The 60948-nt window shown below is 43.3% G+C and overlaps 3 protein-coding genes across 5 annotated transcripts in view; 1 reads left to right on the top strand and 2 right to left on the bottom strand.

The window, feature by feature from the left end:
* Positions 1-1933: 1933 nt before the first annotated feature.
* LOC109889076 (syntaxin-6) lies at positions 1934-9165 on the bottom strand. The gene is made up of 8 exons (XM_020480247.2): positions 8954-9165; positions 8296-8465; positions 8030-8124; positions 7710-7772; positions 7304-7432; positions 5996-6102; positions 5414-5508; positions 1934-4646 (listed from the first exon to the last, which is right to left on the bottom strand). Exons 1-8 carry the CDS (start codon positions 8986-8988, stop codon positions 4570-4572), a joined length of 771 nt encoding a protein of 256 aa, XP_020335836.1. The 5' UTR covers positions 8989-9165; the 3' UTR covers positions 1934-4569.
* A 4626-nt stretch (positions 9166-13791) lies between these two features.
* On the top strand, positions 13792-15587 carry LOC109889075 (immediate early response gene 5 protein-like). The gene has a single exon (XM_020480246.2). The coding sequence runs from the start codon at positions 14112-14114 to the stop codon at positions 15021-15023; it is 912 nt and encodes a 303-aa protein (XP_020335835.1). The 5' UTR covers positions 13792-14111; the 3' UTR covers positions 15024-15587.
* Positions 15588-57739: 42152 nt separating this feature from the next.
* LOC109889074 (ELAV-like protein 1) overlaps positions 57740-60948 on the bottom strand; it is a 6277-nt gene continuing 3068 nt past the window's right edge. For all 3 annotated transcript variants that reach the window (XM_020480244.2, XM_020480243.2, XM_031822479.1), the window contains 3 exons: positions 60526-60679; positions 60095-60320; positions 57740-59063 (listed from right to left, as the gene is read on the bottom strand). In XM_020480244.2, the coding sequence (XP_020335833.1) occupies positions 58736-59063; positions 60095-60320; positions 60526-60679 (708 nt within the window). In that variant the 3' untranslated portion in view covers positions 57740-58735. The remainder of the gene's footprint in view (positions 59064-60094; positions 60321-60525; positions 60680-60948) is intronic.

Raw genomic sequence — 60948 nt, 5'->3', positions numbered from 1 at the left:
CAGCAATAGAGGTGAAAGAGGGATGAATTTGGGAAGAGGGGACCGTTGTCTAGAGTTGACTAGCCAGGGCCTCAGGTGGTCTGGAGAAAGGGAGACCGACGGGGGAGTGTGATCAATATCCTTCCCCCCCATATCCCCCTGGTAACATGAAGGTTGGTATATCACCAACACACCCCGCAAGACTTCTTTAACTATAGAGGTGTCTCAGGCAGATGATTTGGTGGAGAACAATCAAAGTAGATCAAATAGATGAATGTATACACTCTTGTGACTCATTGTCCATTTAGAATTCAGCAAAGGAATCACTTCCACTGTCCTTCTCTTGTATACCAATACTCACAATGTCTGAGCCCTAAACACTTCACCCCCACCATGCATTACAAAGCTACTGACACCAGCTGTCTAGAGGGGCTGGGTGAACCCCCTCCTTCCTCTCCTCTCTATGGGGGCGTGTGCTTAGCTGGCCCCTCTATTCATCTTTTGTGGAACAAGAGGGGAGCTGGGAACCTGCCACATGCACCTGCGCCCCACCAAGTACACCACCAACCCCCTAGCCGGGTGCTCCTGCACACACACAAACACATGTACACACTGCCAGGCACCGCAGGAGACTACTGAGGGGAGGAAGGCTCATAATAATGACTAGAACGGAGCAAATGGCATCAAACACCTGGAACCATGTGTTTGATACCTTTCCACTTACTTGGCTCCAGTCGTTACCACCAGTCCATCCTCCCCAATTAAGGTTCCACCAACCTCCTGGACCAGGCACATATGAACACACGCACGCATACAGTAATTTCTCTTTTCTTTTATATGGAGATTTGCACATTATATCAGTGCCTTCCAAACATCCCCTCATAGCAGTGTCCATCTCTTCCTGGATCCTAGGAAGCTCTTTGCCCTTAGTGGTACAAGCTGCAATCTAGTGGTAAAAATAACACTGTCATTGCTATCAGACAATGTCAGGACAAACTTAAGTGTCAGCATTATGTTATACTTCTCTGGCTTCCTGTAAACCATTGTCTTTCCACAGATACGGAGTGCTGTATTCAGAGGTGAGCGCTGTGTGTGAGTGGGGTACCCAGGTGTGGATGACTAATAATTTCCTCTCCGGACAAAGGAAAAACGTGGGAGGGCGGGGAAACATGAGAGGAGAGGGCCACCTGTCAAGTGGCCTGGCTTCAACCACTGCTCAGTGATGTTCAATAAGAAGTGCTCTGCTCCCTTCTGGCTGTCTGGATCAATAGATGACGTCTGAAACTGCCACCAACGGCCCAGCTGGCCCCGCTGGCCCCGCTGACATTAACCCGGTATCCCCCTTTCCTCTTAGAACCTTCCCAACATCCAATGAGTGTACAAAACATTAGGAATACCTTCTGTAAAATGAGTCACACCCCCTGTTAAGTGTGAAAAACCCAGCAGCGGTGCAGGTCTTGACACACTCAAACAAATACACAATCCATGTCTCAGGGCTTAATAATATATTTTTAACCAGTCTCCTCCCCTTCATCTACACCGATATGGATATAACAGGTGACATCAATAATGGATCACTGCTTTCACCTGGTCAGTCTATGGCATGGAAAGAGCAGGTGCAATGTTTTGTACACTCATTGTACATCCTAGAACAATTCCTTGGAGCCAAATGAACGAGGCTCGTGATCAGTACAACGTAGAACATCTAGAAATTAGGATTTGACTAATCAGGAAGAATAACAACCCTGAGTAGGAACAAGGTCCCCATAACCAATAATACAGGGCCAGATAACTTATCATCCCTCTACATGGATAGGAACAGAGAAGGGTATTCTGATCCTAGATCTGCAGCTAGTATTGGTTTCCATCAAGAGCTGTAGACCCTTCTAAAAACACAGGAGAATCAGGCAAATTGAGCACATCATTCATGTTATTGAAATGAGCTGAAACATAGTGAATCTTCGCAGCATCCTGCTTGCTGTTTTATTTTCAGGACAGATGCACAGCCATGATACAATGACATGAGGTCAAAGTTCAAGGGTAAAAAGCATTTATATACACTCCAGACGCATGACTACACAAACAAGAGGAACACCAGACATCTGTATATGATGACGAGATCATGCTTATGTCTCTGCCCTAAAAATGGCAGTCGTTGTCCCAAAGGTGGGCGACAAGCTTAAATCAGATTTTGGCGAGTGAAACCTCTCGCTTCGCCTCCTCCTCCTCTATAGGAACACAGTTGTTTCACCCAATCAAACACTAATCATGACTTCCAATGTAGTGGACTGTACCCATTCTCCACAAACAGTACTATTTATTATCACATACACCAAATAGGTCTCATCCACCTATCACCAGTGACTTTGCTGTGCATTAAGTACAGTATTTAATACTAAGGGTACAGTGATGCTGTACTTTGTAATACAGCATCACAATTACTTGCAACTTCAATAAATTCAAATTGTGACTGACAAGTGATTTTGAGATGGTACATCATTGTCTGGGTCATTGTCATGCTTTCAAAATATCCATAATCTGAAATAAATGCTAATATTTTCAACCAAGTCACACCCTTTCTACCAGATATAACACTGCTGAAAATGTGTGGACGCTTAAAAGAGACCATTTGAAAAAGAAAACAAAGAAATGTTAGTAAATGTTTTCTACCTAATGATGTCGTATACACTATAAATGCAATACTGTATTCCTATTACAGTAAACTTGTGTTAACTAACCGTCATGAAATAATAAATAAACAACTAATAAAAACAATTGACATAAAATATTTCTTTCTAACTTCATAAAACCTTTGAAAGAAGACTGGAGTGTTTTCAGAACTCAGATTTGATCACTAGTTTCCATTATATTTCATATAGTAGTACCATCACATGATCATTCTGGTGTATTGCATTATTTGACTGTCTTGATTTACTGTCACTTGTGGATTGAGGTAGTACAACCTAAAATACAGTCAATTAATGTATTACGTTCATATCAAGTCCTCAAATGAGTTGAGGCCTATTCAAATCAAACTGTTACCAGGTTTCCACGATAACTAACATAACAGTATCATTCTCCTTGAACTGTATAGGAACACACAGAGCAGATTCATTCAACCCTCAATTTACGATTTATCCTGGAACCCAAGGTAGGGGCGAGGTACAGGGAAGCAAGATCAAAATGAAGTTTCCAGCCCTAGCATAACATAGAGCATCAGCCTACTAGAGTATCAGCAAACAGCACTGGCTATGCAGATCTCTGTTCTCAGTCTGTCTTATTGCAACACCCAGGGCTGTATTCATTAAGCACCAAACAGAAGAAAGCTGACTGAAATTAAACATTACTTGTCTGTTGCAAAATGTTTTGCTACGGAGTACCCTAATGAATACGACCCAGGCATGACAGTCAGATGATTTCCCCCATTAATCATTATTACAACAGGGTTCCTGTAACACTGATAAACCACAACACAGGTAAGGCTTCTCAATTAGCGTAAAAAAAAAAAAACACAAGCCTTTGGTATAAAGGCCTTGTAAAAACCACATAACCACATTCCAAAACAAATACATGACCCTTAGTTGCTGAGATAAACAACCTTAGACCTGTTGACATGCTAGATTCAAGTACACCTGGGGGTGTGTCACACACTGTTCACAAGCATGTAGTCTTTAGAATGACCCTCATGGTGAAATGTTGTCGGACTGAAAGATACCAAACATATAGACATGTGGTAGGACTTCTAGATCATGCCACTTTACGTACAAGATAAGACTGCTCACGTTAGACACATAAATTCAGGATTGAGCCCTGTTCCAGATGTCTATGGATATGCTCCACTATGTTCAGTATTGCAGGCAGCGACTTGATCTTGCAGGCGAGTGTTAAACACCTGTTGATCGTGTAAGCCTACACCCCAAAATACATATAGTACAAAAAGAAAGAACATAGATTAAGAAAAATATATAATAACACATTAAGTTGAACCATTTTAGTGTGGTTAGTGATATGTATACCCGCTTAGCAATATATATTATTTTCCTTGTTAGGGAACTCCAGTGTTTTGTTTCAATTAAGATTATATATACAGTTTAATATATACATATAAACGTTTTATGCCAACAGTGCATCAGGTAGCCGTAGGGTTTTTTCCAGCGAGAAACTATAGACAAGCCCCTTTCAATAAAAACACTAACGATTAGATAAGCGGAGTGGAGTCTTCTTCATTCATTATTCTCTGAATATTAACACTAAAATGTCACAAGGGGTATGCAACGACCCTGGTTACACCCTGGTTTACGGAAAATATTTTGTGGCCTAGTATTCACATAGGGCCAAATCCTACATAGAGATGCCAATGAAGGTTTAAGTTTAGTGCTAAAATGACAACTGAGAATGTTGCTTGAGCAGAAACTTGCACCAGCTACGGAAGAATCGCTGTATATTCAGCAGTATGTAGTAAAAAGAGCGTTGGGGTAGATAGCCATTTCCCTATGTCAATGGAAACCTTGATGTTTTCCCAAGCCCCATGTAAAGTCCATCCCTATGGTCAAACGGAGACAGGGGTGCTGTTGTGGTGGTGGACGGTCATCATAGGATTAAGAGGAGCATGACAACCACAAACAGAATGGCCAGTAGAATGCCGATAGCACACCACTGTCGGCGGTCTGCAAGAGAAGGGAAGAGAGAAAGAGAGGAGGGTGAACTGTATCAAACAATTGATCTGCAGTTTTTTTTTTATGTAAAAATAAATAACACAATTATTTCAGACATATTAAGGCATGAAAGGTCCAAATACATACAATTGTGAGGAATTTCTGTTCTATGAAGGCTATCATGTCTTTCAACCTGAAACAATCATATTTTAAAGTTGCAACTGGAGTGGCATGTTGCAAAGGGGGGGAAAAAATAGCAGGGGAATAATACTATATAAAACCCTAAGAACATTGTCTAGGGGCCGGGGGGAAAGTACCGGCAGGCACATTGTCTATGGGCTGGGGGGAAAGAACCGGCAGGATATCCTGACAAAAAAACGGCCAGATTTCATTTGACTCCCTGTCTCCTGAGTTCTTCCTGTTGAAAGCTTCCTGAGGGTGTTTCCTTATAAGGTGGAGCAACCATTTGATAGGGTGTGGGGGGGGGTACTTTTCCTTCCTCTCCAGCCATGACCCTTTATGACTCCAGGTCGTCTGGCACAGACATTCCCTTCAACAGGAAGCCACTCTCAAGTAAAGCATATATCATCTTTAATGACCATTCATACATCAGTGACCTGGACATATTAAAGAACATCAACAATAATACAATAATACCTCGGTAACCTCTAAGTGGCAGACTTTGAACATTTGCGGTAGTGGAGATGGCTTCTAAACTTTGAAGTGTATTCTTCCTCAAGGTAGAAAGTGGTGAATAAAAAGACTGTTGTATTACTCACCGGTGGTCATGTTGGAGACCTTGGCCAGCTTCTTCATGACATTGTCTAGTCTGGAGTGGGTACCTTCCATCTCATTGGAGAAGTCATCCAGCATCCTGCAAGAGAGAAGAGATGCTGCATTGTAGATACCAGGAAAGATATATACCTGTATTGACAAAACGTCTCAGAGTAGGAGTGCTGATCTAGGATCAGGTCCCCCCTCTACATATAACATTATTCATGATAATCTAAAAGTCAGAACTGATCTTAAAGATGGACTCCTTCATGGTGAAACTACCACGTCCATATGCGATATTACAACAAATAAAGAAAGAAAAGAAGAAGAAGAAAACAGTGTATTCCCTCAGACATCACTGCACAACGATAGAACAGCAGAAAATGGACGCTCCTCACCCATGCTTCGTCAATAAAACAAAATCAAAACAACGGAGGTGGGACGGACAGTGACGCCGTTTCCCTACTGTGAATTCCATCTTTAAATCAGCACTCCTAGTCAGACACACTTGATACATACAGCACCTGATTATCTTTGCAGACCTGAAACCCTGTTATTGATTATTTTTGATGTGGCTGTGTACATACACGGTCTGTTCATCCAGCTCCATACCAATCCTCTCAGACATGTTCTTCAGCACCCCGATGGTCCCAGACACCAGCTCCAGCTGGTCATCCTGCTGCTCTGCCATGAGCTGACACACACACGCATGCACACACACACACAGGCACGCACGCAGGCAGGCAAACACACACGCAGGAACACACACATACAGGTCAATGCCGATGTCTTATGTCACCATCATTAAGTTTGCTGACGACAACAGTGGTAGGCCTGATCACCGACAAAAGATGACAGTCTATAGGGAGGAGGTCAGAGGTGCCAGGACAACAACCTCTCCCTCAATGTGAGCAAGACAAAGGAGCTGATCGTGGACAACAAGAAAAGGAGTGTCGAAACAGGCCCCCATTAACATTGAGGGGGCTGTAGTGGAGCGGGTCGGGAGTTTCAAGTTCCTTGGGTGTCCACATCACCAACAAACTATTATGGTCCAAACACACCAAGACAGTCGTGAAGAGGGCACGACAACACCTTTTCCCCCTCAGGAGACTGAAAAGATTCATGAGTCCCTAGATCCTCAAAATTCTACAGCTGCACCTTAGAGAGCATCCTGACCAGTTGCATCACTGCCTGGTATGGCAACTACTCGGCATCTGACCGTAAGGCGCTACAAAGGGTAGTGCAGCTTCTTGCCATCCAGGACCTATATAAATAGGCGGTGGCAGAGGAAGGCCCAAATTGTTTCTAAGACTCCAGTCACCCAAGTCATAGACTGTTCTCTCTGCTACCGCATGGCAAGCGGTACCAGAGCACCAAGTCTAGGTCCAAAAGGCTCCCTAACAGCTTCTACCACCAAGCCATAAGACAGCTGAACAATTGGCCCCCCTGACTATTTACATTGACCCCCCCCCCTCTTTGTTTTTACACTGCTGCTACTCGCTGTTTATTATCTATGCAGTCACTTCACCCCTACCTACATGTACAAATGACCATGTCTAACCTGTACCAGTACCCCCTGTACATAGCCTCATTACTGTTATTTTATTGTGTAACTTTTATTTTAATTTATTTAGTAAATATTTTCTTAACTCAATTTTTTTAACTACATTGTTGGTTAAAGGCTTGTAAGTAAGCATTTCACGGTAAGGTCTACACACCTGAAGTATTCTGTGTATGTGCCAATTTTTTTCATTTGATTTCACACAAAGCAACTGATGAGGAAAAATTATTCCTTTGCCAAAACAATGTCAAATCCAGCACATAGTAAGTACAGCAATCAGCAATAGTCGATATCAAACTCATAAGAATGAGTGAGACATTTCTATTAACTATACCTGCTGCTGGGTTTGCTGCTCATCAATGAACATGGAGTTGGCCGTACGTAGCTCTTGGTCCAGACGGGTGTATTTGTCAGGTCCTGGTTGCCAGATTGGGCCTTGAGACCCACTGTTCCCTAACAGAGCCTGGTGGAGGAGTAGAGTAGAAATTATTACACATGAGATCTGCTGAAGTCACTCAACTACAATGGTGAGGAGGAGTCTTCTGTGCAAGGATCCAGCCAATACAAATGGCACTTATTCTCTGACCAATGTTAATGGAGGATGTTTGCAGTGTCAACAAACCAACAAAGCTTTAAAATGTGTGCTACATGTTTGACAAGTGCATTCCATCATACTGCACCATTAGATGCAAATAGTTCAGTAAGATCTTAGCCCAATAGTTATACAGAGCAACACACACCTGTCTATTTTTCTTGTCTGACATGGCTAAGGCTGTTGGACTGGACATGTGGTCTTTCATTTCCTAAAATAGAAAACAGCAAAGAAATTAATACAAATATAATAATAAAGGCATACACCGGCCATCATATCGTTAATGGCTATTACAAAACACAACCGCTCTAATTAGGGGTCCTTTTTTAATTTTGACCTTTAGCATAGAAGGTGCAGGAACCCGATTATTCTAAGTGTTACTGCTGCTTGCAGTCATATTTTTGTGTGATGGTTACTTCAAGTTCAACCGGATTCCTGCCAAACCCGTGTGCCTCAGGCCTGACTCACCTTAACGGTTTGTCTAGTGCTTGTGATGAAGCCTTTCCGTTTGGTCAGCTCCACTGTGTCCAGATTGAACTTCTTAGGGTTTGATTCAACAATACTTGCATTCACTGTTAAGGAATAGCCTATTCAACACTAACATGCACCAAAGACATGACAATCCATTATATGTTATTCTCCATGAAGACTGAACTCTACTACAATTGGAGGAAGTACTGTATTTATTTTGATAAACCAATTAAACTCATTTACATTTTATGTTGGAAGGATATTGATGGTCTCATCGAGATCCTCCAGGTCCCATTCGATGGACCGCAGACTGTTTCTCAACTCATTGGTGGTCCAGTCCACCTCCTCCTTGGAAGTACCACTGGGATCCTGTAGCAGCTCGCTCCATCTTTGGTACAGCCCTTGGGCAGTGTTCACCGCCTTCTGGACCTCACTGGAGATTAGGAGAGTCAATAATAAAGTACATGTATCTATATATCTAGTTACATCACATAGACATGCAATAGTGTGTATATCAAAGGTAGCTGGCAAGACATAACATTACAGTCACATATTAACACAGCCACACATACAACATAATTAATACAGCTACTGATATTTATGTCTTTAACAAATCATACATTGTACAGTAGCTAACAAGCTAAACGTTGTTTACTGCGACAGCGAGTTACCCGTTAGCTAAACATGCTAGTTATAGCTATAATGCTAGCTGTATATCCAACCCGTTTAGACAAATGCCACAAAATTCTATCGTATGCCTCTCATCATTGTGACAATGGCTGTCAAATACGAATGCAATTTCATAGACGGATAACTTCAACAAATCCCATTTGTTACAAGCTAGTTAGCTAGCGTTAGCCGTCAGGCTTGATGGGATACAATATAACGTTAGCTACGGTTGAAGCTGGCTTAGCTATTTACCATTTGACGACGAAAAACGGATCTTCCATAGACATTTTTGCTCAATAATTTACTGCAATACTAATGTTTCAAATTCGTACCCCCTTGAGAGGCATGCATGACCTGTTGTTGGTCTTACACCAACTAAACAAGAGGTTCTGTTTACATGCGTGCATCCGACAGAAAACGTTTCAAAGTTTCCATGACCCCACAAATTTGCTTCCGGTTCGAAGGTCCGTGTATTATTTGGTGACTGGTTTCTGAAATATTTAGATATGCAATGTGAACAACCAGAAGTATTTATCTTTAAAGCTATCTAATCATCAGTCGTTACACGTAGGCCTAGATAAGAAACAACCTTCAGCAGGTAGAGGGCCATCAACCGAAGGGTCACTGGTTAGTATCCCAGGTAATGGGATAATCTGGTGGGGCACTGGTAATTTAAGGGTGCTATACTGAACAAAAATATAAACGCAACATGTAAAGTGTTTGTCCCATGTTTCATGGGCTGAAATAAAAGATCCCAGAAATGTTCCATACACACAAAAAGCTTATTTCTCTCAAATTTTGAGCACAAATTTGTTTACATCCCTGTTAGTGAGCATTTCTCCTGGGGACAATAAAAGGCCACTCCAAAATGTGCAGTTTTGTCACACAACACAATATCACAGATGTCTCAAGTTTTGAGGGATTGTGCAATTGGCATGCTGACTGCAGGAATGTCCAAAAGAGCTGTTGCCAGCCCAAGACCAAGCCAGCCTAGGACCGCCACATCTGGCTTATTCAACTGTCTGAGGGAGTGCTGAGAAGTATTTCTGTCTGTGATAAAACCCTTTTGTGGTGAAAAACTCATTCTGATTGGCTGAGCTTGGCTCCCCAGTGGGTGGGCCTATGCCCTCCCAGGCCTACCCATGGCTGCACCCCTGACCATTCATGTGAAATCCGTAGATAAGGGACAATTTTTTTTATTTCAATTGGCGGATTTCCTCATATGAACTGTAACTCAGTAAAATCTTTGAAATTGTTGCATATTGTGTTTATTTTTGTTCAGTATATCTCCAGACATGCACTTGAGCAAGGCACTGAACCCATATAACTTCTCCAGCTACAACTGCTTCACCTGTACATAAAGAGGCTGTACGGACATTTAGATGATTGTTTCAATCAAACATTTTGGCTTGTGTTTTGCCTTGATGGTCACATTATGATATAACATCAATCCATTTCTTAACTCATAAAACCATACAATCCATAGTTTGGGCTGGGAGGGCTGCGTTTTATTCGCAGATGGGGGTGGGGTGGGGAACAATGGCTTCAGTTCAGCTAAACCTAAGGTATGGCAAAGTGGGTTGGGTAGAAATACACCCACCAGTTTACTGTACTTCTACACAACTAAAAATTTCTCAAAAATATCATTTGGAGAACAGCAAAAACGAACAAAAGTCCTCTTGTCAGAGAGATTTGCATGTTTATTAAAACTTCACACCATGGTAAGCCTACACAAAACACAGACATTATTTTAAGTGTTTCTAAAATCCCCTATGGGAAATGAATGGTGGAAAAACTATTGGAACCATTTTGACTTCTAGGTTTTATGGGTATTATGACACCTTCACTGTGGGGCTCTATAGGATCCCAGGTTTTTAGTCATCATCTTGGGAATGGGTGCATCTCCATTATTTTCTTATTTCCTCCTGTCCTCTTTCCCCATCTCCTTATTAAAACGCATTGGAGGAGGTCTCAGATTCCTCTCAGAACGTCTACAAGAAAACTATTTGAAAAGGAGGTGATAGATGCAAGAAACATTTAGATTCACCCCTCATTTAATAACAACATTTGTTTTCTAATTGGCTCAAGGCTGAAAGGAATCACTGCAGATAAATTCTACATGTTGATTTGGGGAGGTTGGTCACTGCTCTACAAGACAGTATGGTTGTCCCCCAAACACACCATGGGGACCGCAGGTAATGGTTTGCCACTGACTGTTTTTAGAACTTAAACCCCTACAACTGCTTCAGCCACACCTGTGTGGTTACTGATTGGATCCACTATGTTTAGGGAAGTGTTTGACTGAGAGCATTATTTTGCTCATTCGGTGTCTTTGAGATCAACTACTGCAGTTTGCGACTCCAGACTAACTGATCTAAACACGTTCTTTGACCGCTTTGAGGATAACACAGTGCCACTGACGTGGCCAGCTTCCAAGGACTGTGGGCTCTCCTTCTCCGTGGAGGACGTGAGTAAAACATATTCAATCTCTCCCTATCCCAGTCTGCCGTCCCCACATGCTTCAAGATGGCCACCATTGTTCCTGTACCCAAGAATGCAAAGGTAAGTGAACTAAATGACTATCACCCTGTAGCACTCACTTCTGTCATCATGAAGTGCTTTGAGAGACTAGTCAAGGATCATATCACCTCCACCTTACCTGTCACCCTAGACCCATTTCAATGTGCTTACCGTCCCAATAGGTCCACAGCCGATGCAATCACCATCACACTGCACACTGCCCTATCCCATCTGGACAAGAGGAATACCTTTGTAAGAATGGTGTTCTTTGACTTTAGCTCAGTATTCAACACCATAGTACCTTCCAAGCTCATCATTAAGCTCAAGGCCCTGGGTCTGAACCCTGCCCTGTGCAATTGGGTCCTGGATTACCTGCGGGTCCACCCCCAGGTGGTGAAGGTAGGAAACATCATCTCTACTTCGGTGATCCTCAACAGTGGGGCCCCACAAAGGGTTTGTGCTCAGCCCCCTCCTGTACTCCCTGCTCACCCATGACTGCGTGGCCATGCAAGCTTCCAACTCAACCACCAAGTTTGCAGACGACACAACAGTAATAAGCTTGATTACCAACAACGCCGAGACAGCCTACAGGGAAGAGGTGAGGGCTCTGGGGGTGTGGTGTCTGGAAAATAACCTCTCACTCAACGTCAACAAGTTCCTCGGTGTACATATCACTGACAAACTGAAATGGTCCACCCACACAGACAGTGTGGTGAAGAAGGCGCAAACTAAAATCCTCACAAATTTTTACAGATGCACAATTGAGAGCATCCTGACGGTCTGTATCACCGCCTGGTAAGGAAACTGCACCATGCACAACCACAGGGCTCTCCAGAGGGTGATGCGGTCTGCACAACGCATCACCGGGGTCAAACTACCTGCCCTCCAGGACACCGACAGCACCCGATGTCACAGGAAAGCCAAAAAGATCATCAAGGAAAACAACCTCCTGAGCCACTGCCTGTTCACCCCGCTATCGTACAAAAAGCGAGGTCCGTACAGGTGCATCAAAGCTAGGCCGAGATACTGAAAAATAGAATCTATCTCAAGGCTATCAGACTGTTAAATATCCATCACTAGCACAGAGAGGCTGCTGCCTACATACGGACTTGAAATCATTGGCCACTTTTATAAATGGAACACTAGTCACTTTAATAATGTGTACATATCTTGCACTACTCCTCTCATATGTATATGCTGTATTCTATTTTATACTATATATTGCATCTTAGTATATGCCGCTCTGAAATTGCTCATCCATATATTTATATATTCTTATTCCATTCCTTTACTTAGATTTGCGTATATTAGGTATTTGTTGTGAAATTGTTAGATATTGCTGCACTGTCGGAACTAGAAGCACAAGCATTTCGCTACACTCCCAATAACATCTGCTGAACATGTGTATGTGACCTAAATCACAAAATAGAGAGGTGAGGAGTGATATATGCCAATTGGGAATCAGTGGGATGATTAGGTGGCCATGCTTGAAAAGGGCCAGGTTGGGAATTTGGCTCATTATCATTTGAGGATCAGTCAGTTTACTGACTGCAGTAGTCGATCTCAAACTCGAGCACAGTCTGAAAGGGGGCCTTTGTGTTCAATATTTGTGATTAAAAAGCAGTAATACAAATAAACAATCCTTAATCAATTAGATAATTATTCAACATGCCAAAATGGGGAAATCCTTCATTAAAGTAGCCCAGGGGCATGCCTTTTTTTTAAACACAAACATCATGCAAATTATGACCCACACAATGACTTGACAAATCATCACATTTTTACTGAGCTATAGGCTCAAGAAGGGCTCCCGAGGGGCACAGCGGTCTAAGGCACTGCATCTCAGTGCCTGAGGCATCACAACGCCCCTCATCCCACATACCTAACAGCCTCATGAAACAAAACACCACCACCCCTCCCCCTTCTAACGGTTCCATTCTACAGCGTTAAGCCATTGCCAAGACGCAGCACAAAAGCATCATGTGACCTGGCTGAAAAAAAAGTCCAAGCATTACATCAGCCCAGGAAGTCAGCCATCAAAATAAAATATACATACTCTGAAAGGGGACACGGGCATTAGACCAGAAAACAACTGTGTGGATTAGTGTTTTTGTTCTAGCTAAAAGACTCGACTAACATTTTGGTTGGAGAGAGTACAGTGAGGGGAAATCTAAACTTATTTCTGGTGTTAATGGTATGATAACTGGAAACATTTAGGACTAGGGTAAAATAGGCTACATTAATCGATAGCATATATATATATATATTATGTAATTATACAATACACATTCTTATTGTGAAATGTACATGAGTAGCCTACAGTATAATTAGCTATAGTTTATCTGCACTTTTTTTTTAGATAGCAATTCCCACCAGTGTTTTAAACCTGTGCTTACGTCTTTAAATCACTCTCCCACGTGTGTATTCAAATTATATTTCTCTTTTTAGAGCATGCCCATTGGTCCATATGAATTTGGCGGGGCGGAATTCGTAGGGATGGTAAAGACGACATGTGTTTTCATTGGATGGCGTGGTTATTACGTTAGGGTATAAAGTAGTGTTAAACCTAGAAACAGTTCCATTCTTCTCGATGTTCAGCTGTTGATTATGGCTACCCTTTAATTTCTTAGACCCATACACTCATTTGCTTCAGCACATAGAAACGACGAAGCACATCTTGCGTTTATCAAATGTCTGTTTCTAAAACAAACAAGCAGTTACGTCACTTGAGGGAATTCAGTACCATTTGGAAGCAATTAGTCGCTACGGTATAGGACAAACAACTCCGTCGGGGATTTGAGGATTAGGCTACTTTTAACCATTTGTGTTTCCACAAGAACTGAAACACGAGAGACTTAGTGATTTTGCTTAACAACCTCAGTGTTTAATCATGGAGTATAAAGTTGAGGCGCATCGGATTATGAGTATTTCACTGGGGAAGATTTACAACTCCAGGGTTCAACGTGGTGGGATCAAACTACACAAAAATCTACTGGTCTCCCTGGTTCTACGTAGTGCCCGGCAAGTATACCTTCGTGACTACTACGGCGGGATATGCCTGAGTGCTCAGCAAGCAAGAGAGTGGTGTGAGGGAGAGTACATGGACTCAGAACAAGACAAATTGGTCCCTGGTTCGACAGAGAGCCTGCCTGAATCAGACGGGCAAAGTGAGGTGGCCGTGGACAAGCAGGAGCCCAGCAATGTGGTCGAATCCCACGCGGCACTGGACGTTGAATCTGAAGCGAGTGGTGAGCAAGATCACGCCGAAAATGGAGTTTTGGATTCAGGATGCAGCGAGCTGAAAACACCGGAAGAGAGCCCAGAGGCTAGTCCTACATGTGAGGTCTCCAATGTTGTTACTACTATCTCATCCAACTGTATTAGTGGTCCCCCTCCGAGTAATCCAAAACAGGCTACAGAGACGCCGATCGGCTGCCAGACGGACGACGGTGAATCAGTGGAGGAAAATTTGCACGAGCCCATAGTGCCCCATACTTGCACTAACAGGAAACGGAGTGCCGACGACTCTGAACTCACAGACTCCCTGCCGAAAAAAACGAAAGTAATGTCCTCAACTCTAATTTCTAAAAACGACGAAAAGAAAGCGGAAACCGAAGAAATGGACACCAGCAATGTCTCGAGTTTGATAACAATATTCGGTTCCAGTTTTTCTGGACTCTTGAGTAGTGAAGACGGAGCGCAGCCCGATTCCGAGGCAGAGGACAGTGACTCAGGACAAATCTGTTGTGATCAAATGTTAAAAAACCTCAACCCTTGGAGTACTGCAATTGTCGCTTTTTAAACATTGAAACTGTGGTTTTGACCTCTTGGGGATATTTAATAAAGCTGGAACATGAAGCAAAGTTCCACCAACTTCCCCCACAAACACGTGGTGGACTGAGTACCTAGTAAATGTGGAGTTCCCCAAACATCATAATGAAAGTAGGCCTACTGTAGTAGCTATTTACATGGAACATCTATTGAAAGAATGTTCGAGAGGTGCTTTAGGAAGTGTTAAAAATGTTAACGATGGGCTCTTGATAGTCAACACTTTGAAACGTGCTTCTACACAAGTCGTCTACATTGTAACGTACCAAAAGCGCCATGTATCAATTCTTAAAATGTAACGTTATCCTTTTTAACGTGGATAATATTATGGGACTGAATGTGACTCAACGCTAACGCAATCTGTTGTGAATTTGCTGGTCACTACGGTGTCTTTGTTTTATAAAGACTTGTACATTTGTAATAGTGTGCCTGTAAATACTGTTTTCCTATGTCCTACTCAATCTATGTATTTTGGTATCTGCCATGGATTATGATAATTGCGTGATGCTCACGTATTAAAACATTGTCTAACAATTCACTTTTCTGTGCTCTTTTCATGGGGGTTGGTTTGTACATAATGCAGCAAGTGTTGCTACTTGGAGAGTGTTGTGTCACCTAGTAGAGGTTGGTGGCCAAATGTGAGCAGTAGGATACCATTTGTACTGTAGACAACTTCACAGTATTTATGATACATTATCATATGCAGGTGTATTGTGACCCTTCAAGTACTATAAAATTAACCAAACAATTCCAGTCATTTAACCATACATTGCTATTAAAGAGATTTTATGTATTTCTCAAAGCAAGTCCAACATGGTTAAATAAGCCCAACTACTGATCATCAGTACATTTAGGCTTACAGCTTTTAGATGTCCTGGCTCCAACATCTCAACATGCATCACTTTTATAGCACAGCAGGGAGGGCCAAACTATTTGTCACGATACGGAAAAGTATTCCGGAATGATGTCGGGCATCAAATACATTTTTACTCTACGCTGCAATCCATTTTCTTTGTGTCTACAGGCATGTCTGCTATGCAGTGTCAAGTTTCTACTATAGCTTCTTGTTAAAGCTTGTCCTGGCTTGTGCTGTTCAATGTGTTGGTAAACTAATAGCTGTGCTTTTAACTTACATATGTGGCCAGGAGTCAATTGTAGCGTTACCTAAACTATTCTCTTACCAACTTGAACCATCTAAACCACTTCTTGTTCAACTTGAACACTTCATTTTACACTTCAATGTCAGTGAGGTAATATTTGGTGGGACCGAGTGGCGCTGTGCTCTAAGGCACTACAGACCCGCGGTTCGATCCCGGACTGTATCATAACCGGCCGTGTTCGGGAGCCCCATAGCGGCGCACAATTGTCCCAGCGTCAAGGTTAGGGGAGGGTTTGGCCAGGGTAGGCTGTCATTGTAATTAAGAATTTGTCCTTAACTGACTTGCGTAGTTAAATAAAAGTTACATAAAATAAAAGTGACTAGCTCAAATTCTTTCCACAGGGAAGCCCAGATGTCAACTCAATAAACCTACAGGAGAACTGTTTTCATAAACTCACTACAGTACTGTACACTTGGGGGCGTGACCATAGACTCAGTCTAAAATGAATGTGCAACATGGTGGGTATTAAAGGATAAAACCCTTATATCCCTGTAACATCTCAATGAATACAACATGGTACTATTAAGGAACAGGGTGCAGGCGTGTTATGGATACTACATGGATATCCAAACATATTTCAAATAAAAATCTATTCATCACACAGTTTCCAGCAGGTATAAAAGGTGCAGCGAAGTGCCTATATGCTAGCTCCCTCAACAATCCAAAACATTTATCAATAATAATATTATTGTCATATTTCCAACACCAAATTGATCCAATGCAACGTGGGCTTAAGAGATGTAACCTCCTGTGTCCACATTCTTTCACACGGACACTGGGTATTAATAGCCGGCACTCCCTGGAGATCCAGCAGAAGGATCTGGGCTAGGCAGTCTAACACAGTGCGGTCCCAGGACAAGGGCTCTTACCAGTCAGCTGGCCATGCATGCAGCAGAACACAAACAGAGAGAGAAAGGGAGGCGGAGAGCAGTGTACTGGGATGTGCAGGGGTTTTGTTCCAGCCCATTGCTACTGTACCACACCAGACTCAACAAATCCTCAAGCCCTTGATCAGTTGAATTAGGTGTCTTAGTGCTGGGCTGGAACAAAAGCTTGCACACCCTGTGGATCCACAGGGCAAGACTTGAAGAACACCGGAATGAAGATTATTTCATAAATGTGTAGTTTATTTGCCACGGGCATACATTGGCTTGATTACATAGGCTTAATAAGATGGTAGAAATTTGAAAAGGGTTAGGTACAGTATTGTAAATTGCATCACCTTCAGGAAAAGTAGTGCAAGTGTTTGCATGTGTGAAAGAGAGATGGAGCGAGTAGGCATGAAGGATCTCTACAGGTGTGGGAATGATTTTCTTTTCTGTTTATGTTTCATGACTAATCTGCATGTGTTGTGATTACTAAGTACTCATCCTCTCTCCACTCCCTGTATTGGGACAGAGAGAGGAATGGCTGCATACATGTGAGTACATGCCTGGCTCCTTCCAAGCTAAACGCATGCAGCTGTCCGACCCATCACACTCTTAAACTCATTGGCCCCACTTCCAGAATTCCAGATCCCTGGAAAAAGACAGGGAGTGAAAGGGAGAGAGGAGAGAAGTGAGTTACGAAACACTTTCCTGCTGAGCAAATGTGTGTGTGCGTGTGTGTGTGTGAGAGAGAGAGAGAGAGAGAGAGAGAGAGAGAGATTGTAATGTACAGGCTAACCTTGAGGAATTTAAGGGAAATGTTGGTTTGATTAAAAGCATTTATTGAGATACTGAGCTAATGCCACAGTAGGCCCAGTGCCAACGAGCAGGATCTGCAACCAAACTTTTAGTGTGAGTGAGAGGGCTGGTGAAAAAGGACGCCACAAACTTTACCCTGGTCCTTCTACATTCTTACAATGAGAATAGCCTACATATTATTTAGGAACATATTTGATACTGTAATAGCTACCTCCTTTTACAAAGGCTTTGTAACAGAAATACACACATATAAAATCAAAGTTTACTGGTTGTAAAGACAGATTTGTAGGCATTATAGCAGGTGCAGCGAAATGCTCATGTCACTAGCTCCAACAGTGAAGTAGAATGTCTCGCAAATACAATACAAACACACAAATATAAAACATTCTATCCTGACTGCAAAGTAACCAAATATCTGCAGGCTACAACATACAGTAGAGTAGGAATAGCATGTGAAGATCGATGGGCTTTAACCCCTGACATGTTGGGTTAGAGGTCACAGTCCCTCTGTGTCTTCTTCTCTCGAGTTCATTTGAAACCTCTCCAGAGCAGCAGCCAAAAAGCCAATCACCTGCCCTGAAACATGTCCAGGCAAGTTCTGCTACAATAAACCCTTTGTCATCAGAAAATGAGGAAAGCCAACAAAGTCCAGAGTCTAGATTCTCTCAGCAAGATGAGAATCTCTTATTAAAAAAAGCCTAAATACAAATACTGCCTGTATGTCTATTTCAACCTTAATGGTTATTTGCAAATAACTATATTTCCTTGTTTACTAAGTTCGCTTCATTCACTGTGTTTGACAAATTAAAAGCTCACCTGATACTCAAATCAAGTAAAATTGTATTTCTCACATGCGCCGAATACAACAGGTATTACAGTGAAATGCTTACTTACAAGCCCTTAACCAAAATGCTTTAAGAAGTTTTAAGAAAAATAAGTGTTAAGTAAAAAATAGAAAATAACAAATAAAAGTAACAAATAATTAAACAGCAGCAGTAAAATATCAATAGCGAGGCTTTATACAGGAGGTACCGGTACAGAGTCAGTGTGCGGGGGCACCGGTTAGTTGAGGTAATTGAGGTAATATGTACATGTAGGTAGAGTTAAAGGGACTATGTATAGATAATAAACAGAAAGTAGCAGCAGCGTAAAAGAGGGATCTGGGTAGCTCTTTGATTAGCTGTTCAGGAATCTTATGGCTTGGGGTTAGAAGCTGTTAAGAAACCTGTTGGCTTAGTCTTGGCACTCTGGTATCGCTTGTACCAGAGCGCCAAGAGACTTGTCTTCCTCTAACACTGCCTGGCAAAGAAGTCCTGGATTGAAGGAAGCTTGGCCCGAGGGATGTACTGGGCCATAAGCACTACCCTCTGTAGTGCCTTGCGGTCGGAGGCCGAGCAGTTGCCATACCAGGCGGTGATGCAACTGGTCAGGATGCTCTCGATGGTGCAGCTGTAGAACCTTTTGAGGATCTGAGGACCCATGCTGAATCTTTTCAGTCTCCTGAGGGGGAATAGGTTTTGTCGTGCCCTCTTCACGACTGTCTTAGTGTGTTTAGACCATGATAGTTTGTTGGTGATGTGGACACATCGATTGCATCATCTGTGGATCTGTTGGGGCAGTATGCAAATTGGAGTGGGTCTAGGGTTTCGGGGATGATGGTGTTGATGTGAGCCATACCAGCCTTTCAAAAGCACTTCATGGCTACAGACGTGGTCATTTAGGCAGGTTACCTTAGTTTTCTTGGGCACAGGGACTATGGTGGTCTGCTTGAAATGTGTTGGTATTACAGACTCAGTCAGGTTGAAAATGTCAGTGAAGACACTTGCCAGTTGGTCATCGCGTACTCAGAGCACATGTCCTGGTAATCCGTCTGGCCCTGCGGCCTTGTGGATATTGGCCTGTTTAAATGTCTTACTCACATCGGCTACGGAGAGCGTGATCACACAGTCGTCTGGAACAGCTGATGCTCTCATGCATGTTTCAGTGTTACTTGCCTCGAAGCAAGCATAAAAGTAATTTAGTTAGTCTGGTAGGCTCGTGTCACTGGGCAGCTTGTGGCTGTGCTTCCCTTTGTAGTCTGTAATAGTTTGCAAGCCCTGCAACATCCGACGAGCGTCAGAGCCGGTGTAGTAAGATTCAATCTTAGTCCTGCATTGAAGCTTTGCTTGCTTGATGGTTCTTCGATATTGCCTGTAATCCATTGCTTCTGGTTGGGGTATGTACCTACGGTCACTGTGGGGTCGACGTCATCGAAGCACTTATTGATGAAGCCAGTGACTGATGTGGTGTACTCCTCAATGCAATCGGAAGAATCCCGGAACGTATTCCAATCTGTGCTAGCTAAACAGTCCTGTAGCTTAGCATCTGCTTCATCTGACCGCTTTCTTATTGACCGAATCACTGGTGCATCCTGCTTTAGTTTTTGCTTGCAAGCAGGAATCAGGAGGATAGAATTATGGTCAGATTTGCCAAATGGAGGGCGAGAGAGAGCTTTGTATGAGTCTCTGTGTGTGGAGTAAAGGTGGTCTAGAGTTTATTTTCCCTTTGGTTGCACATTTAACATGCTGATAGAAATGAGGTAAAACAGATTTAAATTTCCCTGCATTAAACTCTCTGGCCACTAGGAGCGCCATCTCTGGATGAGCATTTTCCTGTTTGCTTATGGCCATATACAGCTCGTTGAGTATGGTCTTAGTGCCAGAAACGGTTTGTGGTGGTAAATAGACAGCTACGAATATAGATGAAAACTTGGTAAATAGTGTGGTCTACAGCTTATCATGAGATACTCTACCTCAGGCGAGCAAAATCTTGAGACTTCCTTAGATTTTGTGCACCAGCTGTTGTTTACAAATATACATAGACCAACACCCCTTGTCATACCAGAGGCTGCTGTTCTATCCTGCCGAAAAAGCGTAAAACACTCCAGTTGTATGTTATTCATGCTGCTGTTCAGCCAGGACTCGATGAAAGATAAGATATTACAGTTTTTAATTTCCCATTGGTAGAATATACGTGATCGTTGTTTGTCTATTTTATTTTCCATTGATTGCACGTTGGCTAGAGGGACCAATAGTAAAGGGAGATTACTCGCTCGGAGTCTAATCCTTTCAAGGCACCCCGATCTTCGTCCCCGATGTCTCTGTCTCTTTCTCCTGCGAATGATGGGGATGAGGGCCTTGTCAGGCATCTGAAGTAAATCCTTCCCATCCGACTCGTTGAAGAAAAAGTATTCCTCCAGTACGGGGTGAGTAATCGCTGTTCTGATGTCCAGAAGCTCTTTTCGGTCATAACACACGGTGGCAGAAACATTATGTACAAAATAAGTTACAAATAACGCAAAAAAAACACACACAATACCACAATTGGTTAGGAGATCGTAAAACGGCGGCCATCTCCTCCGGCGCCATTATCTTCATGCATCTTGTTCCAACACAAACCCTTGAGATTGACACACACACACACACATAGAAGAAGAAATTCCTCTTCTTTTCAAAGCTCAATGGTGTCATTGTCCAATTGAAACAGTGCTGTGTGTGCTGGAATGGGCAAAAACCTATCAAAGCTTTCCAAAACACAACCAACACAGCATTCTGAGAATACCTCCCACAAGCTGCAGAGTTCTAGAAATACCAGCAATAAACCAGTTCCTCCAAATACAACCACAATCTTATCTCTGTTTGCAGTTGATCTGTACTATCAGCCTATAGTATGTTAATGATCTCACATTTAGTACCAACATAATCTCTGATATTTTTTACTAGGCATTAAAATTCAAATAGTAAAAGTCAGACTTAAGCTGTCAGGTATACAATAAAGCTATGCATCCACCCCCTTTGGGCCATCACAAAGACAACTCTGCCGTTCCTCCTTTTGTTATAAAAGAAGAGAAAGAGCCTCCTCAATTTGGCCCCTCCATTCACGGCTATGTGACCCCCATTAGAGGCCAGACAAACCGAGGTCTTTGTTTATCTTGGGAACTGGTGGAGGAGAGGGTATGGGAGGGGGTGTCAGGGTGGGGTAAAAATGGGATCGGTGACGGGGGAGGGGTATCCTGGGAAAAATGCCAGTGTGGGATCAGTGTCAGGGTTGGGCTTCCTGAATCGGCGGCAGTCAGAGGGAGAGGGGAAAGAAAAGAGGGGTGTTGTTTGGCTGGCAGGCTGCAGGATGTCCTCATGAATAGATACGACCAAATATATGTGTGTGTTGTTGGTATATAAATACATACAGTATATATACACACAGACATTGATGTCACAAGCACCCATACGGTGTGAAGAAAGCCAAGGCGAAGAGTTCCTTTTGTCTGAAAACACACAAACACACTCCAAACCTGTCTAAACCCCATGAAAAGCCCATGAAACGCACTCATTCATGGCCAGCCCTAAGTACAGTGTCTTGGCTGCATGTTCTGTTCTCTGTCTACCACGGTCTCAGGGGAGGAGGTTAGCATCTCAGGTTTCCTGTTAAAGAGGAACTCCTCAAGTCCGTGTCTGGCCCCGCTTTCTCCACAAGCAGTGACATGTTCAGAGACAGACAAAAATAAAGAGAAAAAGAGAAAGAGAAGAGGGAGAGAGCATGGTGAAGGACATGACAGAGGGAGACAAACGAGAGACCCTACATTACATTTTTTGGGGGGTGGGAGTGTGGATATGTGGGTTGTCAGGATAAGCAGATCTGTCCTCATGGAGGTGTAGAAACAACTGGCAGGTCAGACAGACCCGGCCCTCGGCATTCCCAGACTGGGTTCACAGAGTTTGCTCCTCAAATAGAAACAACAACTGTTTGTCTTTGTTTGGACACACATTTGCTCCCTAACTGACTTAACATACATAAACATAAATTTAGCTAATGAAAGTGCAGCATCACTTAAAGTTTATGAACCTTGATAAGATACAGTATACATCAGCAACATAAACACTCAAACAGACAGACATATATCACAAGCCTGCAATATCTGGGTGGTTGAAAGGTTAGTTAAAAAAAACCTTTAAGTTTTATTGTCACATACATAGGATACACTCTCACCACTAAGCTACCTGCTGCCACAGTAGTAGAACGTTTGCCTTCTGGACATTTTGGACCCGGCTTTGGATGCCAGATGCTAGTGGTGAAAGTGGAGGACCGTCTAAGACCACAGAACTGGAGTGATATTCTGTTTCTATGACTGGGACAATCCCTCTCCGTGAATCTCCACCTTTCTGGATCGATTTATACTCATTATTTACTTATTCATTTACTTAATATTTATTTTTGGTCCTTGGATAGTTATTACTTATTTGAGTCATTATTTATTTGGTAAATAAAATATTCCCAAACATAAAGGAACACATTACAGATGACTAAAAGCCTTGTCAGTTTCACATTGGAAGAACAGTGATTGTTGATATAAGAATGTATATGAGTATTTATGTATTGCTTATGAACTTATTTTTGTACTGCTTGTGTATTGCTTATGTAATGTTTATGTACTGCTTGTGTATTGCTTATGTAATGTTTATGTACTGCTTGTGTATTGCTTATGTAATGTTTATGTACTGCTTGTGTATTGCTTATGTAATGTTTATGTACTGCTTGTGTATTGCTTATGTAATGTTTATGTACTGCTTGTGTATTGCTTATGTAATGTTTATGTACTGCTTATGAAGATGTATCAAGCAATAATGACACGTCTTGCAGCATTATCCAAACTATCCATTATCGTAACAAGCCTGCTTTGTACAGTAGCCTTATCATCTCTAGTTATAGCATCAGACTTGTACTGGATTGCTTCACATTGTTGGTGTACATTCTCTGTGACGCAACACAGATCCCCTGTCGAGATTACATAGTTGACCTTTGGAGCGAGAGGCAGAGGTCAGAGAGGGTGTGTCATTCCCATGCGCTATTCCCGCATCTAAAGTCCAAGCTACCGATAGGGGTCAAAGGTTACATAAGGTTTTACTATCTGTCTCGTGTCTTGCTCTCATGATGAGGAACAATAGCAACCGGTTTCCTGCGAGAGCATCCAAGTCGCTGTGTTAAAACAGAGGGGGGATCATTCAAGGTTGGCCCGGCTTTTTGTAGCTTGGTGAATGAAGTGTTTTAGAGCTGTAGTGTTGCTAAGGAGACATAACAAGCCGCGAGCGGGAGGGAGGGAGAACAGAGTGGCCTAGTAACGAATGGCAGCAGCTGTCCTGTCAACAAACAGAGGTGGTCACTTTTCAAATGCTGTACATACCTCTCTACCACTCACACATTCAGAAGTGTTTTTCCGTCTGCAAAAATCATTTGTGTCATTTATTATATGAGAGGAGTTTGACGCATGCATGCACACTCGTGCATATGCAAGCGCGCACACACACACATCATTTGTGTCATTTATATAAGAGGAGTATGCCACACATTGTCAATGCAGTAAAAATAATGTCTTACTAAATAATGCTAAAATATACACATTGACACTATATCAAACATTCCGTCTTCAGTCATTGTCCAGCCTGCTCTAGAAGCCCACATTGTTCTTCGGTTTAGCTCCTTTCTCTTTGCCAAAACACAAAAACAAAGCAGTGAGATGGCACTTAGCAACAGTGATGTAATGCTAGCCCTGCCCTGGTTCTGGTCCTGTGCCTACATGCCATATGGAGATTAGTGAATATTATTGGAATACGACTGGGCTGGCCTCGTTTAAATCATTAAACAACAACACCTTCTAAGATACAGTACAGCTCTGTCTGTACCTCCAAATCCCTAACAACTCACTCTGGTGAACTACGGCTGTTGTTGTCCCTATTCATGGCGGTATTTGTCAAAACAGATTACATTAGAGAGAGAGAGAGTGTGTGTGTGCATGTGTGTGTGTGTGTGTGTGTCTGAGAGAGAATGGTAGATAACCATGACATTCAGTATGATGTATGTTTTTTATTTATTTAACATTTATTTAAGCAGGGAGTCATGCTGAGACCAAGGTCTCTTTCACAGATGAGTCCTGCATTAACACCTCAATTAACAACACGACACAAACACTATATATACAAAAGTATGTGGGATTGTCTATTTCAGCCACACCCGTTGCTGACAGGTGTGTAAAATTGAACACACAGCCATGCAATCAACATAGACAAACAATGGCAGTAAAATGGCCTTATTGAAGAGCTCAGTGACTTTCAACATGGCACCGTCATAAGATGCCACCTTTCCAAAAAGTCAGTTCGTCAAATTTCTGCCCTGCTAGAGCTGCCGTGGTCAACTGTAAGTGCTGTTATTGTGAAGTAGAAACATCAAGGAGCAACAACGTCTCAGCCGGGAAGTGGTAGGCCACACAAGCTCACAGAACGGGACTACCAAGTGCTGAAGTGCGTAGCGCGTAAAAATCGTCTGTCCTCGGTTGCAACATTCACTACCGAAATCCAAACTAGCCCTGGAAGCAACGTCAGCACAATAATTGTTTGTCTGGAGCTTCATGAAATGGGTTTCCATGGTCGAGCAGCCACACAAAAGCCTAAGATCACCATATGCAATGCCAAGCGTCGGCTGGAGTTGTGTGAAGCTCACCGTCATATGACTCTAGAACAGTGGAAACGCGTTTTCTGGAGTGATGAATCATGCTTCACCATCTGGCAGTCCAACGGACAAATCTGGGTTTGGCGGATGTCAGGGGAACGCTACCTGTCCCAATGCATAGTGCCAACTGTAAAGTTTGGTGGAGGACGAATAATGGTCTGGGGCTGTTTTTCATGGTTCGGGCTAGTTCCAGCAAAGGGAAATCTTAACGCTACAGCATACAATGACATTCTAGAGGATTCTGTGCTTCCAACTTTGTGGCAACAGTTTGGGGAAGGCTCTTTTTCTTCTCCTGTTTCAGCATGACAATGCCCACATGCACAAAGCGAGGTCCATACAGAAATGGTTTGTGGAGATCTTGCACAGAGCCCTGACCTGAACTCCATCAAACACCTTTGTGATGAATTGGAACGTTGACTGCGAGCCAGGCCTAATCGCCCAACATCAGTGCCTGACCTCACTAATGCTCCTGTGGCTGAATGGAAGCAAGTCCCCGCAGCAATGTTCCAATATCTAGTGTAAAGCCTTCCCAGAAGAATGGAGGTTGTTTTAGCAGCAGAGGGGGGACCAACTCCATATTAATGCCCATGATTTTGGAATGAGATGTTCGATGAGCAGGTGTCCACATGCTTTTTGCAGTGTAGCTATATACACATCAATTACACAATTATACACAATGTTGATAATCTATTGTGAAGGCTACAGCAACTATGGAGCAACTTTTCCACTCCTAGCTGGCTTCTACACACACACACACACACACACACACACACACACACACACACACACACACACACACACACACACACACACACACACACACACACACACACACACACACACACACACACACATCTCAGGGGGAACCACCCTTTTAACTGTCTCGTCCAAACTGTCAATAAACACCAAACTGTTTTACATTACATTACATTACATATCTGTCTGTCTGTCTAAGCTTTTTGTTCTCTCTTTCACTCCTTTGCTAGATGGTGTATTTACCATAAACTGCCCTACGTTCACTGAGTGTACAAAACATTAGGAACACCTGCACTTTCCATGATATAGAGTGACCAGGTGAATTCAGGTGAAAGCTATGATCCCTTATTGATGAAGGAGAGAAGACAGCCAACTTGACACATCTCTGCATTGGAGTCAACATGGTCCAGCATCCCTGTGGAACGCTTTCAACACCTTGTAGAGTCCATGCCCTGATGAATTGAGGCTGTTCTGAGGACAAAAGGGGAAGCAACTCAATATAAGCAAGGTGTTCCTAATGTTTTGTGCACTCAGTGCCTTCAGAAAGTATTCACACCCTTACACTTTTCCCACATTTTCTTATGTTACATCCTGAATTTAAAATGGATTAAATATAGATGTCACTGTTCAATACACAATACCCCATAATGTCAAAGTGGAATTATGTTAGTAGGCATTTTTACAATAAATGAAAAGCTGAAATGTTTTGAGACAGTAAAAATTCAACCCCTTTGCTATGGCAAGCCTAAATAACTTGCTTAACACGCAGATAATACGTTGCATGGACTCACTCTGTATGCTATAATGGTGTTTAATAATACTACCCCCTTCTCTGTACCTCACACATGAAATTATCTGTAAGGTCCCTCAGTCGAGTAGTGAATTTCAAGCACAGATTCAACGACAAAGACCAGGGAGGTTTTCCAATGCCTTACAAAGAAGGGCACCTATTGGTAGATGAGTAAAATAAAAATAAGAAAATGGGCAAGACAATCGAGCATGGAGAAGTTATTAATTACACTTTGGATGCAGTATCAATACACCCAGTCACTACAAAGATACAGGGATTTCACCATGAGGCCAATGGGGATTTTAAACCAGTTACAGAGTTAAACGGCTGTGACAGAGTGAAAAGAAGGAAGCTTGTACGGAAAATAAAAATATTCCAAAACGTGCATCCTGTTTGCAATAAGGCCTAAAGTAATACGCAAAAACGTGGCAATTTTTTATAACTACTAAATCCAACACAAAATATCACTGATTTTGGGTATGCTTGTCATCAGAAAGGACTAGCTAGTTTTAAAATAAAATGTATAGAGCTAAACACAGTCTGCTTTCCAACAGACACTGGGAGACAAATCCACCTTTCAGCAGGAAAATAACCTAAAACACATACACTGAAGTTACTTACCAAGATGGCGTTGAATGGTCCTGAGTGACCTAGTTACAGTTTTGACTTAAATCGGCTTGACAATGTATGGGAAGACTTGAAAATGGCTGTCTAGCAATGATCAACAACCAACTTGACAAAGCTTGAATCATTTAAAAAATAATAATGTGCAAATATTGTACAATACAGGTTTTCACAGCTCTTACAGACGTACCCAGATAGACTCACAGCTGTAATCGCTGCCAATACATGAATACGTTTCTAATCAAAATATTTTGTAATATATATAGTGTTTCATTTTCCATGAATTACATTTAAAAAATAAAAAATAATTTCACTTTGACATTACAGAGTATTTTGTGTAGATCGTTGACAAAAAAGTACTGTACTTGTTTGTGTGCATCTGTGTGTGTGTGTGTATATCTGTGTGTGTTTTTGAACCACTTGTGTCTAAGTGCTTAGCTCATAGATCTTGTTCTGTTTCCCACAGAACTTGGCAGGGCCACCGGGTCAATGTACTGTCCTAGACTCACGTGAAAAAGTCCTGTCCTGTCCTGTCCTGTCCTGTCCTGTCTGTCTGTCTGTCTGTCTGTCTGTCTGTCTCTCACACACACACACACACACACACACACACACACACACACACACACACACACACACACACACACACACACACACACACACACACACACACACACACACACACACACACAACCTGCCCCAGCGACCTCCTAAGGATTGGCGGGGTGTGTATGTACCGTATACAGTGCATTCGGAAAGTATTCAGACCCCTTCCCCACATTTTGTTATATTACAGCCGTATTCTAAAATGGATTAAACCAATGTTCTCCCTTATTAATCTACACACAATACCCCATAATGACAAAGTGAAAATTGTTTTTTAGAAATATTTGCAAATGTATTATAAATAAAAAACAGAAATACCTTATTCCCATAAGTATTCCGAAACTTTGCCATGAGAATCGAAATTGAGCTCAGGTGCCTCCTGTTTCCATTGATCATCCAGATGTCCACTGTCATTCAATTGATTCAATTGAATGGACATGATTTGGAAAGGCACACCTGTCTATATAAGGTCCCACAGTTGACAGTGCATGTCAGAGCAAAAACCAAGCCATGATGTCGAAGTAATTGTCCATAGAGCTCCGAGACAGGATTGTGTCGAGGCACAGATCTGGGGAAAGGTACCAAAACAATTCTGCAGCATTGAAGGTCCCCAAGAACACAGTGGCCTCCATCATTCTTATTTGGAACCACCAAGACTCTTCCTAGAGCTGGCCGCCCGGCCAAACTGAGCAATTGGGGGAGAAGGGCCTTGGTCAGGGAGGTGACCAAGAACCCGTTGGTCACTCTTCCTCTGTGGAGATGGGAGAACCTTCCAGAAGGACAACCATCTCTGCAGCCTTCTACCAATCAGGCCTTTATGGTAGAGTGGCCAGACGGAAAACATTCCTCAGTGAAAGACACATGACAGTCCGCTTGGAGTATACCAAAAGGCACCTAAAGGACTCTCAGACCATGAGAAACAAGATTCTCTAGTCTGACTGCCAAGTGTCACACCTGGAGGAAACCTGGCACTATCCCTATGGTGAAGCATGTTGGTGGCAGCATCATGCTGTGGGGATGTTTTTCAGCGGCAGGGAGTGGGAGACGAGTCAGGATCGAAGGAAAGTTGAACGGAGTAAAGCGAGATCCTTGAAGAAAACCTGCTACAGAGCACTCAGGACCTCAGACTGGGGCGAAGGTTCACCTTCCAACAGGACAATGACCCGAAGCACACAGCCAAGATAACGCAGGAGTGGCTTCGGGACAAGTCTCTGAATGTCATTGAGTGGCCCAGCCAGAGTCCGGACTTGAACCCGATTGAACATCTCTGGAGAGACCTGAAAATAGCTGTGCAGCATCGCTCCCCATCCAACCCGACAGAGCTTACACATCACGGACAAACTGAAATGGTCCACCAGCACAGGTCCACCAGTGTGGTGAAGAAGGCGCAACAGCCCCCCCTAAAACCCTCACAAACTTTCACAGATGCACAATTGAGAGCATCCTGTCGGGCTGTACCATGTGAACTACAATTCTGATGCTCTTGTTTAGTCCTGATGCTCTGAAACGCAAAACCACCAAACTTGCGATACGTTTTGGATATCTTTGCAACTGAACTTTTATATAAGCGATAAATAATATTTTGGCAGTACTGCAACTGCACCGCCCACAACCGCAAGGCTCTCCAGAGGATGGTGCGGTCTGCACAATGCATCACCGGGGGCAAACTACCTGCCCTCCAGGACACCTACAGCACCCAATGTCACAGGAAGACCAAAAAGATCATCAAGGACAACAACCACATGAGCCACTGCCTGTTCACCCTGCTACCATCCAGAAGGCGAGGTCAGTACAGGTGCATGAAAGCTAGGACCGAGAGATTGAAAAACAGCTTCTATCTCAAGGCCACCAGACTGTTAAACAGCCATCACTAACACAGAGAGGCTGCTGCCTAAATACAGACTTGAAATCATTGGCCACTTTAATACATGGATCACTAGGGACTTTAATAATGTCACTTTAATAATGTTTACATATCTTGCATTACTCATCTCATATGTACAGTAAACAATGTATTCTATACCATCTATTGCATCTTGCCTATGGCGTTCTGTCATTGCTCATCCATATATCTATATGTATATATTCTTATTCCATGCCTTTACTTAGATTTGTGTGTATTAGGTACTTGTGTGTATTTGTGTGTATTTCTCTTTACCTGTCTCTCTCTTTACCTGTCTCTCTCTTTACCTGTCTCTCTCTTTCTCTCTACCTGTCTCTCTCTCTCTTTACCTGTCTCTCTCTTTCTCTCTACCTGTCTCTCTCTCTCTTTACCTGTCTCTCTCTTTCTCTCTCTCTATCTCTTTACCTGTCTCTCTCTTTCTCTCTACCTGTCTCTCTCTTTCACTCTACCTCTCTCTCTCTCTACCTGTCTCTCTCTCTCTCTCTCTACCTGTCTCTCTCTTTCTCTCTACTTGTCTCTATCTCTACCTGTCTCTCTCTCTACCTGTCTCTCTCTCTACTTGTCTCTCTCAGAGGCGAATGGAAGATATTCCCCAAATACATGTGTGCTTGTAGCATCATACCCAAGAAGACTCAAGGCTGTAATCACTGCCAAAGGTGCTGAGTAAAGGGAGAGAGTGGGACAGACAGATAGAAAGGAAGAGAGAGAGGGATGGGGTCGGGACAAGGAAGGAGGAGAAATCCATGCAGGAGCTAAATCAGAAAGCTGTTCATGGTGACAGGATCTCAGACAGACCACTAAGTGAGCCCAGATAGGAAGGCTTTACATCAGAGATGCAACTCTCTGACTGATCCAGAACAGATCAATCAACTGACTCATTTGATTCCATGACCCAGTGGACTAGTGTTGTGGTCTGATGGTAGCTAGTCATAATGAGTATAACATCACAGACACTCTGCATACCACTGCTGGCTTGTTTCTGAAGCTAAGCAGGGTTGGTCCTGGTCAGTTCCTGGATGGGAGACCAGATGCTGCTGGAAGTGGTGTTGGAGGGCCAGTCGGAGGCACTCTTTCCTCTGGTTAAAAAAAAATATCCCAATGCCCCAGGGCAGTGCCCTGTGTAGGGTGCCGTCTTTTGGATAGGACGTTAAACGGGTGTCCTGAGTCTCTGAGGTCATGAAAGATCCCATGGCACTTATCGTAAGAGTAAGGGTGTTAACCCCGGTGTCCTGGCAAAATTCCCAATCTGGCCCTCAAACCATCACGGTCCCCTAATAATCCCCAGTTTACAATTGGCCCATTCATCCCCCTCCTCTCCCCTGTAACTACTCCCCAGGCTGTTGCTGCAAATGAGAACGTGTTCTCAGTCAACTTACCTGGTAAAATAATGTATAAATAAATAAATAAAATACCCATAACATGATGCTGCCACCACAATACTTGAAAATACACTAGTCACGACAGGGACTGGGGAGTTTGTTAAGATCAAAATAAATATGAAAGGAGCAATTCCCAGGTAAAAAGTAGGTGTTGATTGCTCCTGAAAGGTCCAGTGTCAGTCCTGACTTAAATGTGCTTGAAAATCAAAGACAAGGGTTGAATATTGCTGTCCATCAATGACCCCCAACCAAATTTACTGAGCTTGAGCATTTTGACAAAAACAACAGATCTATGTTGCTCTGTCTGCCCAGATTCACATGTTTGTGCAAAGTTGGGAGAAACTTATTCAAAATGTTTCGAGCTGTAATGGCTTCCAAAGGTGCTTCCACTAAGTATTAACTCTGGGGTGTGAAGACATACTCAAATCAATACATGTTCATTTTTTACATGTTCATTTGGAAAATGTTCTATAATCTTTCTTTCATTTTGGAAATGTGGAGTAGGTTGCCTACCTCGCAAGAAATACAAATTCTAATTAATACATTTTTAGATAAAATGTTAAGGCATCCAAACGTGAAGACTGCAAAGGAGGTGTAGACGTCCACTAGGCACTGTACACTAGAACCTATATTGGTGTAATACATAACATAAAAGATGTGTCCACGTGAATAAATGATTTGTTTTTTTGACACCAGTCATTAAATATGAGCTGTGAAAAAATGAACACTGTATACTGTAGTAGATGACATTCTGGATAGATAGATAGGAAGACCAGAGCAAATGGTATATATTGTGAGAAGAGGATATTCTCAATGAACAATAAGAGGTGGATCTTAGCATGAGGGAGAACAAAGGGGGTGGTGTGTGTGTGTGTGTTTGTGTGTGTAGGGTGACAGATGTAATCTCAGCATGACTTCAGTGAATCTGGGCAGACAGAGGGAAAGGGGATGGGATGAGGGGAAGGGGGGTGGGCTGTGGCTTGATTTGACATCAACAGCCGAGTCTTGCCTGGATGTATGTGTGTATTGTGTTGTTTATGCATCGTGCCAGTGTGTCTGAGCATGCGTGAGTGAATGCAGACGTGAACATGCTGGAGGAGTGTTTATCTATGTTGTTTTGATGGCTTTGTGTTTGTGTACAGTATGTGTGTGCGTATATGTGTGTGACTATAGCACCTCCAGCAGTGTACATGCATGGACACTCCTCCTTGGGTGTGGATGTCATCTTGAATCTGTCCTGCTCAATCAGTCTGTGTTTTTGTGCACACACGTGTTTGTGTAAGCATCAGCAAGTGAGAGACAAACAATTCTCTGGAGAATTGTGGAAGTGTTTATCGGTGTTATTTTGATGTGTGTATGCGCACGTGTAGAGGTAGTCTCAGTTTATTGTGTGTGTGTGTGGTGTGTGTGTGTGTGTGTGTGTGTGTAGAGGTAGTCTCAGTTCATTAACATACTGAACAAAAATATCATCATAACAATTTCAAAGATTTCATATAAGGCAGTGGTCACCAACCAGTCGATCACGATCACCAAACATTTCTGTAAAAAAACCTTCCAGCGCTAGAGCCGCTGAATCAAGTGCACCTACTGTCAACAGTGCTAAGGCCTCTGAATCAAGTGCACCTACTGTCAACAGCGCTAAGGCCGCTGAATCAAGTGCACCTACCGTCAACAGCGCTAGGGCCGTTGAATCAAGTGCACCTACCGTCAACAGCGCTAGGGCCGCTGAATCAAGTGCACCTACCGTCAACAGCGCTAGGGCCGCTGAATCAAGTGCACCTATCGTCAAAAGCGCTAGGGCCGCTGAATCAAGTGCACCTACCGTCAACAGCGCTAGGGCCGCTGAATCAAGTGCACCTACCGTCAACAGTGCTAGGGCCGCTGAATCAAGTGGACCTATCGTCAACAGCGCTAGGGCTGTTGAATCAAGTGGACCTATCGTCAACAGCGCTAGGGCCGCCGAATCAAGTGGACCTATCGTCAACAGCGCTAGGGCCGCCGAATCAAGTGGACCTATCGTCAACAGCGCTAGGGCCGCTGAATCAAGTGGACCTATCGTCAACAGCGCTAGGGCCGTTGAATCAAGTGGACCTATCGTCAACAGCGCTAGGGCCGCTGAATCAAGTGGACCTATCGTCAACAGCGCTAGGGCTGTTGAATCAAGTGGACCTATCGTCAACAGCGCTAGGGCCGCTGAATCAAGTGGACCTATCGTCAACAGCGCTAGGGCCATTGAATCAAGTGGACCTAACGTCAACAGCGCTAGGGCCGCTGAATCAAGTGGACCTATCGTCAACAGCGCTAGGGCCATTGAATCAAGTGGACCTATCGTCAACAGCGCTAGGGCCATTGAATCAAGTGCAACTAACGTCAACAGCGCTAGGGCCGCTGAATCAAGTGCAACTAACGTCAACAGCGCTAGGGCCATTGAATCAAGTGGACCTAACGTCAACAGCGCTAGGGCCATTGAATCAAGTGCAACTAACGTCAACAGCGCTAGGGCCATTGAATCAAGTGCAACTAACGTCAACAGCGCTAGGGCCATTGAATCAAGTGCAACTAACGTCAACAGCGCTAGGGCCGCTGAATCAAGTGCAACTAACGTCAACAGCGCTAGGGCCATTGAATCAAGTGCAACTAACGTCAACAGCGCTAGGGCCGCTGAATCAAGTGCAACTAACGTCAACAGCGCTAGGGCCATTGAATCAAGTGCAACTAACGTCAACAGCGCTAGGGCCGCTGAATCAAGTGCAACTAACGTCAACAGCGCTAGGGCCGCTGAATCAAGTGCAACTAACGTCAACAGCGCTAGGGCCATTGAATCAAGTGCAACTAACGTCAACAGCACTAGGGCCATTGAATCAAGTGCAACTAACGTCAACAGCGCTAGGGCCATTGAATCAAGTGCAACTAACGTCAACAGCGCTAGGGCCATTGAATCAAGTGCAACTAACGTCAACAGCGCTAGGGCCATTGAATCAAGTGCAACTAACGTCAACAGCGCTAGGGCCATTGAATCAAGTGCAACTAACGTCAACAGCGCTAGGGCCGCTGAATCAAGTGCAACTAACGTCAACAGCGCTAGGGCCGCTGAATCAAGTGCAACTAACGTCAACAGCGCTAGGGCCGCTGAATCAAGTGCAACTAACGTCAACAGCGCTAGGGCCATTGAATCAAGTGCAACTAACGTCAACAGCGCTAGGGCCGCTGAATCAAGTGCAACTAACGTCAACAGCGCTAGGGCCGCTGAATCAAGTGCAACTAACGTCAACAGCGCTAGGGCCGCTGAATCAAGTGCAACTAACGTCAACAGCGCTAGGGCCATTGAATCAAGTGCAACTAACGTCAACAGCGCTAGGGCCGCTGAATCAAGTGCAACTAACGTCAACAGCGCTAGGGCCGCTGAATCAAGTGCAACTAACGTCAACAGCGCTAGGGCCGCTGAATCAAGTGCAACTAACGTCAACAGCGCTAGGGCCGCTGAATCAAGTGGACCTATCGTCAACAGCGCTAGGGCCGCTGAATCAAGTGCAACTAACGTCAACAGCGCTAGGGCCGCTGAATCAAGTGCAACTAACGTCAACAGCGCTAGGGCCGCTGAATCAAGTGCAACTAACGTCAACAGCGCTAGGGCCGCTGAATCAAGTGCAACTAACGTCAACAGCGCTAGGGCCGCTGAATCAAGTGGACCTATCGTCAACAGCGCTAGGGCCGCTGAATCAAGTGCAACTAACGTCAACAGCGCAAAACAAATCTAAAAAAAATAGGAACACAAGGCTTCGTCATTGTTTTTTTTTACAGAAATGTTTGGTGATCGACTAGGAATGGCTTGGAGATCAACCGGTTGGTGACCACTGCCTTTAGAGGCTGCTTTAATAATGGAACACTGGTCAATTTAATCATGTTTACATACTGTTTTAACCACTTCGATTGATATCAATCAATAATGACAAATCTCCTGGCATTGACAACTTAGATGGAAAGTTACTGAGGATGGTAGCTGACTCTATAGCCACTCCTATTGGTCAAATCTTTCATCTGAGCCTAGAGGAAAGTTTTTGTCCTTAGGCCTGAACTTAAGAGCGGCCTTTACTAGTTCTAAGAGCAGACCTGCCAGCTCTTAGTATACCGTTGGAATTTTTTGGGGACCAAATACAATGCTATTTCTCTGTAAACAAATTAACAACAGGCTTTCAGCATGCAAGGCTGTACTCAACATGTACAGTGCCTTTGGAAAGAATTCAGACCCCTTGATTCTAAAATTGATTAAATAATTTGAGTTGAGTTTGAGTTTATTTTTTATTTTTACAGGGACAGTGCACATTAATCAACGTTTCAGTAAAAGTGCCGGTTTTAGCCAGCCGGCTAATTTTCAACCGCAGTCCCTGGGCAGGTTATTGAAAACAATTACAATATAGACAATAGCAACATAGAACAAGCAAGACATAGCAACATAGGACAAGCAAGACATAGCATAGAGACAGAGCAACATAGGACAAGCAAGACGTAGCATACAGACAGAGCAGCATAGAACAAAAAGCAGCAAGTCAAAATTAATAAAAGCAACAATGTGTTTCCACACCTCACAAGCTACAGACAACAGACAACATGGAGAGCGGCAACACACAGCTAGGGACCATGTTCACAGATCTGATTGACCTTTAGCCATGTCTTCAAGCATTTTGTAAAAGTGTGATATGTGGTGCAGTTATGTGTGTCTGATGGCAGTGTATTCCAGACATGGGAAGCTCTCACAGAGAATGCAGATTTACTAAAGGTGCTTTTCCTTAGGGGAACTATACAGTCACCTCTCATGGCAGACCTTGTGGATCTGCTGCCATATGTCTGGGTTTTCTGTTTAACAAAAATATTGAGTGGAGGGGGAGCCAGGCCATTAAGGATCTTGAATACAAGACATACGTCGGTGTATTGCACAAGATTTTCCCAACTCAAGAGCTCATGCTTTCTAAGGATGTGACAATGATGATGGCTATTGGGCTTCCTATCAAGCACTTTGAGAGCCTGTTTGTAGACAGACTGAATAGGTTTTAATGTTGTACAGCAAGCTTGGGCCCAACTAGTCAAGCAGTATGTTAAGTGGGGGAGTATCATAGATTTGAAGTACAGTTTTGCTACCTCTGTAGTCAAACAATTTCGTATAAATCGGAAATTAGCTAGGTTGAATTTGGTTATTTGAATTACCTTTTTCACATGCTTTTTAAAAGAGAGGTTGGAATCAAGTATGATGCCAAGGTACTTAAAATCGGATACCAGGGGAGCTTCTCCCCTGACACATAGACATCTGGCTCAGTAGCATCTGTTGCCCTCTTTGTGAAGAACATGCAAACAGTTTTTTTCACATTGAGATGCAAACACGAGTCACTGAGCCACTTTGTGACCTGGACCATTACAGTAGTGAGTTCTTGTGCAGCTTGTTGTTTGCTCCTTGCATGCACATATATCACTGTATCATCTGCATACATTTGAACTTCAGACCCAGTACAGACAGAAGGCAGATCATTAATGTACAGGCTGAACAGGAGGGGCCCCAGTATTGACCCTTGGGGCACGCCCACATCATAGCTACGAGTGGGCGACAGCTCATTGCTCACTCTGACACACTGAGTTCTGCCTTCAAGGTATGATTTCATCCATCTCAAGGCATCAGGGGAAAAGTTGAACTTGGACAATTTTGTGATGAAAATCTCATGGTTAACAGTATCAAAAGCCTTCCTTAGGTCCAGAAACACAGCCCCAACAGCACCCCCTTTGTCCATCTTGGACTTCACATTTTCCAGAAGAAAGCAGTTGGCCGTTTCTGTGGAGTGTTTCGCTCTGAAGCCAAACTGCATGGAGTGTAATGTGAAGGGGCTGTTGTTGAGGTGGGAAATCAGTTGTTCTGCTACACACTTTTCAACAACCTTTGACACCACAGGTAGTATACTAATGGGCCTGTAGTTACTCACGTTAGCAGGGTTGCCTGATTTAAAGATGGCCGTTATTATGGCCGACTTCCATACCCTTGGAAACACACCGAGACCAATAGATGTGTTGGTGACCTTAGTAATGGGGCCAATGAGTGACTCTTTGTAGTTTTTAAGAAAGGTAGAGTCCATCCCAAACACATCTTTGGCTTTAGAGTTCTTTAGTGAGCTAATCACCTTGTTCACCTTTGACTCAGAAACCTCCCTTATGATGAAGACAGGTTGAGTGTCATTCACTAGCACTGAGCCCAAGAAACCAGTGGAGGGGTTCTGTGTCAGTACCCTGACAGAGTCAATAAAGTAGGAATTGAAGGCTATTGCTATTTCGACTGCATCCTGTGTTAGATTGTTATTCACCATGATTTCTAGTCTTTTTGCAGTGTTACTATGGTCTTTCCCTGTTAACTTTTTTAGATTCTCCCATATCAATTTAGAATTTCCCTTTGCTTCACCAATTATGTTAATAAAAAAGTTTGCCTTGGCCTGTCTGATTTCTTTCATCACCTTATTTCTCAACATGGTAAACCTACGTCTGTCATGCTCTAATTTAGATTTTAGGGCTATTTTTAGAGCATAATCTCGTTCTTTCATCAATTTCCAGATTTCTCCATTTAGCCAAGGAAGAGTGCTCTTTTGGCCAGGTTTGGATTTGATTTGATTTGTTTTGGTTTTCCTCATCAATCTACACACAATGACAAAGCAAAAACTGGTTTATATAATTTTTTTCTCACATTTATTAAAATAAAAAACAAAAGTACCTTATTTACATAAGTTTTCAGACCCTTAGCTATCACTCGAAATTGAGCTCAGGTGCATCCTGTTTCCATTGATCATCCTTGAGATGTTTCTACAACTTGATTGGAGTCCACCGGTGGTAAATTCAATTGATTGGACATGATTTGGAAAAGCCCACACCTGTCTATATAAGGTCCCACAGATGACAGTGCATGCCAGAGCAAAAACCAAGCTGTGAGGTCAAAGGAATTGTTCGTAGAGCTCCGAGGCAGGATTGTGTCGAGGCACAGATCTGGGGAAGGGTACCAAAAACATTCTGCAGCATTGAAGGGCCCCACCAAGACACTTCCTAGAGCTGGTTGCCCAGCCAAACTGAGCAATCGGGGGAGAAGGTCCTTGGTCAAGAACCCGATGGTCACTCCGACAGAGTTCCAGAGTTCCTCTGTGGAGATGGGAGAACCTTCCAGAAGAACAACAATCTTCACCAATCAGGCCTTCATGGTAGAGTGGCCAGACGAAAGAAACTCCCCAGTAAAAGGCATATGACAGCCCGCTTGGAGTTTGCACCTAAAGGACTCTCAGACCATGAGAAACAAGATTTTGATGAAACCAAGACTGAACTCTTTGGCCTGAATGATGTGTCACTTCTGGAGGAAAACTGGCAGCATCCCTACAGTGAAGCATGGTGGTTGCAGGATCATGCTGCGGGAAGGTTTTTTAGGGGCAGGGACTGGGAGACTAGTCAGGATCGAGGGAAAGATGAACGGAGCAAAGTACAGAGAGATCCTTGATGAAGACCTGCTCCAGACCACTCAGGACCTCAGACTGGGGCGAAGGTTCACCTTCCAACAGGAGTGGCTTTGGGAAAAGTCTCTGAATGTCCTTGAGTGGCCCAGCCAGAGCCTGACATGGCCCGCTACCAAAACCTGCAGGCTCTCCTTCACTACAGCCAACGTGAGCAAAACATTTAAACGTGTCAACCCTCGCAGGATGCAGGCACAGATGACATCCCCAGCCGCGTCCTCAGATCATGCACAGACCAGCTGGCTGGTGTGTTTATGGACATATTCAATCAATCCTTATCCCAGTCTGCTGTCCCCACATGCTTTAAGAGGGCCACCATTGTTCCTGTTCCCAAGAAAGCTAAGGTAACTGAGCTAAACGACTACTGCCCCGTAGCACTCACTTCCATCATCATGAAGTGCTTTGAGAGACTAGTCAAGGACCATATCACCTCCACCCTACCTGACACCTTAGACCCACTCCAATTTGCTTACCGCCCCAATAGGTCCACAGACCACGCAATCGCAATCACACTGCACACTGCCCTAACCCTTCTGGACAAGAGGAATACCTATGTGAGAATGCTGTTCATCGACTACAGCTCACATTTAACACCATAGTACCCTCCAAACTCGTCATTAAGCTCGAGACCCTGGGTCTCGACCCCGCCCTGTGCAACTGGGTCCTGGACTTCCTGACGGGCCGCCCCCAGGTGGTGAGTGTATGTAACAACATCTCCTGCTGATCCTCAACACTGGGGCCCTACAAGGGTGCGTTCTCAGCCCTCTCATGTACTCCCTTTTCACCCACGACTGCGTGACATGCAAGCCTCCAACTTAATCATCAAGTTTGCAGACGACACTACAGTGGTAGGCTTGATTACCAACAACGACGAGACGGCATATAGGGAGGAGGGTGAGGGCCCTCAGAGTGTGGTGTCAGGAAAATAACCTCAATGTCGACAAAACAAAGGAGATGATCTTGGACTTCAGGAAACAGTAGAGGGAGCACCCCCCGATCCACATCGAGGGGACAGTAGTGGAGAGGGTAGAATGTTTTAAGTTCCTCGGCGTACACATCACGGACAAACTGAAATGGTCCACTTTTATATGTTTACATACCCTACATTACTCATCTCATATGTATATACTGTACTCTATACCATCCACTGCATCTTGCCTATGCCGTTCGGCCATCACTCATTCATAGATTTTTTATGTACATATTCTTATTCATTCCTTTACACTTGTGTGTATAAGGTAATTGTTGTGAATTTTTTAGGTTAGATTACTCGTTGGATATTACTGCATTGTCGGAACTAGAAGCACAAGCATTTAGCTAGCCTCGCATTAACATCTGCTAACCATATGTATGTGACAAATAAAATTTGATTTGATTTGACCCCCCCACCTTGTCACAACACAACTGATTGGCGCATTAAGAAGGAAAGAAATTCCACAAATTAACTTTTACGATGGCACACCTGTTAATTGAAATGCATTCCAAGTGACTACCTCATGAAGCTGGTTGAGAGAATGCCAAGCGTGTGCAAAGCTGTCATCAAGGCAAAGGGTGGCTATTTGAAGAATCTCAAATATAAAATATATTTTGTTTTGTTTAACACTTTTTTGGTTACTACATGATTCCATATGTGTTATTTCATAGTTTTGATGCCATGTCACTATTATTCTACAATGTAGAAAATAGTACAAATAAAGCAACTGAATGAGTAGGTATTCAAAAACTTTTGACTGGTAGTGTAGTAAAATGGAGGCGTTGGCTTGATGAGGTGGTTCGCCAAACTATGCTCTTGAGACGTGCAACCTCGTCTGACACTTGAAGACTTGGGTTTTACCCAGAGTTAAAAACAGGTTTTAGCTCACACAGACCACTGGGATTTAATATACAGTACACCACACGATACAAGGTACACCACACGTTGGCTTAACCAACAATCCTTGGCAGGTGCATTAGTCAAGCATCTCTTCAATGTTAGAGCATCCAATCAGTGTGTTATACAGTAGGTTTAATATTTGTAACTGTTATGAGAGGTGCAAAGAGAGGCAAATATTTTCTCCCATTCCCATGCTGTGACCGCCTGGTGTGTGCGCACGTGTGTGTGTGTGTGAGGTGTGTGTGTGAGGTGTGTGTGTGTGTGTGTGTGTGAGGTGTGAGGTGTGTGTGTGAGGTGTGTATGTGTGGTGTGTGTAATCCCCTGTTTCCTGAGGACACTGCTCCTCATTCATCATCCACGACACATCAGCCCCCTTCTCCTTTGCAGGCCTCTCTCTATGTTCCCCTCACTCAGCTGTAGGTCAGACATGAACAGCTAGGACACGCTGTCCTATATTGGCAAATGTTGAAATGATATAATGGGGACAATAAGGGGGGAGATCATAGAGAGAGAGAGAGAAAGAGAGAGCAATAGAGAGAGCGTAGAAAGAGAGAGCGTAGAGAGAGAAAGAGAGAGCGTATAGAGACACAGAAAGAGAGAGCATATATAGAGAGAAAGAGAGAGCATAGAGAGCAATAGAGAGAGAGATAATGTTATGAGACTCCTCACTGACTGTTACTCTTGTAGATGTGGGTTGTTAAGTTGGTAATGGCAGTAATGGAGAAATGCTATTTATAAAGCGCTTTTAATCCCTTGTGGGTGGATGTTTCTGAGCTGGCTTGGGCTGCTCGGTTATGTAACAGCTAAAATACCAGTGCTGACACAATGCGGATCTGACCACAGCACAACAACAATGGTTGGGTAGCAGATGCTTCTATCCAAAATAGCTATTAGCTTATCTTTAAATATGTATCTAATGCACTGTACTTGGCTCATATAGAAATTGAACTTGTAACGTTATGGGTTGTTAACTTCAACCAGCACCTTGCTCCAACCAATCCAAGTGAACCATCTAAACCAATCTAAAGACAGTGGTAGTAATAGTATTTACTTCCATGTGTGTACTGTACATTGATCCCTAATATAAACAGATACTCCTGTCTGGTCCATTGAAAGAACAAATGGAGAGAACTGCACATGCAGCGCTGGCTCTGACCCCATGTCAGCATTGGTGTTATGATAAACACAGCGAGGAAGCTTTTGACACAATATGGCGAAGTCAGGGAGACAGTTGCAGCATTATCAGGGGATTCTAATGCAACTGTATTTGGCCACCAGAGCATCGCAGCTGTGTGGGCTCACTTCCTGCTGTGGATGGTGTATAGCCAATCAGTGGGCTGGAATTCCGCCGAAAGGTTATTTCTAGTATCCTGTAAAAATGTTGTCATAACACTCGTAAGAATGATATAATCTCTGCCATGGCAAAACCATTCATAACACATGACCTGGAGATGTAATATTAAGGATAGTTTTTTCAGAAGTGAACTACAGTCCCCATCATTTTGTCAGTGTTGTGTAAGTGGCCCATGTGGGAAACAAACCCACAACTCTGATGTTTCATGCTACAATTAACTTAGTCAATGAAACCATATTGTTATCATAGGTATGACATCATTCTTTAAGCAGTCATCAGGGCTTTTTAAAGTGCACTTTGTTGAACAATACCAAAGGTGTCGATGGTTATCACTTAGCTGGAGGCACAAAACTTGTTACAGAGTCATTAAACAAGGAAATGCCAGAATGTTTGTACCGTGTTGGGCTGCTACCATGTTGTGTTGCTACCATGTTGTCATCTTGTGTTGCTACCATGCTGAGTTCTCATGTGTTGCTGCCTTGCTATGTTGTTGTCTTAGGTCTCTCTTTATGTAGTGTTGTGTTTGTCTCTCCTGTCGTGATGTGTTTGTCTCTCCTGTGGTGATGTGTTTGTCTCTCCTGTGGTGTTGTGTTTGTCTCTCCTGTGGTGATGTGTTTGTCTCTCCTGTCGTGATGTGTTTGTCTCTCCTGTGGTGATGTGTTTGTCTCTCCTGTCGTGATGTGTTTGTCTCTCCTGTGGTGATGTGTTTGTCTCTCCTGTGGTGATGTGTTTGTCTCTCCTGTCGTGATGTGTTTGTCTCTCCTGTGGTGATGTGTTTGTCTCTCCTGTGGTGTTGTGTTTGTCTCTCCTGTGGTGATGTGTTTGTCTCTCCTGTCGTGATGTGTTTGTCTCTCCTGTCGTGATGTGTTTGTCTCTCCTGTCGTGATGTGTTTGTCTCTCCTGTGGTGATGTGTTTGTCTCTCCTGTGGTGATGTGTTTGTCTCTCCTGTCGTGATGTGTTTGTCTCTCCTGTGGTGATGTGTTTGTCTCTCCTGTGGTGATGTGTTTGTCTCTCCTGTGGTGATGTGTTTGTCTCTCCTGTGGTGATGTGTTTGTCTCTCCTGTGGTGATGTGTTTGTCTCTCCTGTGGTGATGTGTTTGTCTCTCCTGTCGTGATGTGTTTGTCTCTCCTGTGGTGATGTGTTTGTCTCTCCTGTGGTGATGTGTTTGTCTCTCCTGTCGTGATGTGTTTGTCTCTCCTGTGGTGATGTGTTTGTCTCTCCTGTGGTGTTGTGTTTGTCTCTCCTGTGGTGATGTGTTTGTCTCTCCTGTCGTGATGTGTTTGTCTCTCCTGTGGTGATGTGTTTGTCTCTCCTGTCGTGATGTGTTTGTCTCTCCTGTGGTGATGTGTTTGTCTCTCCTGTGGTGATGTGTTTGTCTCTCCTGTCGTGATGTGTTTGTCTCTCCTGTGGTGATGTGTTTGTCTCTCCTGTGGTGATGTGTTTGTCTCTCCTGTGGTGATGTGTTTGTCTCTCCTGTGGTGATGTGTTTGTCTCTCCTGTGGTGTTGTGTTTGTCTCTCCTGTGGTGATGTGTTTGTCTCTCCTGTCGTGATGTGTTTGTCTCTCCTGTGGTGATGTGTTTGTCTCTCCTGTCGTGATGTGTTTGTCTCTCCTGTGGTGATGTGTTTGTCTCTCCTGTGGTGATGTGTTTGTCTCTCCTGTCGTGATGTGTTTGTCTCTCCTGTGGTGATGTGTTTGTCTCTCCTGTGGTGTTGTGTTTGTCTCTCCTGTGGTGATGTGTTTGTCTCTCCTGTCGTGATGTGTTTGTCTCTCCTGTGGTGATGTGTTTGTCTCTCCTGTCGTGATGTGTTTGTCTCTCCTGTGGTGATGTGTTTGTCTCTCCTGTGGTGATGTGTTTGTCTCTCCTGTGGTGATGTGTTTGTCTCTCCTGTGGTGTTGTGTTTGTCTCTCCTGTGGTGTTGTGTTTGTCTCTCCTGTCGTGATGTGTTTGTCTCTCCTGTGGTGTTGTGTTTGTCTCTCCTGTGGTGATGTGTTTGTCTCTCCTGTGGTGATGTGTTTGTCTCTCCTGTGGTGATGTGTTTGTCTCTCCTGTGGTGTTGTGTTTGTCTCTCCTGTGGTGATGTGTTTGTCTCTCCTGTGGTGATGTGTTTGTCTCTCCTGTGGTGATGTGTTTGTCTCTCCTGTGGTGTTGTGTTTGTCTCTCCTGTGGTGATGTGTGGTTTGTCTCTCCTGTGGTGATGTGTGGTTTGTCTCTCCTGTGGTGTTGTGTTTGTCTCTCCTGTGGTGATGTGTTTGTCTCTCCTGTGGTGATGTGTTTGTCTCTCCTGTGGTGATGTGTTTGTCTCTCCTGTGGTGTTGTGTTTGTCTCTCCTGTGGTGATGTGTTTGTCTCTCCTGTGGTGATGTGTTTGTCTCTCCTGTGGTGATGTGTTTGTCTCTCCTGTGGTGTTGTGTTTGTCTCTCCTGTGGTGATGTGTGGTTTGTCTCTCCTGTGGTGATGTGTGGTTTGTCTCTCCTGTGGTGTTGTGTTTGTCTCTCCTGTGGTGATGTGTTTGTCTCTCCTGTGGTGATGTGTTTGTCTCTCCTGTGGTGATGTGTTTGTCTCTCCTGTGGTGTTGTGTTTGTCTCTCCTGTGGTGATGTGTTTGTCTCTCCTGTGGTGATGTGTTTGTCTCTCCTGTGGTGATGTGTTTGTCTCTCCTGTGGTGATGTGTTTGTCTCTCCTGTGGTGATGTGTTTGTCTCTCCTGTGGTGTTGTGTTTGTCTCTCCTGTGGTGATGTGTTTGTCTCTCCTGTGGTGATGTGTTTGTCTCTCCTGTGGTGATGTGTTTGTCTCTCCTGTGGTGATGTGTTTGTCTCTCCTGTGGTGATGTGTTTGTCTCTCCTGTGGTGATGTGTTTGTCCTTTATTTATATATTTATATGTTGAATCCCAGCCCCCATACCCACAGGATGCCTTTAGCCTTCTGGTAGGCCATCATTGGAAGTAAGAATGTGTTCTTAACTGACTTGCCTAGTTAAATAAAGGTTCAATAAAAAATAGAATGTTGACAAAATCCATTGACGTGTGTGTGTGTGTGTGTGTGTGTGTGTGTGTTTTTGGTCAAAACATTGGTATCAAACAGGCTTAGCTGGCTGGGCTGGTATGAGGCATAATGAACAATAATTTACAAACTGTCATGTCACACAAAAACTAAGGTGACATGACTCAGGAGGAGGTGACAAAGAAAGACTGGTTGAGCTAGAATAAACGTGTCCCCACCCGGTTGCAAATCCAGATATCTCCTGTGTCATCTACAGGATGCTTTCTCTTGTGAGTTTGTTTTGGCAGAACTCGCTATTCCAGTGGCCATGTCACCACCACCGACACCACCACCACCACACCCATCTCTCCTTTCCTCTCTGTATCTCACACCACAGGACTGTGTTTAATATGTGGGCGGTTGACTTTAAACACAGTGGTGGAGCATTGTTTTGGTACAACACATGACTCGTTTGTTAACGATTTTGTTTTGAGTAGTAAATCACTTAAACAGTTGAAGTACTGTGTGTTGTTATTGAATCATGCGTAATAGAGTAATTTTAGAATTCTACATAGTCAATTGCTCTACGCATTCAAGAGAACGTTCTTAGAAAGTGATGGTCAGTGAAGAGGTGATGTCATACAAATGGGTCTTTTGAATCTCTGACACCAAAGCTGCTGGCCCTGTCTCTAACGAGCCATTTGGTACGGTCTGGAATGGGCCAAAGGTGACAAACACAGGGAGAAGGGGGGGCACCACATGGGTCTAGGGGAAGGGGTAGATAGCCACACAGGGGTCACTGCAAACAAATGGTGTGTGTGTGTGTGTGTGTTTTTGATGGTAGTGTTGGTTGTGCCTTTAACATGTCTGTGAATATGGGCGAAGTGTCATCACCCATGTCCTAAACACTGTATCCATCAGTGTCTTTGTGTGTTCTTCAGACAGTGTATTATCATCCTAATTACCTCAATGTTGTCAGCAGAGCTCAGAGGTACACAGGGGAATGATGTGTCAACGTTAAGTAGTAAAAGGAACTGGTTTCCCCCAGGACAGATAACCAATACACAACTTTCAAACACAAGGCCAGAGAAACTACTACTGGTAAACAAGCTCAATGCTTATTCACTGTTCGGTTTTTCAACATGTATTTTGCGATTGTGAAAGGGGTTTTCTGTGTCTATTGTAAAGAGAAACGCTTGTAAACAACCTCCACAACATTGCATTCTACTCCTTACAAATCTCCTGCAAAGGTCTCTTTAAACAACAAACTAGTAGACAATTACATTTACTCATCACCAGTGGTGGAAAATGACCCCATTGTCATACTTGAGTAAAAGTAAAGATACCTGAAAAGTAAAATTGAAAGTCACCCAGTAAAATACTACTTGAGTAAAAGTCTAAAAGTATTTGGTTTTAAATGTACTTAAGTATCAAATATAAATGGAATCGCTAAAATATACTTACGTTTCAAAAGTAAAAATATAAATAATTTCAAATTCCTTATATTAAGCAAACCAGAGAACAATTGTCTTGTTTTTTAAATTTACGGATAGCAAGGGTCACACAACAACACACCAACATAATTGATGAACTAAGCATGTGTGTTTAGTGAGTCTGCCAGATCAGAGGCAGTAGGGATGACCAGGGATGTTCTCTTGATAAGGGAGTGAATTAGACAATTGTCCTGTCCTGCTAAGCATTCAACATGTAACTAGTACTTTTGGGTGTCAGGGAAAAGGTAAGGAGTAAAAAGTACATTATTTTCTTTAGCAATGTAGTGAAGTAAAAGGTGTCAAAGATATAAATAGTAAAGTCAAGTACAGATGCCAAAAAAAACTACTTAAGTAGTATTTTAAAGTATTTTTACTTAAGCACTTTACACCACTGCTCATCACCATAAAACCACAAAGCCACTGCTCAGGTGACTCGTAAGCAGACAGATATACGCAACACAATTAGACCCAACTAAATCATGAAAACAAAAAGATAATGATTTACAATAGGTCAAGTAATTAACAAAAAAACTGAGCAAACTATAATGATATTTGTCCCAAAACAGAGAGTACACAATGGCAGAATACCTGACCACTGTGACTGACCCAAAATTAAAGGAAAGCTTTGACTATGTACACTGTGAGCATAGCCTTACTATTGAGAAATGTTGCCATAGGCAGACCTGGCTCACAAGAGAAGACAGGCTATGTGCACATTGCCCACAAAATTAGGTGGAAACTGAGCTGCAGTTCCTAACCTCCTGCCAAATGTAGAGACACATATTTCCCTCAGATTACACACACCCACAAAGAATTAGAAAACAAATCAAATTTTGATAAATTCCAATACAGTGCCTTGCAAAAGTATTCATCCTCCTTGGCGTTTTTCCTTTGCTATGAAGCCGCTAAATACGATCTGGTGCAAACAATTACCTTCAGAAGTCACATAATTAGTTAAATAAAGTCCACCTGTGTGCATTGTAAGTTTCACATGATCTGTCACATGATCTCAGTACACAGTTGAAGTCGGAACTATATTTTTAGCAGGTTGGTTAGGACATCTACTTTGTGCATGACACAAGTAATTTTTCCAACAATTGTTTACAGACAGATTATTTCACTTATAATTCACTGTATCACAATTCCAGTGGATCAAAAGTTTACATACACTAAGTTGACTGTGCCTTTAAACAGCTTGGAAAATTCCAGAATATGATGTCATGGCTTTAGAAGCTTCTGATAGGCTAATTGACATAATTTGAGTCAATTGGAGGTGTACCTGTGGATGTATTACAAGGCCTATGCTTCAAACTCAGTGCCTCTTTGCTTGACATCATCGGAAAATCAAAATAAATCAGCCAAGACCTCAGAAAATAATTGTAGACCACCACAAGTCTGGTTCTTCCTTGGGAGCAATTTCCAAATGCCTGAAGGTATAACGTTCATCTGTCCAAACAATAGTACGCAAGTATAAACACCATTGGACCACGTAGCCGTCATACCTCTCAGGCAGGAGATGCGTTCTGTCTCCTAGCGATGAACGTACTTTGGTGCGAAAAGTGCAAATCAATCCCAGAACAACAGCAAAGGCCCTTGTGAAGATGCTGGAGGAAACAGGTTCAAAAGTATCTATATCCACAGTAAAATGAGTCCTATATCGACATAACCTGAAAGGCCGCTCAGCAAGGAAGAAGCCACTGCTCCAAAACCGCCATGAAAAAGACAGACTACGGTTTGCAACTGCACATGGGGACAAAGATCATACTTTTTGGAGAAATGTCCTCTGGTCTGATGAAACAAACATAGAACTGTTGGGCTATAATGACCATCATTATGTTTGGAGGAAAAGATGGGAGGCTTGCAAGTCGAAGAACACGATCCCAACCGTGAAGCACGGGGGTGGCAGCATCATGTTGTGGGGGTGCTTTGCTGCAGGAGGGACTGGTGCACTTCACAAAATAGATGGCTTCATGAGGCAGGGAAATTATGTGGATATATTGAAGCTACACCTTAAGACATCAGTCAGTAAGTTAAAGGTCTTCCAAATGGACAACGACCCCATGCATACTTCCAAAGTGGTGGAAAATGGCTTAAGGACAACAAAGTCAAGGTATTGGAGTGGCCATCACAAAGCCCTGACCTCAATCCCATAGAACATTTGTGGGCAGAACTGAAAAAGCGTGTGCGAGCAAGGAGGCCTACAAACCTGACTCAGTTACACCAGCTCTGGCTACCCTAAACGTTTGACCCAAGTTAAACAATTTAAAGGCAATGCTACCAAATACTAATTGAGTGTATGTAAACTTCTGACCCACTGGGAATGTGATGAAAGAAATAAAAGCTCAAATAAATAATTCTCTCTACTACTATGGGGTGGCAGGGTAGCCTAGTGGTTAGAGTGTTGGACTAGTAACCGAAAGGTTGCAAGTTTAAATCCCCGAGCTGACAAGGTACAAATCTGTCGTTCTGCCCCTGAACAGGCAGTTAACCCAAGAATTTGTTCTTAACTGACTTGCCTAGTTAAATAAAGGTTAAAAAAAATCTGACATTTCATTCTTAAAATAAAGTGGTGATCCTAACTGACCTAAAACAGGGATTTTTTTACTGGGATTAAATGTCAGGAATGATGAAAAACTGAGTTTAACTGTATTTGGCTAAAGTGTAAACTTTCGACTTCAACTGACTTCTGTTCTGAAAGGCCCCAGGGTCTGCAACACCACGAAGCAAGGGGCACCACCAAGCAAGCGGCACTATGAAGACCAAGGAGCTCTCCAAACAGGTCAGGGACAAAGTTGTGGAGAAGTACAGATCAGGGTTGGGTTATAAAAAAATATCAAATATCACAACTTTGAACATCTCACAGAGCACCATTAAATCCATTCTCTAAAAATTGGAAAGAATATGGCACCACAACAAACCTGCCAAGAGAGGGCTGCCCACCAAAACTCACGGACCAGGCAAGGGAGGGTATTAATCAAAGAGGCAACAAAGAGACCAAAGATAACCCTGAAAGAGCTGCAAAGCTCCACAGCGGAGATTGGAGTATCTGTCCATAGGACCATTATAAGCCATACACGCCACAGAGCTGTGCTTTACATAAGAGTAAAGAAAAATAAGCAAACACCAAATCACCAAAAGGCATGTGGGAGACTCCCTAAACATATGGAAGAAGGTACACTTGTCAGATGAGACTCAAATTTAGCTTTTTGGCCATCCAGGAAAAAGCTATGTCTGGCGCAAACCCCACACCTCTCATCACCCCAAGAACACCAACCCCACAGTGAAGCATGGTGGTGGCAGCATCATGCTGTGGGGATGTTTTTCATCGGCAGGGACTGGGAAACTGGTCCAAATTGAAGGAATAATGGATGGTGCTAAATACAGGGAAATTCTTGAAGGAAACCTGTTTCAGTCTTCCAGGGATTTGAGACTGGGACGGAGGTTCACCTTCCAGTAGGACAATGACCCTAAGCATACTGCTAAAGCAACACTCGAGTGGTTTAAGGGGAAACATTTACATGTCTTGGAATGGCCTAGTCAAATCCCAGACCTCAATCCAATTGAGAATCTGTGGTATGACTTAAAGATTGCTGTACACCAGTGGAACCCATCCAACTTGAAGGAACTGTTGCAGTTTTGCCTTGAAGAATGGGCAAAAGTCCCAGTGGCTAGATGTGCCAAGCTTATAGAGACAAACCCATAGAGACTTGCAGCTGTAGTTGCAAAAGGTGTCTCTACAAAGTATTGACTTTGGGGGTGTGAATAGTTATGCACGCTCAAGTTTTCTGTTTTTTTGTCTTATTTCCTGTTTGTTTCACAATAAAAAATATTTTGCATCTTCAAAGTGGTAGGCATGTTGTGTAAATCAAATGATACACCCCCCCCCCCCCAAAAATACATTTTAATTCCAGGTTGTAAGGCAACAAAATAGGAAAAATGCCAAGGGGGGTGAATACTTTCATAAGCCACTGTATCTATTGGGTGAAATACCACAGTGTGCCATCCCAGCAGCAAGATTGGTGACTGGTTGCCAAAAGAAAAGGGCAACTGGTGAAGAACAAACACCATTGTAAATAAAACCCATATTTATGTTTATTTATTTGACCTTTTTTTACTTTAACTATTTGCACATTGTTACAACACTGTATATAGACCTAATATGACATTTGAAATGTTTTTATTATTTTGGAACTTGTTTGAGTGTAATATTTACTGTTAACTTTTTATTGTTTATTTCACTTTTGTTTATCCATTTAACTTATTTTGGCAATGTAAACATATGTTGCACAGGCCAATAAAGCCCCTTGAATTTAATTATATAAATGACTGTGGACTAGCACTCTTTGTCAAGGGAATCTTGTCTTAAAGAGCTCTGGTGGGGGTTGAGGTGGAGGTGAAATCTGGTAGGGGTTGGGTTGGAGGTGAACTCTGGTGGTGGGGGTTGGGGTGGGGGTGAACTCTGGTGGGGGTTTGGGGTTGGAGTGGAGGTGAACTATGGTGGGGGTTGGAGTGGAGGTGAACTCTGGTTGTGGGGGACTCTGGTGGGGGTTGGGGTGGAGGTGAACTCTGGTGGGGGTTGGGGTGGAGGTGAACTCTGGTGGGGGTTGGGGTGGAGGTGAACTCTGGTGGGGGGTTGGGTGGAGGGGAACTCTGGTTGGGCTCGGTTCGGGGTGGAATGGAACTCTTGTGGGGGTTGATGGTCGGGGTGGAGGGTAGCTCTGGTGGGGGTTGGGGTTGAGGGGAACTCTGATGGGTTCAGAGTGGAGGGAAAATGCTGGTGGGGGTTGGGGTGGAGTGGTCGAGTAAGGAGGAGGAGTGGAGGATGGGTGAGATCAACACATTCCTTAGGGAATAGCTTTGGCAACCCCACAACCCACTGAAGTCTCCAGCGCTTTTCTTATGTGACTGACACACATGCAAGAACACAGACATATACACACACACACAAGAACACAGATACACAACATATTTGCTCAAAGACACACATGCACACACATACTGCTAGCCCCACCTACAGTAAACACACACAAATACGCACACACACATCACCTCCCCAAATGTATGGTCCCTACTCCCCCCTTGTCCTTTCAAGACCTCGAATGGACCCCAACCCCCACACACCCCTCTATTACACACACACACCTCTGTTACACACACCCCCTCTCTCTATTACACCTCCCCTCTCTATTACTCACACACCCCTCTGTTACACACACCCCTCTCTGTCTCTCACACACACACACCCCTCTCTGTTACACACACACACACACACACATGCAAAAACAACACACGCACACACACCAGCCCCCCAAGGTATACGGGCCAACCTCCTGCCAGCAGGCAGTCTCTATTGTTAAAATGCAGCCACATTAGCAGGGAATGTTAAGCACGGCTCATAAAGGCGTCCGCATGCTTCAAATCAAATCAAACTTCATTTGTCACATGCGCCAAATACAACATGTGTAGACCTTACCGTGAAATGCTTACTTACAAGCCCTTAACCAACAGTGTCATTCAAGAAAGAGCTGGGCAGCTCGCGGCTGGGTTTCCCTTTGTAGTCCGTAACAGTTTTCAAGCCCTGCCATATCTGACGAGCATCAGAGCCGGTATAGTAGGATTCAATCTTAATCCTGTATTGACGCTTTGCTTGTTTGATGGTTCGTCTGAGGGCATAGCGGGATTTCTTATAAGCGTCCGGATTAGTGTCCCTCTTCTTGAAAGCGGCAGCTCTAGCCTTTAGCTCAATGCTTCCCAGCCGAAACAGTTCAGAAGTGTTTGTGCATATATCATAATGACATTTTGTGACTTTTAAATTATTAAAAGTACAATTTGTATAATGTATACTGGCTACGGCATCTCAAAATAGACAAACAGTACTATTGCCGCCTTTTTCAAGCAAAGGTCTTTTAAGGGAGTATGTGAGCACACTCGTTCGGTTCAACTAACCGAGTTTGGTTAGCCGCCAGCTGAACGGAAGCATGCTGACACCTTAAGCCCACTCACACATGTACACACACACACAACCATTTAAAAAAAAATGCATTTAACCTTTATTTAACTAGGGAAGTCAGTTAGGAACAAATTCTTATTTACAATGACAGCCTACCCCGGCCAAACCCTTAACCTCGACGACGCTGGGCCATTTGTGCACAACCCTATGGGACTCCCAATCACGGACGGTTGTGATACAGCCTGGAATCAAACCAGGGTCTGTAGTGACGCCTCTAAGACTGAGATGCAGTGCCTTAGACCGCTGCGCCACTCGGGAGCCCTTAAAACTGAGCCCATGCATTTCCATGACAGCTAATATTAGCCTTTCTGTTGATAGAATCATTCCTTAACACATTTTCATCTTTAATGAATATTAGGCTAAAAGGGTCGACACAAAATCACTTGGCTAATGCCTTTAAAAGCCCCAAATGACCTAGTAAATGCTGTAGGTTTGAAATGAACAAACATGAAGTCACACAATGTGTCTACACGTGGAAAAGTGTGTGGGTGAATATTGGCCCGCACAGCTGTTCCTCTACATACTAATGGAGGGAATGATCTGTGACACAGCTCTCATTAGCATGTCTGACTGCCAGGTACAAAACACATCACAGCTAGCCATTACACATCAACTGTGAATGTGTGTGTGTGTGTGTGTTTGGGAGGGATGTGTCAGATATGCATGACTCTGTCAGTGAGTCAGTAGCATGCATGTTTCAATGTGTACATGTTTTTCTGTGATTCTCTATGTGTGTGTGTGTTTCAGAGCATTTGCAGTGTGTGTGTGTGCATACATTTGTATGTGTGTGTGAGAATGGCAACATCTCCCATCTCTGTGTGTCTGTCACAGTGTGGCACACAGAGGATGGCACATCCCCCAGAAGGTTAACTAACTCCACGCCTGTCAAAATACACTCCTACCATATCCATCTCCCCACAGAGCCCACAGTCAGACACACACACCCCTCCCCCACCTATACACACTCTCTTGAGGGCGGTGCGATTGGGAGCCAGAGGCGTCAGAGTTCAACGCCTGGGGGACACACACACGGACACACACATGGACACACAGACGGACACAAAAACACCCCCCATCCTCCTTGCCTCAAGCAACTGTAGATGTAAACACACGGCAGACTCTGTGTCTGTGAATGTCTCCATGCTATAATATCCCTGATAACACACACATACACAAGGTAACAGTGGAGTGGACGGCTGCATCCCCCGCACCAGATCCAGTGTGGGCTGCTAGGTATTTATAGAACAGCAAAGGAGAGGAGCCGACATCACTTCCCTGAGACAGAAACACACAGAGAGATAGATAGAGAAATAGAGAGACAGAGTAGGCGTTGATGAATCATACTCCTAGAACAGGAGGGAAAGATAGAGAACACTCATTTACAGATGCCTCCCCTCTCTTTTCATCCCTCTCTCCTCTCATTCACCCACCCCCAACCATCCACACATAACGAGGGATGACGAAAGCCTGTAGGTCATGGCCTGCTACGTCTATAATTATAAAAAAGGAAGGGGAGTGGGGCGGCGAGATGCTAACATAACATAATTTAATGATTCTGCAGAGGGAGACATACAGTCTACGTGAACTCAATGACAGCACCAACACAGTTATGGCAATCCAAGCACAAAACCTGTGTGATGTCTAGAATACCATCATAGCAACACCTTATGCAACCCTAAACCCAACATTACTGGGGTCTGACATATTAAAACCATTATGCAACTGTAATACAACCATAGTACCCAGGGGTTAAGTAGCATTGGATTTCCTGCTAACCCCATTGACTTATGGGAGAAACAATATGATGCTAAGCATCATTCAGCATGTAAACACTGCAGGAAAACCCCACACCTCCGCCCACTTACACCACTAAACCAATAAAGAGGGTGTGTGTCCTGAACGCAGTACACTGACCCCATTTAGCCGTGTTTGTTTGTTTAGGAAACACATGAGCTCATTGCTGCATCTTCTAAGGACTGAGGCTAAAAACTCTCAGCGGTATATTAGTACTTACTAGCCCCTTAGAGAGACAAGGGTCTGTACACATCTCCAGTCCCACCACATAAAGAAATGACAAACGGTTCTCTATGGAAAGTAAAGCTCCTTTAAAACAACAACAATACCACAAAATAGTCGCATAAAAAGGAAATAGGATCATTGTGAACCTCTGATGTCTTGTAAAAATAAACGGAGCACCATGCTTCACTGTGGAGAAAGTGGCAATTTGGAGAACAGACAGGCATAACAACAGATCCACTTCATGTGTAAAATATCATGAGAGATTGAGTATGACAGAAATATGACAAGTGATTTCAGATTTAATTGTGGGACTATGGTCCACTTTAGTTTTCTGAAATAAAATTCCTCAAATGTGTACAGTATTTGAATAAAGGGTGAATGGACAAAATGCGCTTTAACTTTTGACAACCAATTGCATGTGTCCATTTGGTCGGCTTGCTTACAAAGAGTAAGAACCTACTGCTAGATGTCCCTGTGTCGTCCTGTAGGCTTTGTTGAAGGTGGTAGAGAGCAGGAAGTGAGGGGTGGGACTAATGGACCTGGTTTAAGTGTAAAGAATGTCCTCTGAATGAAACCAACTTTCCACCTTGAGGTAGCTCAGCTTACTATCCAGTGAGTCAGAGGACAAAACTAGGAGACTGCATGGCCATATATGGTACACAGACTAAATAAAACCTGCAAAAGAGAAGCAAAAGCCCAAAACATGATACATATCGCCATCTAGTGGACATCTAGAAACCTTCAACTGAAATAGAGCAAAATCAAATCAAATCCTGTTTTTTGCACGTAGAAATATTTTAAAATAGACTTTTATGGAAAGTTGATCAGTGTAATCGGACCAAATCCTGGTCTGGTCCTGAGTAGAGCAGGAGAGGCGCATGCCACTGCCTGGTGAGCAGTGCTCGACTTGGGCAGGAGCACACCGGAGCTGAGTACCGGCACTAAAATATTCTACTGCATCGCAGTGCTTGAGGCGTCACTAAAGACCAGGGTTCAATCCCAGGCTGTGTCACAACTGTCCGTGACTGGGAGACCCATGAGGCGGCGCACAATTGGCCCAGTGTTGTCCGGGTCAGGGGAGGGTTTGTCCCCATCGCGCTCTAGTGACAAATTGTGGCGGGCCAAGCGCCTGCAAGCTGACTTCGGTCCCCAGCTGGATGGTGTTTCCTCCGACACATTGGTACGGCTGTCTTCCGGGTTAAGCAAGCAGTGTCAAGAAGCCGTGCGGCTTGGCAGGGTCGTGTTTCGTAGAACACATGGCTCTAGTTGCAGCGATGGGACAAGATTGTAACTACCAATTGCACATCATGAAAAGCAGGTAACAGTAAAAATAATAATAATAATCACCAACTGCTTCAGCTCCTGTTCCTCTTATAGAATAATTAGCTCAAAAGTATTGTGGCGCTCCTGCACCAATATAAACAATACCAGCACCCAAAATGAGTACCGCAACATATTTCAGTCCTAATCAAACACTGCTGGTGGCTAAATTAGGTCACACTGGCAAGAAAGGGAAGGAGTTCAGCACATAATTGTATTTACATAATGATTCTCAAGCCATGTGTACAGCTGTTTCTGAAAGGGTGGGACTCAACAGCAGCACCCAATTCAAACCCTCTGTAACACCAACAACAAACACCGGAATGTTAGAATAGGCAAGCCATTTGTTTACCTGGCAGGCTAAACCATTGTGACCTAGTACAAGTCGTCCTGTCACCCCCCCCCCCCCGGGTCTACGTATTGGTGTTTACCCTAGCACAACACAGCTTATTCAAATAATACAAGCTTGTTGAGTTGGTTATTTGAATCAGCTGTGCAGTGCTAGGGCAAAAAACTAAACAGACCCCAGGACTGAGTTTGGGAAACCTTGACCTAGTAGGCATAATAATAGGAGTACCCTGCTATAATCACAGACAAGCCTTACTGTAGATAATGCTGTAAATGGAATTTGAAACTCCCAGATGCTATTTGGGTCAAATTAACAAGAAAATCTCCTGGAATCCATTTTTATGCCCCAATTTAAAAAACAGATTGCATTATAATCAGGGATTTAACAATCCCACTCAAGCATTTATACACAACAGGTCGTTTATTACAGTTCGCAAACATGTTGAGATGTGGAAAATAAACTTTTGACCTTTGGAAAATGCATTTGAACTTTTAATGTAGACAGCAGCACTATGCTGCCAATTTAGTTTGATTGCTCAATAGAATAACAAAAAAGATGAATTGTCAATGTTTTTAATACATTTGTGTGAGCCCTTGGAAGAGGATTGCCTAATCAGATTTTTCCACAACTCGACCATCTTGGGTTTTAAGCTGTATGACCTGCACACACCTTGTTACCATTAATCTATTATTACACCCCGTGTGGCCAAACACTGTGTGAACTAATCTTATATGTTGAGCTCTTCAGGTATACCATACTAAATATAAAGTAGCAAGTACCCTACACTATGTATCAACATCAAGTGAACAATGTTCAGATTTTTATCTGCTACAATATTTACTGACATGTTTAGTGTCCAAGAATAGTGCTCACCGTTTTTACCATAAACAGATACCTGCCATTCCAGTTGTCAGAAAATCTGTTTTGTTCATTGGGACAGTGCACGACACCCCGGCTCTTTCAAGAAGTGTGTCAAACCTGTCAAACCCACTGGCCACACATGGGTCTGCAAAGCTTGGGCGGGCGAGGTGAGACAAAAAAATAATAATTGTAGGACAGAGGGCACATCCCTCTAAACTGTGAGCCCCATTTTCCAGTACCCCAACGTTTGGCCTCATGAGAACAATGGTATGCAAGTAACCCCATACATAAACCTCCAGTAACTTGCTTTGGTTAAATTTAACTACGCAGGACATGCCCAGGCAGGGCTTTCAAATTCAAATCATGCATAAAAAAAAAGTATGGAGACATACAGAGACCAAGTTGGAATAGTATTTAGTCATGTTTATGAAACGGCAACTTCCAAATGCAATGAACCAAACTAAAAGCGAAGTTAAACTTTTATTAAAAAACTGGAACAAACCAAAACTTCCACCAAATACAGTTTAATGGCAAAAGTAAATCAAACAATCATGAAACACAAGTTGACGTTGAAAGGCAGTTTCAATAAAAGAAAAGATCACTTGAAAACAGAAAAGCATACAACTGGTTAAAGCTTGAATAACCCAGGAAAAAAGCCCTGTATTTATCAAAATTACAGCTCACAGAATATTATCTTCCGACCAACTGAATCATTTAAAGCTTCCCTTTAGTTTGTATCACAATTCAGATTTTATGGTTTAATGTCTGAGGGCATGTATAAATAGAGGAATGGGGAAACACATTTATCAGTCCTTTTTCCCCTTAGATCCCCAATTACACAGCAATCTTTTTTGTATTCAAATGCATTGCCAGCACATGACCACTTCCACATCTAGAAGGGCATGCTTTATCTAATAGTCTGTGTAGATTTAGAACAGGACTTGTGCATGTTCAAAATTACATTGTTTCTGAGAACAGGAGTGTAGAAAGACTGGAGGTTCTATTGGGAATCAAGGCCAAGCTTTACGCCCTGATCGTGATAAAATGACTATGTTAAAAAAAAGAGAAATGGCAAGCATGTATTAAGCAGAGCATTAAACATGGCAGGAATTTGCATCGTCACCCTCAACCATGTATGTGGCACACTTGAAGTAGACCAACATAACCCACAGATCATTAAAACATTCAAGAATTGGTCAACAAACTTCCTGTACACTACTGAACCCCCCCCCCCCCCCAGCAAAAAAAAAAAAAAACTATGGAACAGGTTATTTTTTGTCACAGCAAGAAGTCTACTTTTCTACTGGCTAAGATAAAGATCTAAGTGACAGCATAGAAATTAAATTACAAGAACCAAGGAGATAAATTATCTCCTTCCATGAACAAATGTGTAGCCTTCCCAATATATTGTTTAACCCCCCCCAGTTAGAATGGAAAACAAGCACCCCTTCACCCTTTTCAGTTTACTTGTGACCCCCCTTGCTGGTTTTGAAGGAAACCTGCAGGACCTTGTCTCCAATGCGGTAACCGTTGAGGCTGGCGATGGCCATGGCGGCCTCCTCGTAGTTGGTCATGGTGACGAAGCCGAAGCCTTTGCACTTGTTGGTGTTGAAGTCTCGGATGACCTTGACATTGGTGACGGCTCCAAACGGCCCGAACATCTGCCACAGGATGCCCTCGTCAGCGTCCTGGCCCAGGTTGTAGATGAAGATACACCAGCCAGCTGTGGAGTTCCCCTGAGCGCTAACCGTAGACATGCCACTCATGTGGTCCACACTCATTGGAGAGAACCTGCCAGTGGCACAGAATGAGGGTTCTTCAAATGCAACTCCATAGATGCCCGTTTAAAATAACCTAAAAACATAAGTCGCAGGCCTGTTGTCCAAGGAAATATCTGACCAAAGTACTAAAAGACTATAAAAATAACCAATAATTCAGGGGTGTAAGTCTTTGGGATTCTAGTCTTGACTCCCCAGGATCACAAAATACCCATGTTTAATAACAGGGCACTAGTGCTGAGGGATTAGTGCTTTTCTAGGTTGGTTCGATTTAACATTTTTGGAAACGTTAATTGAATTATAAAATCAAAACATCAGCTTTTGAATGGAAATTCCCCAAATAGTGAACATTGAATTACCAAAACATTTAAAATATTCCATTGTCTGTCAGGTCTACATTGGGTAGCCCAGACTTCAATAGAAAAGGAAATTACGACGGGAAAAATACGTAATATTTCAGTTGTGTACATCACTTAGTTTTCATTTGATTACTATTATTGATCTTTCCTTAAAGTCACCATCTCAGCTCACGCAGTATCAGCCAAACTTTCTCTGTACTCCCCATACATCCCATTTAGTTAGGCTAGCCGCAGAGCTATCTGACAAAATAAGTTTACTAATTTGTCAAAGATGGCAAGGCTTAATTTCACAAACTGTCCCTCTCGTCGTTGTGTACATTCCTTTCTATCGTAGTCTATGCGGTCCGTGTGCATCTAATGTAGCAGGCGGAAAAGTGCAGCCATCTCCGCTTGTGCCGAAAAAACAGGTGCAATGGATTATGGTCAATCGAGTTAATTACCACATTTCTGCACTGAACTAGGTTGAATACTTGCTCGATGAAAACTAAAACTCCCGTCAGCCCAGTGTCCAACAGTTACTGATTTCTCTAGAGAAACAGAGTTGGGCTCACAAAAAACACATACATTTCAAGTAATTGAACTAACGTCAGTCAGTTAAATAACCAAAAGAAGAAAATAAAAAGTTGAAGCGCTCAGCACTACCGGTCACTGACATGGATTGTGTGTGTAGAGCAGTCAACCATACCTGAATCTCTGGGCCTGGTGGTGTACTGGACCTCCAAAGCGCCGGCCCTGGTTGTGGTAGAGCTGGTTGATGAGCTGGGAGTTCTTGGCCTGGTTGGGGCTGGCAGCAAATTTCACTGTGATGGGCTCCGAGGCACCAGGGGGTTTCTGCCCATTCAGGTCTTTGATGGCGTCCTCCGCCTCGGCCCGTTTGTCAAAGCGGATAAAGGCCACACCCCTGGAAAGGCCTGAGAAGCAAGGGGATGAAATGGAGAAGTCATTAATGGAATAGGGTGAAGATGCTATTAGACACCGATTTGAAGTCTGTTGAAAATGTACACGCAAATAGTTAGGATTTTGAGAGGGGTAAAGTCTAGCCGAGTGGTATCCTTGGTGCTCATTTAATTGATTATACACAAATATTTCTAATTCAGGCTGTGCCTGCCTACCTACCAGAGGCCTGATCGACCAATACACGCGAGTTGATGATGCGGCCATAGCGTGTGAACATATCCTCCACATCTTTCTGTGTCATGGTCTTGGGTAGCCCACTAATGTAAAGATTGGCATCCTTAATACCGTCAGAGCTCGGCCTGGCAAAGGACACCTGATGAGGAGACGGCAGGTCAGTTTCCATTGAGTGCAATTTAAAGGAAAAACAATAATTAAAAAAAACTTTGGAATCAATTTGACAATATTACACACATTTGAAAAATAAAATCAGATTCAAAATGCCCAAATATCTCGCATTGAAATTTTCAAGCAAAATAAAAGTACAAAAAACATTCCTATTCTGATAATTCAGTCACATTGCTGAGCCGCTATTTAAGTAATAAAAGAAAACCCTAATATTAAGTAAAAGGTCTGTTTTAAAAA

The sequence above is a fragment of the Oncorhynchus kisutch genome, linkage group LG4, assembly GCF_002021735.2.
Source record: "Oncorhynchus kisutch isolate 150728-3 linkage group LG4, Okis_V2, whole genome shotgun sequence".
Classification (NCBI taxonomy): domain Eukaryota; kingdom Metazoa; phylum Chordata; class Actinopteri; order Salmoniformes; family Salmonidae; genus Oncorhynchus; species Oncorhynchus kisutch.
This window is presented reverse-complemented; position numbering and strand designations above follow the sequence as displayed.

Bases quoted from the DNA above. Each gene is read 5' to 3' on its own strand.
- LOC109889075 (XM_020480246.2), top strand. From the start codon at position 14,112: ATGGAGTATAAAGTTGAGGCGCATCGGATTATGAGTATTTCACTGGGG.
- LOC109889076 (XM_020480247.2), bottom strand. From the start codon at position 8,988: ATGTCTATGGAAGATCCGTTTTTCGTCGTCAAATG. The intron at 6,103-7,303 runs GTATAGTTAATA...TGTGTGTGTCAG, and splicing joins AGCAGCAAACCCAGCAGCAG to CTCATGGCAGAGCAGCAGGA. The intron at 4,647-5,413 runs GTGAGTAATACA...CTTCTCTTGCAG, and splicing joins GGTCTCCAACATGACCACCG to ACCGCCGACAGTGGTGTGCT.